Below are 72,089 nucleotides of genomic sequence, written 5' to 3' on the forward strand. Positions count from 1 at the left end.
TCACGAGCCCCCGACTTCCTCCCCTTCTGTCAACCTGGCGCCTTGTCAACACGCCTACACTGTAGCTTGGTGCCACGTCATCACTTCCGACTACCAGGACGGTACAAATAATATAGATAATATTTAAATTTTCAACTCTAATTCTTATTATGCTAAAATTATATAAAATTGCTTGGAATTGCATTTTCTTTTACAGATTTTTATCAGTAACAAAAAAATACATAAATAAAGTAACAAAAAATAAATAAATAAAAATAAAATATTAAGGATGTTTCAATTTTTTACATTATTGTCCAAGGTATATTTATGCACAAGATTGTACACTGAAGTAAAAAACATATATCAAAATATCCTATAAGATAAACTCAGTACTTTCTAGTTGGTCTTATAATATCAATTTTAGAATTTAGGTTATTGGATGTTTATGTTCTAGTATTAACACAGACGAGCAGTTATACTCAAACAAAAAATCTTAAACAAAAATTCTTAATTTGGTTTTATTTTTAGTTTTAGTAGTTTAAACCAAACAGACCAAAACAAAACATCAAATATTTTAAAGTTGGTTTTCCTTTGTAAAAAGGAAAGAATGACCAGAACTATTTTCATTAAACCTGCATAATCTTACAAATTCTACTGATTAATTTCTTTGCCAAGTTTTAATAATTTGTTTAACATAAAGTTCTAGTCAGTATTGACAACCATAAAGATCAACTTCTCTCTATTGCGCACATATATATATATACACACTTTAATTCAAACATAAAATGAAATGCACAGTGGGTGCCAACTGCCACTAGGTAGATATGAATACAAAATGACTATTCATCCTTAAGAAATGACAATTTGATTTGGAGTCAATGAATTGTTAGTGGAAAAGGTAGAGACAAAATTCTAGTTAATTGTCTTTGAACGTACCCTTTTGGGTGCTGCCTCAAGAGCAATTCTCGTCCTTGCTATGACTCCAAATTGTCCAAACTTACAAAATAATCAAATTAGGCCTACTGTTCTCTCAATACTTTTTCATGAAATAGGATAACATCACTACAATTTTTCATTATGCTTCTGCAACCCTTTTGTAGGGCCTTGCCAGATTGGCCAACTGGAACCATGACCCCACCACCCCTTCCTTACCTTTTTTCCTATATAAACTTCTATTTATTTAAGCCATCCAAAATACAACAAAAAATTAACAGAGATACACACTAGAAACTCATATTACAAACTCACCTTACTTTTCTGTATGAGCATGCTTTGAGGAGAGAAAGCAAAGGGACAGGTGTGTTTATCCCCCAGGCAACACAGCCAAGAAGGAAACCGAGGAAAGGAAGAGCTAGTTCATATGCAAAACATCAAAAAGCAAGAAATGTGAGATTAGAGATAAAAGGAATTAATTCAATTTGATTTATAATTATCCATTTAAATATAGTAGTGTGGTCTTGGGTGGATATTTAGGAAACCATGATTTGTATTCCTCCAGCCAGGGTACATATAAGCCAACTATCTTATTCTCTCTTGTGAAAAGCATAATCAAATGCAGGCATGATCTAAAAATGGTCCTAGTTAAAAACAATAATTAATGGTAAAAAGAAAGGGCACAACTAAAAGAGTTTTTTGGGATGTGTTTCATATTGTGTGTGAAGAATATTTCAGGTGCCTGCGCAAAGACAGAATAGCTTGATTTAATTGAGTGCAAACTAAGCATGACAAACCCTAAAGTAAGTGTTGCTCCCCCTTGACATCATTCCACTCAGCTTCTTCACCTTCCCATCCCGAGGCAAAACCTACCAGTATATACATTCTTTGTTTCTCCACCACATTTGTCTTCACTTCAACCTCTCAGATCTTCTCTATCCTTCTCTCACTCTTTCTCTTCATAGAATTCCAACATTTGAATTCCTCTCATTTTGCTACTCATATATGTCATTCAACACTAAACCATTCCTTTTTCTTTTTGTTTATTTTGGAAGCCAAGCCATGCATGAATATATGCTACATATCTGACCTATTGAGCTCCCTCTAAACCTATTGAATTCCCACAATAAATACTCCAAATAAAAACAAAAACTCACACATCATTATCCCTAAAACTGAAAATTCTCAATGCAGTTCTCAATTCACAAAATTCATATTAAGAAATCCTTACCGATCTTAATGTTATTGAAAACTTGATTTCTAATATTTTTTCTTGTTAAACCTGCTGCAGGAAGCAATTCTACCCACTTGGTTGAGAATCCACATACATGACTGGGACACCCTATTTCCTGTCCTGGATCTCTGTTTGAAATTAAACTTATCACACTCATTTTGATGTGGCCCATATACTTGTTATTCAACAAGATTCTCAAGACAAGAGATGAAAGAGAGCTAGGAGGAGATAATTTGAATGCGATAGATGCATACCTCTTTCAGCAACCATCAAGTAACATAGATTTTCATCCTCCCCGTGCTCTGTTCACATAACAATAATTCTCATCAAGTAACATAAAATCAGCTTTTTATTAGGCTTTGTAAAATGATCTTTGTGGTAGATATGTTGGAATTGGAGGAAAATGATATGTATAAGTTTTTGGTTATTATCTTAATAGTTTTACTTCTGTGTGGAGATTTTATTTGCTTATGACTTGGTTTCTTTACAAGTAGTCAACAAACCTTTTGTTAGGAATCACAGAGCAAAAGCTCAATCTCCAAATGATTTAAGATAGGTTGCCTCCCTTTACATTCTCCTGCTACTTATTTACCTTTGAAACCCCCTCTAACTGACTAACTTAATAACAAACTACAATAACTTTTCCAACTTCTGAAAAATTTCCAATGCACATCTTCTTACAGTACAGGTCACTTACTACATAAGAGATTTCCATTCTCCTGTTGTCTGGGAAATATATTGCTATGCATTAGTTGACCATAACAAATTGAGGTACTTTTTTTTTTTACAAATATATTTATATAATAAGCCAATTACTCACATCAACTTTAGACAGCACTTGAGGTAAACCAAGTTCACTCATGGAAAAACTCTTATTTAGAAAATGAGCTAAAATACTACTACATAAAAACTCTTATTTAAATTGACAGTGATGTGCTACTACTTAAAATACACAATTCTCTACTCCAGTAAACCCTTGTGTTATGTTTTCTGGTTGGACATCTGCAGCAATCTGCAAGGTTTTTTGTTTGAGATTTATTGGTAAACAAGGTGTACCGACCAGTCCTCGGACGTCGTTGACCGCTAGTAATGGTGGGTCGCGCAAGCTAGGCCCCACGAGTGGCGTGGACTAGTATCCCGCAAGGCACGTGAGCCAAGGTGCCGAAGAGTGGTCAGGCGTCGATCACCAGGATGTGCTGATGTGTCCTCAGCATTACAGTGAGGGCGATGTGACATCGGACATCGATGACTCAAACAACAGAGCTGGGCCACGTGAGGTGGATCCTAGACCACACACCAGTTATCAGTTAGGGAGAAGCCTAGATCACGAGGGGTCCATGCGTGTGGTGTGGATGACGCGTTCAGGCGCAACACAAGTGAAAAGCCCCTGGAAGAGCTAAGGCCTTTTTGGGTTACGTTCCAGGGGTAAGCTGCATGCATGGCATGTGAACAGCTAGGGCACTCCCAGGATGGATGGCCCCAGAGATTAAATGCACAAGTTGGTACCCAGGTGGTCATCCTGTCAAAGTTTGCACTCCAGTAAGGGAGCCTTACGCACTAGATTGCCCTAAGAGTGGGTGATAGCGGCGCTAAGGCACACCCTAAGTAACCCTAATTGCGGTTAGCTAAAACCGCAAAAACCCTAGAGTATATAAAGGGCAGTAACAAACCTAATAAGGTACGCAACTCTTACGCGAATACACACAGATTACACACAGCTTTATGACTAAGTGTTTTGGTGTTTCCTAGCCCAGTACTGACTTGAGCGTCGGAGTGCAAATGGCCTCTAGGGCGCCCTTTGTTTTTTCATTTTCAGGTGTTTTGATCGCAGGAAAACACGAACGAAGGCAGGGATAATAAGGTACGCAACTCTTACGTGAATACACACAGATTACACAGAGCTTTATGACTAAGTGTTTCGGTGTTTCCTAGCCCAGTACTGACTTGAGCGTCGGAGTGCAAATGGCCTCTAGGGCGCCCTTTGTTTTTTCATTTTCAGGTGTTTTGATCGCAGGAAAACACGAACGAAGGCAGGGATAATTGGGTGTGTGATCTTCGTAGACGTACGAAGGCAATCGAGTCAACCGACAGGAACACAAGGGATCCAAGCAAGCATGATGTACGACATTCTTCACCCATGCTATATCAGATTGGCTCACCTTAAATCTCCTTAAGTTTCTGCTCATAAAACATTTGTATCACATCAAAATCTCCTACGTAATCTTCTTCAGTGAAGAGTTGTGCTCCACAAATTACAAATTGCTAGAGTTAATTTATCAAACCATTAAGACAGCAAACCGGAATGAAATTCACCACAACTAAAATATCTAAGACTCAAAAATCAACAAAAGAAAACCATACCAATCCAATCCAATCAAATCAGAGAACACTAGATAAATTGAACTCAGAAAGAATGTGGACAAACCTGAAAAAATCCTTTCGCGGAGGCACCGATGGTGGCGATTTCAGAAAATCAAAATGATTTCGTACAGCTTCGAGCGTTTAGCGTTTAGGGTACGTGACTGTGAGGAGCGTTTGAGATTTTAGGGCTTTGAGTTTAAGTAGAGAGAGAAGTTTGAGCGTGAGAGCATTTAGGGTTTATTTTGTAGACATTCAAATATGTTCGTGAGGAGATGAGCGTTTAGGACTTCGAACCAGATTTTCAAAAATATTTTGGTTACCAAAATTATTTTATAAAATAATTGGAAATAATGAGGGAAGGAAACCTTGTTTTTATTCTGAAGGATAATTGTGGCGGTTGAAAATGACATATTTTGAAAGATAATTGTGGCGGTTAGTTAAATGACGTATTATACTGAAATTTGTGGCAGTTATTAATAACTGCCATATTAAAACCGCCACTTTTTACACGATTTTTTGTAGTGTTAAAGGAAAATATAATTCCTTGCCAGATTTTTTAACAAGAGAAATTTTACAGGCTTCAATATGAGTGTCAAGCCAAGAGGAAAAGATGATTATGGTCCCTATTGGGATCAAAAAAAGGATCTAGTTCAATAACTAAAGCTTAATATGGTTCCCCACTAGAATCAAATAAAGTCTCTTCATCAATATCATTAAGATCATCCTCTTCATTATCTTTAAGACCAACAACACCCACGAAACCAACTTCTACCTTAGCAGAAATTATAAAAACAACTCCTCAAACATCGAACCCCTTAATACATTCAAATAGATTTACCCCACTATATTACCAAAATGTGCTAGTAAGCCGAAAGGACTTTACCAACAAAATTCCTATCACAACAGATTCCCCAAAATCAATACCTTCATATGAATATCTAGAAAAACCTGAAAGTGTGCCAATATTAATATTAGAGAAAGCATGGATAACTCCAAACCCCAGACAGATAGTTGAAAACCTATTTCCTCGAGACTACCATTATTTACCAATAGACATATGCAAAACAAGAACTTTTTATGAATTTATATTGGTGGATACAGAATCCATAGAAGTATCTCACCATAAGGATGATGAAGCAAATATCCAGTTTTCCAAAATAAAAATTTTGCAAGTCTTAACCCCTTAAGAGTGGAACCAACCTCTCCACAATAAAAAAAACCATTTTCAAGGATGTTTGATGAACAATAATATAGTTATTATGATTATATGGATGCATGGACCAAAATATTATTTGTTAATCTAGATAAGCATTATTGGTTCATCTGGTTCAAAAATGGAATATCCTTAAAATAATTCTACATTTGTCCCAGAATATAAGCTAATATCTTCCATAGCCTCTCAGGCTATTACTTGGATAGTAGCCTGGGATTATACTCTGATACAACCATATGAGGGAGTCGAAATCAAAATGTTGTCTAGAAAGATAAAGATAAAATGGTTGAAGAAGTTCAATAATAAATTAGTGTGCAAGCATAGGATTGGAGAGTGGATAAAGAATAATTCTAGAAGCAAATATTGTTGATCAAGAGTGATCAAAGGCTTTGAAGAATCCAAATCCAAGTGTTTGATGCAAGGCTGGAGTTGCTACTGTGTTTAGGATAAGATCTGGGTAGTTTATTTGTGCAATCCACTCTTTGTTGAATCTAAAGCTAAAGTGTTTTAAAAATCTTTTAAGATTAAAGTGTTTTTAAAACTAAGTGAAAAACAACCTGTTGTTTTGTCGAAAAAACTGATTGTTTTACTCTTAGGTGTTTTTGAAAAGGTTGAAAACTTTTTTGGTTGGTTGACTTGCTGTCAAACCAAAAAAATCGATTGTTTCGTGATTTCAATCGATTGTTTGTTTGAAAATCCTAACAGAATTCTGTTTTGTTAGTTAAGTGTGCTTTAAATGATTTTCAACTGAATACGCTCCTGTATTAAATGCTTTGACCAATCTTTGAAAGCTATAAACAGTTTGTTTATGTTTTATAAAAAGACGAGAAAAACATATTTGAGTTTTTCAGTTGTGAGAGATTGCTTTCAAGTTTTTGAACATTCACTTTTCAGCTTTGGTTTTCTCAAGAGAGAGTGGAATAGGATTACATCTGTATTGATTTCAGTTTGTTATGTAAACAAGTGTAATTCGTTCTGAATACTTTGTATTTTCTGGTGTTGTAGCCAAGGAGTGTTGTGTGCTCTTGAGGTTTTCAAGATCAACATTCTTGGTGTGTGTTGTGCCAAAGGGAGTGTGTTTCTTGAAGGGTTCAAGGTCACTTCTTTGGTGGTTTTGTGTGTAATCTGTATTGATTGCTTAGTGGATTGCCAAGTGGCTTTTGAGGACTGGATGTAACTCTTGGTTTAAGAATGAACCAGTATAAACTGTTTTTGTATCTCTTTCTTCCCTTAAACTCATTTAAATTCAGTTGTTATTGCTTTGCTGGTATAAACAACCGATTATTTAGAAGAAACAACCGATTGTTTTTCTGGTGCTTTATATCTTGTGCTTTATATCTTGGCTAACTGAATTTCTGATTGAGTTTCATACAAAGGATTTTGTTCTAGTTGAAAAAGTTTTCGAAAACCCCCTCTAAACAATTCAACCCCCCTCTCGTTTAAGGCCATATATTCTAACAATTGGCATCAAGAGCTTTGCACTTGAAAAATACTCAAGTTTGATCCTAAAATCTTTTTCAATGGCTGAAAAACTACCTTTTGGAGAGGGTGCTTCAATTAACAGACCACCTCTGTTTTGTGGTTTGAATTATCAATTCTGGAAAGTTAGAATGAAAATCTTTGTTGAATCTCTTGATAAAGGAATTTGGGATGGAATTGAAAATGACCCTTTTATTCCTAAATTTGAAAAGGATGGATCTTCTATTGAAAAGCCTTGGTCCCAATGGACTGATGCTGAAAATAAAAAGGCCAAGTTTGATTGTATTGACAAGAATATCATAACATCTGCTTTGAAATCGGATGAATTTTTCAGGATATCACAATGTTCATCGGCCAAGGAGATGTGAGACACTTTGGAAGTCACCCATGAAGGAACAAATGATGTGAAGAGAGCAAGGAAACATACTCTAATACAAGAGTATGAGATGTTTAGAATGCTTAAAGGAAAATCTATTGTTGAAGTGCAATAGAGGTTCACTCACATCATCAACCATCTAATGAGCCTTGGGAAAACCTTTGATAAAGAAGAACTAAACATCAAGATTCTCAAGTGCCTAGATAGATCTTGGCAACCTAAGGTAACAACAATTTCTGAATCAAAAGATTTGACATCCTTGACAACGGCTTCATTGTTTGGTAAGCTTAGAGAACATGAGTTAGAAATGAATAGACTCAATGTTCAAAAAAGTGAAGACAAGCATGTGAGAAGCATTGCCTTGAAAGCTGCTAAGCACAAAAGCAAACATGATTCAAGTGATGAAAGTGAAGAAGAAAACCTTAGCTTGCTGTCAAAAAAGTTTAGTAGATTCTTGAAGAGAAATCGCAACAAAGAAGCCAACAAAGAAAGGTATGGCAACAAGAAAACAAGTGATTTCAATTCTAACAATTATACTTGCTTTGGTTGTGGTGAACAAGGGCATATAAAAGCTGATTGCCCAAATAAAGAAAGCAATGAAAAGAAATCAAGCTACAAGGAGAATAAGGGAAAATCAAGAAGAGCATATATTGCTTGAGATGAAAATGAAGTCTCCTCATCAAGCTCCTCATCAAGTGAAGATTAAAAAACAAACATATGTTTAATTGCAGAAGGAGATGATGAGTCAAGCAGCTCAAGCAGTGTAAGTTCATGTGCTTCCCTAAGTGCTGAAAATTATAGTAAATTGCTTCAGAGATTGCTTTCAAGATTGCTTTCAAGATTGCTTTCAAGATTTGAGTTTTTCATAGATTTCTTTCAAGATTTGAGTTTTTCATAGATTGCTTTCAAGATTTGAGTTTTTCAAATATTGCTTTCAAGATTTGAGTTTTCACCTTTGAGCTTTGGTTTTCTCAAGAGAGAGTGGAATAAAATTACATCTATATTGATTTCAGTTCATTCTGTAACAAGTGTAATTAGTTTTGAATATTCTGTACATTCTGGTGTTGTAAAGCCAAGAAGGGTTGTGTGCTCTTGAGGTTGTCAAGATCAACATTCTTGGTGTGTGTGCTGAGCCAAAGGAAGTGTGTTTCTTGAGGGGATCAAGGTCACTTCTTTGGTGGTGTTTGTGTGTAATCTGTAATTGATTGCTTAGGGGATTGCCCAGTTGATTCTGGGGACTGGATGTACTTCTTGGTTTAAGAGTGAACCAGTATAAACTGTTTGTGTATCTCTTTCTTCCCTTAAACCCATTTAAATTCAGTTGTTGTTGTTTTACTAGTATAAACAACCAATTGTTTTTCTAGTACTTTGTTGTTTTATGCTTCATATCTTGGCTAACTGAATTTCTGATTGAGTTTCTTTCAAAGAATTTTATTCTATCTTAAAAAGTTTTCAAACACCTCCTTTAAACAATTCACCCCCCCATCTCGTTTAAGGCCATACATTCTAATAGTAAGGTTAGGAGGAAGGCTTGAAGGCGGGTTTTCAAGAAATAATGAATTAATTGAGAGGTATCGCTTTGAGACAAGTACAAAAGTGATCAACTATCCAAAAGTTGTCTCCTTTGATTGGTTGAAAAGCCAAGAGTTGGACAATGTAAGAAGGCTTCTCAAGGATCAGCTGCTGAAGAGATTCTTGGAGATGAAGGGAAACATTTATCCAGATTTATCCTAAACACAGCAGCAACTTCAGCCTTGCATCAAACACTTGGATTTGGATTCTTCAAAGCCTTTGATCACTCTTGATTCAACAATCTCCCCCTATTTGATGAAGACAAATCCCTGGTTGTTTGTGTTGGACTTGATTGAATCTGAAGCAGTTCCTGCAAAACAAAGTTTAAGCAATATACAACATCTATGGCAGCAGGTTAGAAAAGTAATTCACTAAGCACTGTATCAGACAAACAACCAGTTGTTTCCTCGATTCAATCGGTTGTTTCTGTCAGCAGAAGTAGAAAACAGTTCCAATTTCTGAAATTGGAGAGAGTTAACAGTTTGAAACATATTATAGAGAGCAGATAACACAAAACCAATTCTCCCCCTATTTGTCTTCACAAATAGAATTAAAAAACAGTTTAAGAGAGATTTTGAGAGCCAAGAATGTCTAACTCATTTCTTAAGAAGAAAAACCTTTCTTTGTAGAGGTTTTGTGAATATATCAGCCAGTTGCAGTTTTGTTTCAATGAATTTCACATCACAGTGTCCATTGTTCACATGATCTCGTATGAAGTGATGACGAATCTCAATGTGCTTAGTTCTTGAATGCTGAATCTAATTTTTGGTGAGATTTATAGCACTTGTGTTGTCACAAAGCAAAGGAACCTTGCTGATCTTCAATCCAAAATCTGCAAGTTTTTGTTTAAGCCAAAGTATTTGTGCACAGCAGCTTCCAACAACAATGTATTCAGCCTCTGCAATAGAAAGAGCTACACAAGCTTGCTTCTTACTATGCCAAGAGATGAGGCTTGATCCAAGAAGATGACAAGTGCCACTTGTGCTTTTTTTGTCTATCTTACACCCTGCAAAATCAGAATATGAATAACCAATTAAGTGTATAGGAGAGTGAGAAGGATACCATAGACCAACATTGGTTTTTCCTTTGAGATATTTAAGAATCCTTTTTTGCAACTTTGAAGTGAGATTCCTTTGGATTTGCTTGATATCTTGCACAAAGACATACGACAAACATGATATTCAGTCTACTTGTTGTGAGATAGAGTAAGGAAACAATTAAACCTCTGTATTTTGTTTGATCTACTCCTTTTCCAACAACATCTGCATCCATATATCTGCATCCATAAAATTATTGTTATTATTATTATCTTCATTATTATTACACCAATTTACTAAATTAATATTTTCATTTTAATATTATTATTATTAATAATATTATAATTTACCAATAATAAGAAAAATTAGTAATAATAATATTATAATTATTATTGTACTGGACAGAGTGTTCGGTGCTCAATAACTGGAGCTCAATGCACGGGCGTGAGTAAGTCAACTCGGTTATTGGACCTACGAAGCAGGTCATAAGTTTGGCCCAGTTACCTTAGTGAGGCCGTTGGAGAATAATTAAAGTAATATTCTCTATGTTAGTCTAGGGTTATTATTGAATTATACTTTTAACCTACAGTGTTGTTGTTGCACGTGACGGTTAGGTCACATAAACACGTTTGACCCAAGTGTGCATTTTAGGGCACGAGAGAGAACAAGTTGCATGCATTGTGAATAGATAACGTTGCACCATAAGTAAGGGTGCCCACGTGAACATAATGTTTTCCTGTAGTCAACACCTAGAGATAAGTGGTGCCCCGTAGAAGATAGTTTTTCTATTGTTGTTTTATGCTTTCAGATGAGATAATATTCTCATGAGAGAAAGTTGTTACAAGAGTAGTCATAAAAAGGGCAGGAAACCCTAGGTAAAGGTACGCAATTTTTGAATGCTAGACTAAAGTTACATATTACTTTTGTTTTATGCTCTTACTGACTTGATCGTCGGAGTGTGATCAACAAGTAAAGCCCCCTCTGTTTCAACAGAACCACTTTTCAGTGCAATACAAGAGACGAAGGGCAGATTTTCAGAGAAGACAGGTTAGAAGCGGAGCTCAACCCAGGTCAACCGATAGAGATCAATCGGCGAGAATCATTGTTATTACATCAAATTTTAAACTAATATTTTCATTTTAATATATGTTATCATAAAAGAAAATTATTAGTATTACTATTATCATAATTTATTATTAATAAAAAAATTATTAATATTATTATAATTATTATTATTATTATAAATTATTAAATTAATATTTCCAACTTAATATATATTAATATAAAACAAATTTATTAGTAGTAGTGCTATGAATTTAAAATTTAGGGTTTAAGATTTAAAAAATTACTATCATCATAAATTTTTAATAATATTATTATTATTATTATTATTATCATAAATATTATTATTATTATTATTACATCAAATTATTAAATTGAAATTTTTATTTTATTATATATCCATATAAAATAAAATTATAAGTATTATTATTATAAAAAATATGTATTAAAATTAAGAAAATTATTATAATTATTATTGTACTGCACATAGCACTCAAGGCCTAGTGCTCAGTGGTCGGATCTTGGAGCATAGCATAGGTAGGTCATTTCGGCTATTCGGCCAACAAAGTGGGTCATGTGATTGGGCCTAGTTTGGTTGGTAAACCAATTGTGACTTAGTTTAACCTTTTATGCAACCATTAGTGAATGGTATTTTTGGACCTAGGGGTACGTATAGTACATGTGATACCTGGGTCAAGTAAATGTTTCTTTTTAATTAAGTACATATGTGCTAGGGCACATAATTGTTAAGCTACATGCATGGCAAAGATAACGTTGCACCATGAGTGAGGTGCCCTCGTAAGCGAAATATTTCCCTGATGTTGGTGCATGTTGGTGCCTTGCTGGCAGGTGATTATTCTATTATTATTTTATGCATTTCTTAGAAACAAGATTTCGTTCTGTTGCAGCACTGTGAGAGGGTGTCCTTGAACAAAATGTTTTCATGTTGACTATGCTTTCAGTTGAGATTAGATTCTCGTGAGAGAAAACTGTTATAAGAGATAAATTATAAAAGGAGGTTTGAGACCCCATGTAAAGGTACAATGTTTCTAAGACTAGAACTGAATACTTCTTAAATTCTAGTAAGCTCTTTACTGACTTGATTGTCAGAGTGCAATCAACCGGTAGAGTTTCGTTGAGTAGTAAGAGATAAGACAAATTCCTAAAGAGACAGACAGATCTAGAGTTTGTCACCAAAATCAACCGACGAGCAAGTCAACCGACAAAAACAATAATCTACTTATTTTTATTATTGCTATCAACATTACTATTATTAGTATTATAAATATTATTATTATCGTGAACAGTTACCGACAATGTTAACTGATAATAAATTATGATGATAAATATTACCGACAGATTGTAAATTATTGATACGATAAATTTTGATTATGAACTTTTGTCGGTAGAATTTATTGATAAAATTAAACTACCAATAGATATCTATCTGATGATATTTTTTCATCAGTAAATTTAAAATTTCTTGACATGAAGTTTTAATAATAAAAATAATTAAATTAAATAATGGTAATTATCACTCTTAATCATCATGGTGTTAATTGATTATTCTTTTATTATTTTTAGAATATAGTGCAGTGCAATTACATACTTCTATTGTTGAAAATTCAAGTTCCATGTTAATTAGTCACCATATAAAAAATATTAATAAGTGCATATTTTATAACTAATTAATTTTAGTGTAAATTTTAACTAGGCAATTTTATTTTTATTAAATGAGAACAATATTATTATTTAATAAAAATACATAACAAATAGCCTCTTAATTAAAAAAATGACATGATTTCTTTATTTTTATCCTTACAGAATTATGTATATTTTATTTTTAAAATTATATTTTTACACATAAAAATAGGGAGATACAAACATGAAGCACATGTACTTCCGTGAGTAACTTATAAATGAGATAAATCTTTATTTTACACGTAATCTTTTTAAAGAATCAAACCTAAATTACTTTGTAAAAACTATTAATAATTTTTTAAAATATTTTATTATAGAAAAGTTGGTTTAGTCTTATAGAAAAAATATTTTTAAAATATTTTTTAAAGACATTAAACTTGAATCTCTTAAATGAAATTTTACATTCGGTAATAAAGAAACATTAAAAAGAGAAATTATAAAACTGATAATATTTTATACTATCATCGGATGAAGTTAATCATTTGGAAATTATAACTTTATGTAGGTGAATTATGAGTGAAGTTATTACTAAAAAGCTAAATAAATAAATCCTACAATCCAGCAATCCAAGACTAGATTCATATATTTAATGCATTCTACATGAATTTCATCAAATACCAAAGAAGTAGGTTGAAATTGAATGTTAACAAATATCACTATGAAACAAATATAACAAATCCTTGAATCATAAACAAGGCTAGTCCCAGAAAAGGTGAAGGAACTCAAAGAGTTGAAATGACTACAAATGTATTTATATCCCATTAGCAAGGAATCCCTTCTATGAACCATCTAAGAACCCTAATTGGAAACTTTACAAGACTCACACCCACGTTTCTCAATTCTCCACAACCTTTGCAACATGGACACAAGCAACTCATTATTGACCTGCATTGCCAAACTAAAATTATATTCAAATGGGAAGGAGAAGAAGAAGAAGAAGAAAAGGAGCTCTTCATGAATTAATCCAATAATTGTTAGGTCAAAACTATGTATGCATGCTAGAAACAACTAATAATAACTTATGCAAGATATCACCATTAAAGTGGTTGTTATAAAAATTAAATAAACTTATTATTCATGACAATAAGTATTTAAACTATACCATAAGATATTAAACAGTTTTGCTCTTTATGAAGAATTATTTTCTATTAAATAAATACGTTGTATATGAGAAGAAAAAAAATCATACAAAAACTCAATAAAGCAGCCATTCAAATACAAACAGTCGTACACGTAAATATTGTAAGTTTATTGACTAATTATTTAGATAAATGTGTGTGAGAAGAAACTTCTCTAACTAACGTCTAGAAATATCAATGTAAAATTACTTTACATTGTCACTATTCAATTATTAAATTGGTCTTACATATGAACCAATAAGAAAAAAAAGGAAAAACAGAAAAAAAAGGGAAATATTGCTGTAAATAAATGAGGAAGAAAGTCAGAAGTAAGAACAGAAAAGCATAGAAAAGTGAAGAGAAAATAGAAAAAGTTGCATACCCAAGAAACCAGATGATAGCACCTACAGGACAAAAAACCAATGAAATCAGAGCGAAGGGTAGTCCAATCACGAAACCCAGTGGTCTGCACTCGCAAAATTCACCTTCCATACTTTTTCTCTCTCTCTGCAGTGATTGTCTTATTGGAGTGTGTTTCTCTGCGATCTGAATCTGAAGAAGAAGAAGAATGAACGAAGAGAGGTGATGATGGTTTGAATGATAGTGTTGTTGATTTCGATGTAACTTCGTTGGGAACCCCACCGTGACGAGAACTCCAATGACTTGCTTTTATTCTCGCGTTGACCCTCACTCGCTGTTTTCTGTCATTAGATTATTCACTCTGATTCGTGTAAGCATGTATCATCAAATATAAGATTCCAATGTTTAAAATTGTCTTAAATATATTTTGTCATTAACATAATTGTTTTATAGTTCTTTACATTCAACAAAATTACTTTATTAATTATTTTCAAAGAAATCTACAGCTCAATTTTTGGCTTTTTCTTACTTGCAGAAGACGTTAGTCATCCAACATTAATGAATTTATCGTAAAATTATATATATAATAGTGGATTATTAAACAAAAATATTCTTGAGTGTTAAATATTATTTTTTTATTTTTTATTTATTTTAAAGTGTTATTATTATAAATAGTGAAAATAAGAATAAAGTTAGTGTTGTTTGTTATAATAAAACAATTTGTATTTACTTTAGAGTTTCGGGTTTATAATAATTTTTAATTTTTTTATTTAGTAGTTAGTATATATAATTGTTTTCTTAATTTTTCAGAAAATATCTGAGAAAGAATTAGTTCTTCAGGTACAATTATTCTGTTAATTATTATAAAATAAATTTACAACTTATTTTTGTTTTGTGTATGTCATTATCGTTACAATGTAACATTTCTATAATATATCATGCACACAATTATTTAATTAAACATATATAGGTATATTGTATTACTAAATATATCCATATAGAAAATTTAAAATATATATATATATATATATATTAAAAACAAAATAAGAAAAGAAATATAGAATACTCAATTTGCACAACATGAAGTTTTACAACTTCTAACATTGTTTGTTTATCTAGTGTAAGACACTATCATCATAAATTTTAAAAATATACAACACAAAATGAAAAATAGGGTAAGTTAGTGTTTCAAAACTTTTAACATAATTGTAACTATCAATCACAACACAAGTAATTCATCACTTTTTATACGCCTATCATACTATCTTACTTTGAAATCCATACAACTATGCACATAATAATATCAATATCAAATTACCTTATATGACATGGTGAATTCATATGACAACCAGATTATTTTTCAAATTGTAGACAAAGTCATATGACCTCATTTGATGCTCACCTACCTGAATGTCTTTATATTAGGGCTGGGCAAAAAATCCACTTTTGTCAAATTGTTTTATTTCTGCATTGCTCTAATTCATTAAAAAATCATTTATTTAAATCCAATTTTTAGTTTGATCCTCATTTTATTATATTTTCAGAGCAGATCTTCATTTTGTTTATAAGGATCTTAAAAATTAGAAAATCCAGATTTCCAATCCAAATTTTTGAAATTAATCTCTCTCTATTACTTCTACCCAAACCATCTTTCTATACTTTCTCTCATTTGTGATTTTCTCTCTCTCCTGCACCTCTTATTCACTTTTTAAAATTTTAGTTGCTCTTGGTTCCACCTCTTTCTCTCAATCCTGCACCTCTTATTCACTTTTTTGAATTTTAGTTACTCTCTCACACACACATTATTATGCAATCAAGTTTTATACATTTTCTTTATAATTTTATTTGTTCCAATATTTTGTACATAATAAATGGATATAACATTTTCAAAATTTAATTAAAGTATTATAGGTAGGTATATTTTAATGTTAAGAATTTATATATTATGTTATCTTTAAATTTTAGTTTTATTAAATTATAAATTTATTATATTTTCTTAATATTTATAATATTCTAACTTTTTTACATATTATTATATAATATTATGTTAATTTTTTAAGAAAACATGAATTTTGATTTAAAATACAATTTAATTTTTTTATAAAAATATGGATTTTTATTTAAAATTCAATCCAAATATGTGGATTTGTATATCCAAATTGTTTTTATTAAAAATATGGATTTAGATTATAAATCTGATCCGAATATTTGGATTTGGATTGGATTACCCAAAATCCAATCCATGATACCAATATAGAATCATGATACCAATCCATATTTGTACTTTATATATATGATTCCAATATATTAGTAGAGTCATGATACCTCTTTCTAAACGAATTCATAGTCAATGCACACTTGAATTCATATAGTAAATTCATAGTCAATCCTAACAATCTCAACACAATATTTTCTTTCCAAATAATTCTATGTCTCAATCACATTTCCATATAATTCACACTTCAAAACACACATAAGTACATCATTCAATGACCCAAAAGTTTACATTTTAAACAATAAAAAAAAATATAAAAGAAAATCACATAAACACATAACTAATTATTTTCAATTAAATACATAAATACAAATTTACATAAAATTTAATTAAAAAAATAAACAATTATAAAACAGTGTTTCAAAAATAAATTTCAAAGTTTAAGTTTTTCTTTTTTTAATTTTTTTTTAAAATTTTAATTTTTTTTAGCTTAAGTGAAATGACCTTCCTTGAGCAAAAATCTCATCTTTTGAGTGAAAATGAGGCCCAGAGCAAGTTCAGTCAATTCCAGTAATATTTTCGCTTAAGCGAAAATCCCCTCACTTGAGCAAAACTAGATCCGAGAGTAACCCAAAATTTTTCACCCCATTTCTGCTTGAGCGAGAATTTTCTCTCTTGAGTGAAAATAGACCCGAGAGCAAGATGAATTTTACTATTGTTCTTGTCGGTTAACCTGGTCGTCGGTTGACTTCAAAGACAAACGGTGGCTCCTCCTATTCCTAGTGGATTATGTGCCTGACTTGGATGTTGGAAGGCGGCTCCGTTGAAACAGAGGGCCCTACCTGTTGATTGCACTCCGAAGATCAAGTCAGTTCAGGGCTTATAGAATCAATAAATAAGTAAGCAATTTCAGTCTTAGAAACAGTGTACCTTTACCAGGGATCTTAGCTCTCTTTTATAGACTACTTTTTAGGTTACCTCATTGTAACAACCCCTTCTCTCACGAGAACTCTATCTCGAGTGAAAGTGGGCTTAAAGGGAATTTTTGAACATGTATAAGAGACTGTCTCTATCATAAGTAGTAGAGTCTCAATCTTCTTGTATCCTCCTTGCCATAACTCTAGTGGTTGGTCTTGAGCTGAGGCTCTGCCATCAAGTAGGGTGAAAGGTTTAGAATAGAGTGATTAGGATTTGAGGTGTTAGGACATTGCTAAGAGTTTAGGTTTAGGGTTAGATATTAGGGTTTAAAACTTAGGGCTTGAAACATACATAGTATAGCGAACATTAATTGTACATATAAGTAATGAGAATGAAAATATTTATATTTGTAAAAATGCATTAATTATAATTATTTGTAAATTAAAATATTACCTACATGATCACATAAATTAAATCAATTATATGTAAGTTTACTAAATAACGAATATAAGAATGTGAATGTTTATTCTAATAAATTCATGGTTCGTTTATAAATGACGACATTTTATTATCAATATGGGAAATTTAGCCTTCATTTCTACTGTAAGAACATTTTTTCTGGTTTATTTCCACAAGGCTTATCCATTTCATTATGGATACATGTAGTTATTTGATGGAGATCAAGCTCAAGAGGACATGGAGGCCAATCATCAAGCTCAAGAAGAGGTGGAGGCACAAATGGAGGACGTCCATGGAGGTCAAAGTCCACCTCAAAGGATTACAAGAAGCATGTTCAAAGCTTTGGGAGCTAGAGGACATTTATTTTCTCTTTTTGTAATTTCTTTAGTTGAAGGTTCTTAGAGGGAAACATTAGAAACCTCTTTTGTTTTAGCATCTTGTAGGTTTTAATTAGGAGCTTTAGGGGGGTGTATTAGTAGATAGGTGTAGGAGTAGAATAGGAGGTGCCATAGGATGTTTGTTTTAGGCGCCGGTTTCTAGAATAGTTTAGGAGGGAATTTTGAAATGTTTTAGCTTAGTTTTTCAGCACCTTAGGCTATATATAGAGGTGCTCTCTTTGTAAAATTCAGATTGGAATTAATCTAAGAAAACTCTACTCAAATTTTGAGTGACCTTTGGAGAGCTTTTGGAGCCTTCTTCTCTAGTCTTATCTTGATGGATCATTGGAGTCCTCAAGTGGCGGCATCACTCTCATCTAGGAGCATTCCACACTTCTAGTGGCGAGATCATCCAACATTCTTCCATCTTCATGAGCACTCTCTTCTCCTTCCTTTCTTCTTTTTCAATTGTTCATGTTGCCTTGTGTTCTTGAGTTGTTTAGGTTCGGTTTTTCCATTTTCCAGCACCTATGTTCTGTTTTTGTTTTTTTAATTTCTATTTTGTTCGGTTCAAATGCTTACTTGCTTAATTCTGTTCGGTCATTCCAGCTTTCATTCTCTTTGTTGATTCAATTTGACAATATTTGGTTCATCCAAATGAGTTTGGGATTTGGTACTAGTTTTTGGTGAGTTCTTGTCTTAGAACAATGATCCAACTCTAAGAAAAGTGCTTCTATAATGTCCAGCTCAAGGTGATTCCTAAGAATGTCAAGAATCATTCTCTATGTGGCTATTGGAATCACATCATTATTGGTCTTCCAAATTCTTTACATCACATGTGAGGGTCTGGAATGAGACTCGGTCCAATATAAGCAGACTACTAATCTTCATTCTGTACTAGATGAAATTGGACCTCATAAGTCTTATAAATATTTTGGGGGTTTCAAATAGGATGAACACACATCGTTAGTTGCAAATGAAAATAAGATAAAACGATGATAACATGAGGACAAAGGAGGCGAAAAGCTTAAAACTCCCCACAATCACACCACCATTCATTTATTTTCACTATGAATGACATAGATTAGCACCGGAGATGGGGAGTGCCCATCTCCTGAACATCAAATTTTGAATTTTATCTATTGTATCTTTGCACATGACACATGGAAAATTGATGCTAATTTTCCTCTATAATACAATAATATATTCAGGAAAACAATGACTGGTTCGTAGCATGCAAACTGCCTTGGTCCCTCATTCAACAAACCATGAATTTATTTTTTCAGAGGTTGTCTTAACAATAGCACAAATGGGTAAGCATCGTACTCCCTTCAAAATAGAATTCATGCATTCAACAAGATTCATTGTCATATACTCATATCTTTTCCCACCATCATAGGCCTAAGTATACTTTTTTAGTGGTATTTGATCTATTCACGAAGTGGTCTGGTAGAATTCAACTCCCATAGTAGATAACTTGGCCTAAGAGTGGGTTTTTTCATCTCCTAAACTAGTACAAGTTCATCAATCAAATTATACAATAACTATATAATGGAGGTTAATGAATATAAATACCAATGTTCATTAGTTGTCTCTTCAACTTCGCAAGTTTGAACTTGTTGAAGTTCAGTGCAATATGATGGAAGAAAACCACTTATTACAGCGCATCCACTTCCCAACCAACGTTTGGAGATTGTAATGGTGACATTATGGTCATTCCTCTGTCATGAGGCATACATTAGGCTAAGGTCTGACATAACATAACAGTTGAAAGAACCATATCATGGATTCCTTTATTTCTCCTTTTACACTTGCAAAAGTCAAAGAAAATATATTGTGGTTTCCATCTTGGCCAATTGCAATCAACAAAGTTCCACTATATCTTCCGATAAAATATGTTCCATCAGCTTGCACGATCAGCTTACAGTAATTAAACTTATCAATGCACAGTTTTAAAGACCAAAAGTGATGAAAACCATTCAAACTCGAAAATTTCTGCTAGATAGACGAAGATCAAACCTGAATGAAGAGATTGTAAAGTCTTTTTCTTCTTCTTAGCCTTGTAAAAATTGTATAGAGTAGTTAGGATTTATTGGGCCTTGTATACTGGGCCAAAGTAGAGTATAATGTAAATAGAAAAGAGTAGGGTGTAAAATAGTAAAAGAAGGGTGCAAATAGAATTGTAGGAAAGGAAGACATGTGGCTCCACATGTCCTCTCCTCAATGGAGAGGATTTTACGCCAATGAAGGCATGTCACTTGTCACTCTCCCAATGGAGGATTTGCACCAATAAGGTGGTGACACTTGTCACATTCTCATTTGAGAGGTCTTGAGAGACTTTCTCCTATAAATAAGAGTCTCTTAAACATGATTTTTAACTTTGATTTGAGTAATGAAATGCAGTCCAATTTGAGACAATTTTACTTGTTCAAAGTTTTGTCTAGAGTTGTCTTCTTGCTAGACAATTTTCTAGAGTCCTCCTAGTAGTGTTAGCCCAACCTCACTCTAAAAACTAAGTGTTGACTTAACCTCACTTAGATTCACCGTCATAATTTTCATCTCTTTCAAATTTGTACAATTTTTCATGCTTCTTCAATAGTGTCCATAATCCATAGAAGATATTCAAATCAAAACAAAGAAGAAGATCTACAAATGAAGATGCAACCAAGGATTGCATAAAAAATTCTAAGATGTAACATGAGTTGTCTTCTACACTGTCGAGAACAATTGAATTAGTAACATACTATACAATTGTGCCTGGAAGATTTTGTATAACTTGAAACAGTCTAGGTAGATGATTATATGAGTAATCACAATCCCCGAATTCCATTGCAATAGCCTTTTGTTTTGCAATCCAGGCTTTTTTGTATGTGATAGAATAACCATGATGATTTTTTATCTTTGCGGTTAAAATTTTAATAAGGATGAAAGGATTTTTCCTAAATTGACACTACAAGAAAATCATGAAATAGAAACCAATTTGTAGAAACCAAAATAATTAGTTGCAATAGTAACTAAATTAGAGACCATTTTAGAAACTAATAAGCATGTCCCTTCTTTGGCAAAGGCTACTCGCTCGCGGTAGACTTTGCTAGCTTTATTGTTGGCTCTAAGCCTACCTCCTTGACTACATCCGGATAACCGCCTACCTGTCTTTACAGAAGAAGCAGTGCAGTAAGCGTCTCCGGACATAGAAAGTAGGCAATCACTTTCACTCCGTTAGCGGTGTAGGTTTCAGTCGTAGTTTCTGGTATCGACACAGATAGTGGAAAATCTCTATACGATTTAAGTCAGTGTGCAAGACAAAGTATAGTTTTTACTTTGAGTTCCTCTTTTAATAAAATAACAGAAAATAAGCATTCCACAGTCGTAGGTACTCAATTCAATTGGATGAACTGCTTGAGCTGGAGCTTTGGACTCGACGAGGGGGTGCTTGCCCTATTGAGAGTCTCTTCCATTCTCTCTTCACCAGACAGATAGACAAATAGGCAATCCGATAGAGAGATTAAGGCTTCCTCACTATCAGCAAGCTCCCACAGGCGATGAATTCCGACTTCTTCGCTTTGTAGCCATACCGTATAGAGTGAACTATTCAAAGGAATTGTATTGTATGGGAGTAGCTATATTCAAGCAAGATAGCTGCGGATTCTGTTCATAGAGAGCCCCATTCCTCACTCACAAGTTCTTTCTCAGCCCCAGGTTGAACCTAATGAGTGCATTCAGTTTCATGTCCAAAATAAGTTGAAATTGAAAGGACGTACAATCGGCAAGAAATGAAGTTCCTTTACTTAGGGCTTTAAGCCCTTCTTGCCCTAAGTCTAATCCCTAATCATGCGCAACACATGGACTTGAAGTCCTGTTTTCAGGATTGGATGCTCTTTTGAGACAGCTTTAAATAGAACATAGAGCTCTGCCCTTCTGGCTGTCCTAACGAGTTCACTGCCTTAATCCCTTAAACGGAACAGTGAATCGTATAGCATTAGTAATTATTTATGTCCGCTAGTCAGGAATGGAATCGGACGCTACGAATACGAATTATTGAACGGGGGGAATTTTCGATATTAGACAAAACAAATAGGGCACTAGAATGCTATTCTTCCTCCTTCCCCGCTTAGGCCTTACTTAGGGGCTTCAGACATTAGCAATAAAACTTCCGCAAGGTAGCAAAAGAAGGAGCAGCAGTGGAAATCACAGTAGTTGTAGCAAAATCATTGGCACGCTAGGCCCCTTCTCTAATCTAAGAGAAAATAGGGTAGGCAGGCTAGTTGAATGGACATCTGAGATGGCATCAAGTCGAGCACTAAACAGATCTGGGCTGCTAGTAAGGAGGGCAGTGAAGCCTTCTAGCATAAGTGATGCCTTCCCAAGGTCTGGTATCTTCGGGACCCTTAAACTCGAGGGTTGGATAAGCAAACCTGGCCAAAGAATCACTATTTCGATTGAAGCTCTGCCGCGGTGACCCAATTCTCATATACAGATAAGCGAGAATGCCCTTTCTGACACGGCTGCGTCCTCACGAATGCCAAACTTCGTAGCTCAACTCATCTGGGATGACCAAGCTCCAGGGAGGTTTTCTTGATGACATGGCGGGCTCCAAACTACACCCTTCTCTGCTACCAAATCATAGATCTTCCAGAGAAGACAAAAGCGAATAGACCGTTACCCTACCTGGAGCTATAGCTACCCCTAACCCTTAGTCGGCTGTTCGCCAGACTAACAAGTGGAGGAGGGAGTTCCAAAGCAATAGTGACTCATGCAGTAGACAAAGTAATTTCGACTCAAAGATAAAGGAAATCCCATTGAGTAGTTCCCTATTTTTGATATCATAAAAATGAAAGAAAAAAGGCTTCTTTTGTCAATTAGGTTAGGTGCGGAAGCCCAGTATGGGGGTTGTGTACAGTGGATGTTGTGGGTAGGGGGGTACCATCTTGGTTCAAGTGAATGCATCTGAGTTAGCAAGCAGGTCGGATACAAGAGAAAAATAATGTGATCTTCAGGTTCTGAGTGAGCTAGGCAGTAATTCTCCTACTCCTTTCAATGTCTGCTCCTCTTATGGAAAATAGTAAGTCGGACTTAGAATCTGCTTATTAAATCACTTGTCCAGAGTAAAATAGAACTCCACCAGGGTTGTTGGCTTTCGCGAAGCAAGAAGGATTTATAAATGCGCTACGTTAATCATCACCATTGAGTGTTGGAGCAAGAATTCTATGAAAAGGGGAGTTAGACTTTCTAAAAAGCCACTTAAATCGAGTACATCGAGATCTTCGGATTTTCGGTATACAGGTCGCGCATCAGTCCTATATGTTCCCATCGATACAAGATTCGGAAATGATTTGTTGCAATCTTGACTTTGACTGTGGAAGGGGAAGGAGATAATGTCACTTTTTTTGAAGGGGGAAACAAAAAATACCTAGACAGCGAAAGTCAAAGCTAGTTCCTCTTCCAATATACTACCGCTACCTTAATCCTATCAAATATTTCTCTTTATCCTTTGAATTACTCATATATATCCTATTAATTTAATTTTGCACCGAAAACGATTATAGGAGAAGTTCGAATCCGTTCCGTTTGGATATTGATCGGTCTTGGTTTGACATGGTTTACGCGTTACTGGTTCCCGGAAGAGTTAATCTCTCCATTAGCTAAACCCTTTCTTACCCTGTCTTTGGACTCGTATTTTGTTTGTACACAATCAACGGAGGCCTCCCCGACATATGTTGCAACGTCTTCAATAGCATGTTCTTACTTCGTCTTTCCCTTAATAAGTCATCAAATTTGGTGCTTTTTGATCCCCAGTTGCTATGGGGAACAAAGGAGGAAATACAATCGATTCCTCTATTTAAGTGGTTCTCGCTTCTCCTTGTTACTGTTCCTAACTCTTCCCCGGGTAGTTCCCAATGTTTGGTACTTTCTATACTTCGTGGGTGCAACATCAACAAATTCGCTCATGATCAAGTTACAACCTAAGATCTATGACCATATTATGCTAACTGTTCGTATTTCGTTCATTCCATCGGTATGCTCTCAGGTACCTGTAATTGTGATCTGTTTGCCAGAACCAAGGGGTCTTTCTGTGGAAACCTTCACGAACAATCGTCGTTTTTTTATGGTTTTTCCGCTTCTCACAGCTGCTCTTTCCACACCTCCGGATATCTGGTGCCAAATCGTCGCCCATTTCCTTATTTCTTCGATAATAGAGTTGACTATCTTTGTGGCATCGATTGTACAAGTTCGCGAAGAGGCTGGACGAGTGGAATGAGGGAAAGCGGCTCGATTGACAAAAAAGAAGAGTAGCCCCCGCAAAGTAACTATGAATTCCCGAGCAATTCTCAACCAACATATGCGATTCATTCCCGTATTATAGTACAAATCATACTTATCAATCAAGCAGTTAGGAAGTCCTAGACTTTAAGCCAGCCGTCCATGCCTGTTGAAAGTTCCTTGCCTCTTGTGCCGTGCGTGAGCTGTGCCCGCTTTTCCCTTGCTTGAAAGGCATCCGGGGAGGACGTCAACCGGCTAAATAATTAAGGCTCGACTGAGTTGTTTCGCCCGGAACTCCATCCATCCTGGGAAAGTTTACTAAAACAGTAGTTTCGAGCGCTGCTATAAAATAAGTGTCTTTTGTTCCTGGGAGTAAAGTTGCTAAAGCTTCGATTCTTATTCTTTCCTTTGCCTGATGTGTATCGCCTGTTTTTCTGTGCTGTGTCAGTGTGGTTCATTCGTGAATCATATCCCAATCCTTCTATCAGTGAAAAGATCGAAGCTTGCTTTGAAATCAAAAGGAATCGGGCAATCGAGATGAGTCCTGGTGAACCTCGAGAATTGCATAATCAAGGTATCTTCTTTCCTGCTCTGCGAATAAGCCAGTACGCGAGGACATCCTATCATCCTTGCCTTTCATCCTAGTATGAGTCCTGGCCTAATCAAAGTCAAAAGGACTCTCGTTTATTTTCCTTAAAAAAGCCATCGATTCCACTTATTTCTGCCACTGGCTTGCTCTCTTCGGTCTGCCGTCAGTCTTCGATCGGTCTATCGAGAGTAAAGGTCTATCCGATAGAAACGAATGGCTCTTCCACCCGTCCTTCTAAGGAGCTTATTGTTTAGCAGTTCTATCACTGGGAACTACATATAGTAAGGCTTCTATCTAGAGGTCCGAAGATCCAATCAAATTCAATTTTGCGCTTAGCACGCGGAGAGAGTTGTTTTGCCGATCCGTCTTTTGTTTGTTTTGAGATCTTTCTTCGTTAGATTAGATCTGGCTTTCAGGATTTGCTAAATTATATAGATTCTGGATAGAGATGAATGCTTTGTTTGATCAATTGATGTAGGTTCTGAATCCAAATCAGATCGGTCAAGGCGGGGCATCATGAAGAGAGATTCTATTGTTGGCTACCTATCGCCCCCCGTTTGTTAGGAATCCTCAGTGGCGAGCCCCGACTTGCTTAGCCCTCAGAGGCCAACCCGCTCTCCGGCGAGGATGCCCTACTGAGTCCTTCCTCATATCTTTCTATCTTGACTAGTTAGTTCAGCTTCTCACTCCGCTCTGCCGTCACTGACTTTCTATCTCTTAGGCCGTGGTCTGTCTTCCCTTTCCATGCTCGTACAACCAAGGGATCCCCGAGGCATCTTTCCCGCTCAGCCCCTTCCTCTTTCGGGCCTATGATTTAGGTGCCTACGAATTTCCCTTCTTCTGCGAGTTGCACAATCACTTCTTTCCCTTTTGCCTCTTTCTTTCGTGAGTCTGATGACACCTTGATGAGGATAATCAAGAGAAGAAAAGGGAGATATAAATTGCATTCAAGGTAGCATTCTCGGTCATCATTACGGCTTGGCCGATGTGAATGGAAATGCACTCTCTCATCTTAGGCAAAGGTTATCGAAAAAGAGAACGGAAATTAGAAGAAGAGCAAAGAAAGATGTCAGGCCATACTTATTACTTGACGAGTAGAACTTCTTAGATTAGTTACCCGGGATCTGAAAGAAGCTTCATTTCTTTGCGCACCGAGATCACTGTATTCTTACTGCTAGCAATCAAAGGAAGAATGAAGATCGAGGAACCTTGTCTTCATCCCAGTGCTATTCATCCCGAGATATGCCTTGAGAGGGTGTTGAAAGATGAAGTTTCACTGGTCTGGTCACATACGAGATTTCCTGCTCACTCTTTTCAAAAAAAAAAGTCGTTTATATTTATAAAGGACTTAGTCTGAAACGTTGTATGAGTGTATCATCTTTTTGTTTGAAAAGTTATTTTAGGTTCTTATCTTAGTAGCACGCAATCAAACTCCTGCGCTAACGAGCAAGGCTCTATCTTCTCCTTTACAGTCGAGATTCATACCTCGGTTGACTAACAACCCTCAGTGATGTTATATTAAGGGGCCGATAGTAGTACACTGTGTGGGACGGAGTAAGGGCCCTTACTAGAGAGTAACATTTCGGTCCATTCTTTTGAGTTCCGCCTCCCGCGGTAGACTCCTTTCTATTTTGGATTCAGCATAGTAAGGGCTTTGTAGCCCTTTTTCTTGCAAATCCCGCAGGATCCGATCAAAAGAAGGAACCCCATACTTCTTTTCAAAGGATTGGACCACCTCCTCGCCCCTGAAAGGCCCCAACTTGCGCATCCCCTCCTGTTGACAGTAGTAGTGCAGACCCTGCTTAGACATGCCTTGATGCGAGGCTGGTCCACGGCATTCGATTAAAGAAAGTCAAATCTTTATTTATAGTTAATAGATTATTGTCATAAAAGCAGAACTGCTAGCTACCTACGGAGAAGAAGTGAGAGGTGCCGAAACTACTGCCGCATACCAAATGAACAACAACCCAACCCGGGAAGAGGAGATTTTACCTGAACTCTGTCTCTCTTCCACTCCTTAAGGGCAATAGCGACCCCGTATAGAATAGACGTGCCAACGGGCGATTCTTCTTCAACTAGAAATCGAATATGAAAAGGGCGAACTTACTGAATAATCGGTGACTCAAGCGCTTTTCTGGTAACATATTCCTCCTCCCTCATTAAGTGGCTGCACACACCGACGGGTGCCCGCCCCATTTACCCAGAGTAATGAGACTATGTATAGGTATAGCGGTCACTTGACCGCCTATTAATGAGATAGCTTCAAATCCAAGGTTTTCTCGAATCAATAAAAAGAGAATAATAAGGTCAAATCTTGCTATTCCACCTGAAGGTATATACTTTAGATATGATCAATCAGTCCAATGGGCACCTGAAGGCCCGGTATAACTTACTTTACCAAGTAAGCATCTACGCTCCAGACTCTAACGAGTCAGTACTTCGATCCTCTCCTTAGCGTAAACACAAAGTAATCAATTTCCTGTAAGTCGAGTTACTACTTTCCTTTCCAGATACGGATCGTATCAGCTCTTCAAACCTGACTCTCAGTCACTGACTCAAGAACGAATACCAAGACAGCTGTTCCCTTCTCCTACTCCTACTTGAATCAACATATTGAGGTGAAGCAACTAGCAACTATAGACCTAATGATAAAATGGTAACTTTCATTCCCTTCTTTCCCCTTCCTTTTCTTCTATCACCAGCAGCACCCTTTGTTTGAAAGTTAAAGTAGCCTTTCCATCCTTTACATCATTTGGAGGGAAATGAACACTGAGATGATGAAAAATATAGACCGGTGTGTCATTGGTCTTTCGTTCGTAGTGGGATAAACTCACCTAAATAGTCAAGTGAAGGAGACCCACATGCCCTGAAGTGGACCTTGGAACTCAAGCCCCAGACCTTGTTTGACGGCTTTACTATTGAAGTCCAATCCTTGTAAGGTAAGACGATCTTGCATATCTATGTCCACCCAGCCGCCCTTCCCAGCTCTAGCTTCGGCTGAACCCCACCAACTCATTCCCATCGATCCACAGCTGGTACTTTCCAGTTGATTGATCCCAATCATTGTCCCCAGTTCGGTTTTCCGCTGTATCAGATGGATCCCGCACCAATCCTTCCCTTTGTTTCACTCCGAAGAGGGACAGTGAAGTGCCTTTAACTCACCTCTGATGCAGCACCACCCCTTGGTCTTTATTGTACTAAATGACTATATAATAGAATAGAATGGATGCCCATTACGTACGTACTTCGTACGAACTCTCGCTGGTGGCGGGCTTTATCGCAATTTTCGGACGTATCAAGGATACCCTTTTTCATCGAAGATCTTCTGTGACTAAATGCGAAGTTTATCAATCAGATTCTAGGCAATCAGATGAGGAGTGGAAATCCGATTTCGGTAAGACTCGATCTGAATCGCAATCTGGTTCTGGTCCGAATTTCGATCGTTGTCTTTTTACTTCTTTCTTTAAGTATTAACCCGATGCTATTTGTTCGGTGGCCCGGATTGGATTGGAGTGGGGGTCAAACTGAAAGAAATGCTCCTTTTGAAATCTTTCCGCTTACTCCTTTTTCGACTTGTGGGTTGGGAATGTCTCGGTCCCGTCTTGCTTCTTCTTTGTGTGGTTTCGGGCGGGTATCCCCTTTCAATGGAGGATCCCGCCCGCAGGAGGTCAACCTGCTGCCAATCCTGCAGAGGAACGTGAATCCTCAACCTTTTCCGAAGCGAGCGTGAATCAGCAGCCTGTGATTCCCGAACTGGAACCTACGCTTCTCGATGAGAACACCCGGCGAGCAGAGCTCGCTCTTCGATTGAGGTCGAATTGGTGGGGGATAGCTTATAACGAGCGAATCCTCGACTCCTTCGTCCGGAGTCAACTGGCCATAGAAAGGCATATTGAGGCCGCACTTGTGGTGGACGGGTATTCCCCTAAAGTTGTCTTGGAAAGAAGACATCTGATTCGGGGCTTTCTTTTCTATCCGGAGGGGCGTGCGCTTAGGGAAGACACTGACGCGGGTTATCTGAGCAAAATGGCCCATTGGGGTACAAGGCAAAGCGTTCCCTATCAGCGGGTGATCCGAGCCGTCCAGAACTATGATCTCTTTTTAGATTAGATATTCTCTTTTTCTTTCAATAGCCAGGATGAGCACTCCACTACTAGTTTAGTCGTTTACAGGTCTACTCTCGGATACAAAGGTTCTATGTTCAAGCAATTGGGCCAACTTTCATTGGATCCTTCCGAAGTAGGCGAAGGTCGAGTTGCTGACCTGAACGCTTTGGCTCTTTTTGGTAAGTCTTCTTGGAGTAAGAACCTTTTTGAGCCGGCGCGGAGACCTATGGTCTCCATTCCGCCTGATCTTTGCTCTCTGTCGGTGTGAAGTTGCTAGCATAATCCGGTAAGCAGCGGGCTTTCTATCCTAAGAGGTTCCGGTCACGCTAGTCTAGAACATCTTCCGACCGTTGGCTGCTTGCTCTCTGGACTCCTGGAGCGACTTCCTTTGAGTTGCATCGAAGAGAGTCTCTTAGAAGTTCCTGTCAAAGGTCTTTTTCCAAACACCGTATTCTTGCAAAAACCGGAGAATCCAATCCGCATCAATCTGGTAAGAATAGCCCTTCCTCTGCCGTACCTCTGATCAGTTCTTCAGAAAGCATTCCGTAAATAAAAGGGTGAGAACAGTAGCCTCAGTACCAATGAGCGGGTTGAGATCAGGAAAGAAAGAAGACCGACCAGATATTCAGCAAAGCATACTTCCGGGAGATAATTCTATTTAATCGTTACACAATCTTCTGACTTACCTATGATGATATTCGTAGATCGCATAAGACGAAGATAGTCTGTTTTCACGTAGATAACAGTTTCAGAGTGAATCTGTCCTTACTAGACTTCAGGTTTAGATCGAGTTAGGGGGGAATACCGGGTATAACCCAAAATTACTTTAAGAAATGCTATTCATCAAGGCGACCGGAGGGAGGACAACACAACCTGAATGAAAGCCTTTCAAAACAAAAAAAAATAGGGTTAGCTAGATAAGAGGAAGAGAATTACATATGTGCTTACTTTACTTGCAGTTCCCCTCCTTTACTATGTCCCGGCTGATTGGTGGGAAAAAAAGAAGTTAAGGGAGAAAAACCTTGCCTCATATGCGATTCCGCCTAACACATTGAACTCTGGGGGAAGAGGACTTTTCTTAAATCCCGTATCAGTTGGATTTTAAAAAAAGGGGAGTCCAAGACTATTCAGTTCAGTTATCCACCCTTAAACGCGGAAGGCGTCATAGGATTTGAGCCCTTTAGGACTGGAAATTGGATATGGAATCACACCAATATCCTTGGCGGCCACATCGTGCGAGATTACCAGAACCTCTTTACTACTTACCATCATTCCTCATATTATTTGATTTAGATCCTTATCTTAGTGGCAAGATGACTTCTCAACAGGATATGAACGCGCTTTCTCAACCTATCTCAGAGGATTCCATTTTTCCGTTCCGTAAGGTCTTTTTTTTAATTGAAGGCTCCAGGACCAGATAGGAAAGCATTGAGCTAGGATGACTTCACTACCTTAGTCTATTCACCCTCGGATCAATTCACTGGCTTGCTTACTTGCTTGGTGCACACTGACTTGACTGACTGAAGACCGGAATGGACCAATGCGAGATTTACTAAAGAAGGGCGCCAAGGAAAAGGCAAACTAGATAAAAAGCCAAGCTGACTGAATGAAATGCCGCAGCTTACTCTGACTCCGGTTTGGTACCTATTCCATATCTGAAGATTGACCACAGCCTAATGAATTGAATGCCTTACCGCTTTCAACTTTGCTTGGAGTTCGATCCGCCTATGAACTCTTCTTCATACGCTTACTCTCTTACCGGAAAGGCAACCCAACGAAAAGAGTCTTAGTCCACCACAGCTTCGTCCCAAAGCTTGGAGATGCCAGGGGCTGAAAAAGTGGGAGTTACAGTATGTTCTTCTCAAGCCAAACCTTCCGAATGGAGGCGCTGGGTTTCTCTGGACTACTCTTCTGCCATTCATTACCCTTTACATTATAGGTATATCGTTACCTTTGATCTCATTTCCATTTTTTTTATTTTTGCAGAGTCTCAGCTCTTTCCTCGAGCCCCACGGGGTCCTCTCAATCCCGCTCTCTCACTTCTGTCGCTAGAAGTGTGCTCCCCCTTTGTGCGCAGAACGCCGAGGGTGTTCAGGTCTTTCCCCTCTTTGATCTTATTGCTTTCTTTTCTCCATTTCTCACTTGGGTCTAATTGCCAGGTTCAAGTGAACCCTCAGTAGCTTGAACCTGGCAACGGTCTTTGACACATCTATTAGCTGAAGAGGCCTAACGCTGGTCTTTTTCTTCTTCCTATGACTAGCCGATGTAGACTATATCCATAGCCTTTCATATTAGTTAGGGTTGTGTCCTTAACGAATTTGTGAAACTCGTTTAGGCGAATCGATCAATATAAGGGCTTATACACCTACCTTTGAATGAAAGAAGTGTTGATTGTATGCCTGGAAAAGAGAAAGAGAAAGAGTGACTTCCGGCGGTCTGACGATTGATTGCATTTGGTTCAATTTATCTTGCTTGAGAGGGCAAAGGCAGGAAATAGAGTATGGAGTTAGAGGCTTGCTTAATGGCTTTCCGGCTTCAATGCTAAAGGCATTTCTTTGTTCTTTTTTTGGATTATGCTCTAGTGTTTTAATCATTTTTCTATCTATTCGTCTTTCTATTGATCTATTTGTTTTGCTATCATTCAGTATCAGTAAGATTGATTAGTATGTGGATTACGTGGCTCGCTCTCGCTCTTTGAGTTCTTGGTCTGAAGGTGAACGAGCTCTTGGTGTCATAATTCCTACTTGCTTTCCTTGTATCAGCTACAGCCACCGAAGCATTCTTTCGTCAACACGAGTTAGCTATTCTCTGATCTTTGTCTTATTCTTCCTTTTCGTATGTATTTTCAACCGCACAACTGGAACAAAAAATTTCATTGCCTTGAAGAGCCTTCCATTCTTAAGCCAGCCAATCCAGTCAATCAATAAAGGGGCGAAGCGGTGTGAACATGGCCTCATTCTATGACGAGTTGGAGGAGATAGCAGGCTACGGCGAGGAGCCGCCCTACGAGGAAGACAAAAGGGACACTGAGGTCCGAGGACCGGAGGCCCACGTATATGCACTCATGAATACTTATCAATTCAAAAAATTCTTTGATCGTAGAGCAGGCACGTTTCGCCGCTACGCTAAAAGGCTATTCTATTATGGATCACACGTCCAATTCTCTGGCTCAGAAAGGCTTTCGATGTTTTGATCCTTCTTCTCGTTTTCGCCGGCATGTTACCTTCCCTTTTTGGAGTACCAGCTATAGTAGTCAGTCCACTGGGTCTACCTTTTGCGTCCCTGGTGAGGTTGGTTCATCGGCCGAGTCAATCCAGTTTATAATCTTATTTTCTAGTTAGTTATAGAGCATCTAGTAGATAAACTACTAGCATGAGTAGTTAGACTACCCATACTCAGTTTACGCTGTTCGTGACAGCGATGTTCCAGTCAGACCCGTTCCAGAACCAATGAAAGAGAAAAACCCACTAGCGGGTAAACCTGTGCTTTAGCCCCCAGCAATAGATCTAGTGAGACAGGATTTTCCTTGCCTATGTTCCCCCTGAAGTGAGGCCCCACCGAATCGTCTGCTTAGTCTTCTTTCTCTTTCCTGTGCTATCCAGAAGAGTTAGACATAAGTCTAAAGTTATCCCACTAGTAATGTGCACTATCTGACTTGTCCTTGGTACATCTTATATGAAGCAGTACTGTAGCCTTACAAGCTGCTTGAATGGGTAGCGGACTTTCTATCTACGCCGAGTTTTGATGCCCGACTCAAAGCCTCCTACTCTTCCCCTTCCGCGAAGACAACCTCTGCCGCCTAGTCTGCTTGCCTTTGCTTCCTAAAGTTAGATGTCCAAGAGAAAAGGAACGAGGGGAAGAAGCGACGAGAACATAAAATCGTGAATGAAAGAGCGTGACGAGACTTTCTCAATTCGAGATGTTAGAAGGTGCAAAATCAATGGGTGCCGGAGCTGCTACAATTGCTTCAGCGGGAGCTGCTGTAGGTATTGGAAACGTATTCAGTTCATTAATTCATTCCGTGGCAAGAAATCCATCATTGGCAAAACAGTTATTCGGATATGCAATCCTGGGCTTTGCTCTAACCGAGGCTATTGCCTTGTTCGCATTAATGATGGCCTTTTTGATTCTCTTTGTTTTCTAAGTTTCTCCTTTTGAAAGGTGTAGTCTCTCCTACCTGAAGAGGACGAGGCCCCCGGAAATGGGGGGAGGAGATAAAGGAGAACCCTAAAATCCCTCATTAGGGAACACCTGTAAGATGAGTCTGCCGCTTTCTTTCATAACAGAGCCGGGAATAACGGCTGGCATAGAAGTCTCTCGCACGCAAGGAGATGCATTTCTGGTACTGGACAAGCTCTTAGGTAATAATCTCTTTCTTATTTATTCCTTTTTTCCCATGACGACTAGGAACGGGCAAATCAAAAATTTCACTTCGAATTTCGGACCTCAACATCCTGCTGCTCATGGTGTTTCACGATCAGTATTGGAAATGAACGGAGAAGTGGTGGAACGTGCGGAACCACATATTGGATCACTCCAGTGCGGCACGAAGCCGCTGACGCCGAGTCGGCTCCTATGCCGCTAGCTATGCCCTGCTTGCTTGGTCCCCCGGCACGGTGGAGGTCCCGTAGCGCGTCATGAGCACCGGGCTAAGGGGCGGTTGAGCAACTCAAGCGAACCGCCCTACCTTACTACAACATAAGGACAGAAGGGAGAAGGTTGTGAAGGTGGCCTCGTTATCCACACCTCCGGTCAGATGAATGGAGGACCGACCCGGGTTTTCATGAGCGTTGGCGGGTCCTGGAGTGCCTGTCAAGGGCGCTAGCGCATACCCCGGGGTGATCATCACCACCTGCACCTCACATCTCGGCACAGCGGAACGTGTAACCCGCCTGCTGTCTCATTCAACTACATTTGTTCCTGTAATCCATAGCCTAACAGAACGCAGCAGCGAGGGACAACCCGCCCATACAGCCAGCGGGGAGGATGGCACTACTGGCAAAGACCGTCCGGCGAAAACGCCGCAGGCGCGAAGCGTGGTAGGCCTGTGCCGGGGGAGCATAGCATAGGTAGGAAAGGGAGCCAGGACGGTGGAAGAGCCAGGGGGGGCCGGGTCATTTGACGGAAATGGAAGGCTTTTCCCCTATTAGAGAAGGCCCTCTGAAGTCAAGGGGAAGTGCATTCATTCTTGGAAAAAGAGGGAGCAAGCCTATAAAAATGAATGAAAGTGAATAGATAGAGTCAACGGTACGACAGACAGCGCTGCCTACACGCGAATTAGCTTCCGAGGTCGAGCAGTCTCAATTTCACTACAGGATTTGCGAATGAATGCTGGGCTGGGCCACCTCGAATGGCGTGAGCCGCATGCGGGGAGACCCGCACGTACGGTTTTTAGGGGGATCTGGTCGAAAGACCGGCCGGCGCCCACCCGACTAGAGGGACTGAGAAATTAATAGAGTACAAAACTTATCTTCAAGCTTTACCTTATTCTGATCGTTTAGAGGGCGATCGCGGAGTCACTGAATGAAGTCCTCCGTTTCTTTCGGAGGTGCGTGCTGACCCGCAGCGAGGCAGAGATGACTAAGTTACATATGGAATATGGCGACGACAACAGCATGTCGTAGAAGGAGATAACAGGTGGAGCCAACGATCCGCTAAGACTAACGTATCTACAACTCCATCCCCGAGCGGCAGTCAAACGGAGGCGTGAATGCAAGATGCCAGCGGAATGATCGGCCGGACAGAGGCTAGGGCTGCTTCCCACCGCGTCCTTCCTTGTGTGTCGGAGATATAAAGCGAGTGCACCGGAAAAGAACGGGAACTGGGTCGATCTATTCTATGGCGAAGCATCCGAAGCATAACTGCACACTCACACGATCTTTGCCGAGAGATAGGAGCATTCGGTGGAACCGGTGAACTACACTTGCTTCTGGATAGATGTGTGGGACAGAGGGCTCGTGGTACCTGCTGCCCACCCTTCCTCCTCTGCTTTGAGAACCGTGTGAACGGAGAGTGGGCAGAAGGGAAGGAGGTCCTCATACGGAGTCGCACACTTACTTGAGCAGTGCGGAAGACTGGGGAATGGGTTGAGTAAACTCCCCTATTAATAGGGGCCGGAAAAATAACAGACGAAGCTTGACTTAGATAGGGCTTTGATTGGTATTTTTTTTTCTTAGTGATTGGAAAGGAGGGCGCCTGGGTATGTTACAAAAGGGGAAGGCAGAGGTAGTACTTCGAATGGCGAAACGAAGGGCTAAATAGCGCCAGTGATTCTCTGAGCCGGTCTGGATTTGAAACGCCTCGGGAAACTGGTCGAGATAGATTAGATGACAGCACCCTTTTCCTCTCTTCCTTACCGGGAGGGCAATCTTATGGCCTTCACCTCCCGCCCGGCCCGGAAATAGAACCCAGCCCCCCCTTCTGATCCATTCATTTCTGCAAGCAGGGGGGATCCAGAGCTAATCCTCCCGTCTATTGCATAACCTAAAAAAGCTATAAGCAAAGTACCTAAGGTGCGCTCCGCCCGGTGACTAAGAAATTGGTTTGCGCTTTGAAGTGATGAGGTCGCAAAGAGGGAAGGAAGTAGGGCTCCTATTGAAAGGCTTTCCCTCCCTCAAAAAAAAGGCGACCAGCTTTCAATACTAGTTGTTACGTTACGCTGCCATTTTTCCAATATCATTGAATAGCATGGCCTGCCTGGGGCTAAGGTAACTCAAGTGGGAGAGCCGTGTTATGGGTGACCTTATTGCACGGTTCAGAGAGCACTTGTGTATGTGATGCAAGTGAACGTGTACGAAAAAGCTGTATCTAGGGTTAGTTCTTCGTTCCGTCGTCGACCCTATCTATGTTTCTACGATGGCCCAAGAACACGCTCATTCTTCAGCCGTAGAGAGACTTTTGAATTGCGAGGTACCATTACGAGCTCAATATATACGAGTGTTATTCCGTGAAATAACTCGAATTTCAAATCATTTACTTGCTTTAACTACTCATGCTATGGATGTGGGAGCATCAACTCCGTCCCTGTGGGCTTTTGAGGAGCGGGAGAGATTGTTGGAATTCTATGAAAGAGTCTCGGGAGCCAGGATGCATGCCAGTTTCATACGACCAGGTGGAGTGGCACAAGATCTGCCTCTTGGCTTATGTCGAGATATTGATTCCTTCACACAACAATTTGCTTCTCGTATCGACGAATTAGAAGAGATGTCAACCGGCAACCGTATCTGGAAACAACGATTAGTGGATATTGGTACTGTCACTGCACAGCAAGCAAAGGATTGGGGATTCAGTGGTGTAATGTTAAGAGGTCGTGCGACATGAAGACATTGATAGCAATATGGGGGGAGTCCCCATCAGGCAACAACGGTTCTGCCTGACCCTACTTAAGCATGCATATTATGTCAGCGAAGACTTGGTGTGAAGCCTTGGAGCTTACGTTAGAAGAGCAAAAGGCCCGGGGGGGCTAGGGTGAGCTGAGGGGGGACAGCGTAAGTGAGCGAATGTGTGTAAGCCCAGTCAAACATGACTGTTCTAGGCGGGGCGGGCCACCCACCTTCGAATGGTGTTGGTCCTACGGACCGTGAATGGATTCGCCTCTGGCCTCTGGGCACGTCGGAACCGCATGAGTTCACCGGGGTGGAGCACAGTCCGCCAAAATCGGCATAGGTTAGGTGCTATTGATGGAACATGGTAAGCCTATCTTTCTCCATATGGAAGTGCTGCGGGCACATAGAGATGTGGGTAGAGGAAGTCTCAAAAAGCGAACGAAGGCCGAGCTGTAGGTCACGTGACCTGCACCGAGTTGGTGGCTGACTGGGCTTTTTCCTTGATCAAAGCAGATCAGCTCGCCGCCTTCTTGTTATCAAAAAGTCGGTCGAATCGGGCGGAACGTCGAATGAAATAGGTAGCCGGGTTCTCTTTTTACAACCCTTTTATTTTGATATGATAGGCCCGGCCACCTTCCCCCTATCCCTTATGTAGAGGAGCGGGATCCGCCCAAGAACGACCAGTCCTGTGGTGGTACGGAAGGCACGGACTCCGCGAACGTCCCGCGCCCCCTTTACTAATAAAGGAAAGAAAGCCTCAACCAGAACCACATTCCTTTTGCGTGCGGATGTAGCTAACTAAGTGTCTGACTCTATTGGTCATAGTTCCCTGCTGTTGCGGCCAGTGCTCGTTTGCGCGCGCGTGAACCAACCCAACAAACAAGGAAAGGATGCCTCCCAGGGCATATGAGAATGATTCGAGCCGTATGAAGGGAAACTATCACGTACAGTTTGTGTTTTTTTTTTGGGGGGGGGGGGGGGGGGGAGGAGCCCGACAGGGTCCCCCCACTGACTTGGCCCAGGCCTAAGTGAAAGTGAAGTGGTGGGCCTACCCATCCCAACCAGGGGTATGCTGGGATTCGCGAAGAGTAGCACCTTATGATGTTCATGACCAATCGGATCCTGACGTACCAGCAGGTACCAGAGGAGATCGCTATGATCGTTACTGTATCCGTATTGAAGAGATGCGACAAAGTATGCTGATAATTTGGTAATGTCCTAATAAAATCCCTAGTAGCATGATAAAAGTCGATGATCGTAAGTTATGTCCTCCATCACGATGTCGAATAAAACTATCCATGGAATCGTGCACCGTGTTAAACCTAGATCATCTCGTCGTTCTTAACCGAGACTCAGGTTAAGCTCCGTCTCGGAATCTTGTGGGGTTAGGAGTAAAGCATCCCAAGGTTGGCGCATCTCGTTGGGCGTGGAGAAGCCTTGGGAACCTCCATTTCTTTCTTCGGAGCCGTTTCTTTTCCTGTCCCCCCGCCCCGGCATAGCGCTTCGCTTCCGATTCTTCGGAAGAATCCACTGACTTCTCCCTTATTCATGGATCTGGGGGAAAAGGAACCGTCTACCAGTTGGCAAGCTAGACATCAAGTAAGTCAGTGGCTTTATGAGGATAACTAAGCTGGCACGCCGAAGTTGGCTGCTGGCACAACAGGGTGGTGCCTTACCGCACTGCACGCGAACGCGCGGTAGCGTTCATGGTGGTGCTTCAGGATTCCAATGTACTGCGTCCAAGATCAGAACGAGCTTGCCGGCGGACCACTGCCGTCCCATTCTTGACTGAGCTGGAGCGCAACCATCTTATCCACTGAACTAGCTAGAAGCTATCGCTTCGGGTCGAAGCACTAAAAGAAAAGGACCGGAAAAAGGAACCACGGGACCCCCTACTAGTAAAGGGAAAACGGAAGTGCGCGTTAGTGCACGAGCTTCAAAAGTCCTTTCCCTTGACTCTTTGGTTTCTAAATTAGTTTCTATTATTTTCTATTATTGTTAAATAGTTTCTAAATGGGTATCTAATTAGCAACCAAGGTTTTTGCTACCAAATTTAGAAACTAAATAATTGGTAGTTAAAACCTTAGTTGCTAATTAGATACCAATTTAGAAACTATTTAACAATAATAGAAAATAATAGAAACTAATTTAGAAACCATTTTTTTTTAGTTTCTAAAATGGTCTCTATTTTAGTTCCTATTGTAACTAATTATTTTGGTCACTAAAAATTGGTTTCTATTTCATGATTTTCTTGTAGTGTGACCACAATTTGGTTTGAATCCAAATTTACGGAATTTGGGGAAAGAACAGTTGACAAACACATATGAAGTGCTTCAATTTTTTAATCTCCTATAAGATGCTCGAAGCATCCATTGATAACCATTACCATACTGCATGCATCTTTTGACATATATGTTTGTCTTTGACTCGATTACCAAAAAATTGTATCCCTCCTCAATGTGGTTTTATCACATTCAAAGTAGACTCTTCTGAATTGAAGTATATGCATTCATAAAGATCATATTGAATATTCAATGATCCCCTACTATTAGATTAGATTGATATGGATGTATTAAGTAGGTCGAGCAATCATCCATTTGGTCCATGACATTTTCATCTTCCTCTTCCAAGTTAAAATCGTTCAACATGTCTTTTATAATTGGTTCTTCCTCAATCATCCTTAAACTGCTATCTAGGTGGAAATTTTCCATATGGCACTTGCAAAATATAAAAACTTGTCATAACTTCATACTTCAAAATAAAATTTATCTTTACGATTTAGTGTCCAACAATGTCATTTGACATTGACCCTCGTAATGAACTCCAACAAAAAATATTGGATATTTTTGAACTCCTTGAGATGTGTGGTGAGAATGTAATTTGGGTTTTGTAATATAGCATTTGAAATTGGAGTAATAAGTGGTGTTAGTTCTTTCATTACAATTGTTGCTACAATTAGGTTAGAGAAACAGGTTACTATGTTAATGGCATATGAGTATAAATGCCTTCAATTGAAAAATCATTCAGTAAATTGACAGCAATCATTGACGATAATATAGGAATCTCATTCACACGTGCACTGACCATCACCAACAGTCAGAGGAAAGTGTCACACTTAAGGTATTGGCTAAACATGTAAGTTGACTAAACCAAATATTAAATATAAATAATTCCCCCTAATTTCTATGCAGCTCAACATTCATGTGAACCTGTGGTTTTGTTCCCATTCAATTTCATTTAATTGATGCAGTCACTCAGTGTTCAACAACTATTAAATGCAGTAAATCAGCAACCTGCACTGGTTTGGTGAAGAGATTCTCACACGTGAAGGGAAAATAATGAAGCTTTGATATAATCACACTTATAGCTAGGTACAAATTTGCTTTTGGCAGATTATTACAACCACCACATTATATTGAGATACTTCTTGTGAACATTGTGTGCCTATAATTGCTAAACCACTTCCTTTTCCGAGATTTGCATGACGATTAGGGAGAGTGCTTAAGCTTGTGAATTGTCATAAAACATGAGTCAAGAATCCCAATTTATAGGTTTAATGGCCGACCATTTCAAAGCAAAAAGGGTGAGAAATTCAAATATAATTCAGTTTGAAATAGCTCCTAATATCAAGTCACAAGGTAATTAACATCTAAAATCAAGTCACAAGGTAATTAACATGATCAAGTGTTCACCATGTGACCTAATTAGGTCTCATGACCGACCTAGGGTTAATATGGGTTGCAATTAAGCCCAATTACACCCTAGGTAGGCTTTAGAAGCCTATCCCTAACCCTCATTTACTTAAAATTACAAGCAAACATTCCTACTCTACTTTTAAGAAAGAAAATTTAAATCCTACTCTAGAATTTACACTAGGCTATGGCATTTCTGAACATGTATAAGAAAGTGTCTCTACCATCAGTAACAGAGTCTCAATCTTCTTGTATCCTCCTTGCCATAGCTCTAGTTGGTCTTTAACTGAGGCTCTGCCATCAAGTAGGGTGAAAGGCTTAGAATAGAGTGATTATGGTTTAGGTTTTATGGTTTATGATTTTAGGATTTGAGGTGTTAGGGTTTAAGGTTTAGGGTTTATGTTTTATGGTTTAAGGATTTTAGGTATTAGGACATTGCTAAGAGTTTAGGTTTAGGGTTGGAGATTAGGGTTTAAAACTTAAGGCTTGAAACATACATAGTAAGGTTACCCCTCATCAACCTAAAATAAACTCTCATTGCATAGTTCTCTTATACCTTATATAGTTGCTTCTCTTGAAGCCTACAATAAAACATGTTCTTTATTTTGGCTCATTTGTTCAACATTCATAAACATCCTCTTATAACAGTTTAGTAAGTGGTTTCAAATTACGAATTTTACAGCTATCACTAGTGCAGATAAGTTAAACAAATGCGGCTATTTTAAATTTACAAATGCGGTCATAGAACCGCATTTGATCAACACGCATTTGTAAATCTGGAATTTACAAATGCGGTCCTATGACCGCATTCATAAATCACATTTACAAATGCGGTCATTTTAGGTAACCGCATTTGTATATTATTCTGAATTAGGGAGTGGGTTTGGGGTTTAGGATTTATGAATGCGGTCTTGGTAAAAACCGCATTCATAAATCACTATTTACAAATGCGGTCATTTACTAAGACCGCATTTGTAAATGCGAATTCACTATTTACAAATGCGGTCTTGGTAAATGACCGCATTTGTAAATAGTGTTTTTTTTTTTTTGGTACATCCTGTTTTGTGCAGAAACCATATATTTAAATAACCTGCATAATGATTAAACCCAGCCAGACAAATACAAAAATGTAGTAACCAATTGAAATCATCAAAATGTACATTTACAAGTGATCAAATTACATATAATAAAACCACTAATGTTGTTTACTTATGCTAGAGTTATAAAAATTAATGAAGTATGTGGACCAAGAATCTCTAACATATGAAATGCCTTCCTCACTCATTGGTGTTTCTTCTGTGAATAACTGCATTGCAAAGTTGACATAAATTAGTTTCTAGATATATATATGTTCAAGAATTATAAAAATGATTTAACATATACCTCCTTCCAACCAGTTTTAACACCTAGTCTTATAATGGTAATCATCCATTGCATAATGTAATAGCCACACTCATAGCTTCCTGGTTGTTTATTACACTATATAATTCAATAAAAAGTAATATGTTAGTATATTGATAAACAATGATAATAGAGAAAGAAAAAAATTACAAACCTTTACTCTTATGTAGTTCAAATTATTTGAACTGGATCGACCTTTTAGGATGTTATATCCACGCCATGAACTGGTTAATACAAAAAACCTCGTTAGTAGATGGTTAATTAGTAACATATACAAAGTTAAGTTTATACTATACTTACGTATCAATGATATCCTTAAATTTTGTGGGCATCTTCTTGTGTAGGGAACAGAACCACACAGCAGTCTTATCAACCATTGATAAGACAAGTAACTGCCAATGATGCCTATATGATCATTGAAAAGAGTTAGTAAATATTTAAAACATGAAATAATAATAATTGATGACATATAATTAAACTTACTCATTAATGTAAGGGCATAAATAAATTTGTTTTCCCTCTTTTTCCAGGATGTTAGTGATGTATGCTTGAGTCTCAGTTGAGTTTGGTCCAACGGGATTAGTATATGCAGGATCTACGAATCCATACATATTTTCCTTCCCCTCAGTGATACAGACTCTATGCAAAAACCTACAAGTTTTTAGTTAAAGCATAATCAATAATAATTTAACATAAAGTAAATTGAATAATAGGTAAAGATACTTACATCATAAAAAATTGAATTATACTTATATTGAGCTCCTGGTTCCCAGATATAAATTCTGATAAATCTGTGTTGTAAATCATCAGTGGCAGTTCAGTGTTGATTTGAAAAAATGTATTATCCCACGGAACTGGAAAAGGATCATTGCCAATCTGACTAGCAATGAGACGTAGGGAAGCCATAGGATCGTCAACTGGAACCTCACGCTTCTTTTTCGGAGTTGGTGGCTGAAAAGGTTCCTACAAGATAAACAACATTTGTATTAAATTATATGTAATATATAAATATAAATAAAAAATAATATAATGAAACGAAATTATTACATGAGGTTCGGGCATAGATCGAATGAGCTCTCTGGGCCAGGCAACGAATGTCTGAAATGCATCGGCCACAGTGGTTACCTCATCTGAAGGTAGTGCAACACGAGCATCAGGAAATCGTACTTTTTCAACAGTTACCTTCGCCACATCAGGGGAGAGAGGAACGTTATGTAAGGTGGTGGCGTTTTTATAGACTTTTCCAAGTGCCACCACCCGAGGAAGTTTGCCGCCCACTACCAGTAGCTCACAATCCTCTGTCTGCCCATTGATATCATCCCCTGATGTTGGAGGAGCCGCACAACTCCCCTTTGTGCTCTTGGGAGTGGGACTAACAAGGGGTTCAATCGGCTCAGCACAAACTTGTTGCGATAGAAACTCTTGTCGCATTCGATCATTCTCCTTTTTCATCTCCAGCCACATCAAATCAGTCTCCTTTCTCATCTCCTCCATTATTTCTTCACGTAACTTAGTCTTCATTTGAGTTTCCTTCTTGGAGGAGGAGGATGGCTGTCGTTCTGAAACTCCAAAATAAAGTTTAATTCCGACCCCTTGTCCAGCGGCACGAACACGACCAGAGTGTTCAGGTCGTCCAATTGCTTCAACCAGGATATCGTGACGACCTTCAGCAACAAATGTACCGTCGGATTCCAAGGAATCCTGCAAGAGTACACAAAAATCATATTTTCAATCATTAATATAATTAATGCTTTAAAAAAATTGAAAATAACAAAAATAACTTACAATTTTTTCGATTATAACCCCGGATTGCCGGAACTTGGTGCACCGGACTTTTTAATTCGGGCCCTCTTCCATTTTTCATGGCGAAAAGGTGGTGGAGGAGAAGTGACCCCTGTTTCCACATTCTCAGAATACGTCCCCTGTTGAGATTTCTCCTTTTCCACCATCAGTGTTTGCTCAAGTTTTCTATACCCCGAACGAGACATAACGTGCGGGGTAAGATTCTTCAAAGCTATCTCTTGAGCTTTCTTCCGACGATCCTGTCATAATTGAAATAAACAAACTGAAGTAAATAAGATAAACTTATTAATGTTATATAAACAAAAAAGTTACTTCACTTACCATCCAAGCCTCATTTTCACGGCTTTCTCTAAAAAGACGCCATGTCTCTTCATCAATATGTTGGTACTTTAAACATGGATTTTCGTCTTTAAGGTCGCCAAAAATGTATCTCGATGTCAGTCTTGACTTAAAGGTACGAAATTTAAGTGCGATATTGGATAATATCTTTGATCGAAGCGGTTCCACATCAGGAATGTCAAAGTTTGCCTGCAAAATAACATCATGAAATTAAAATTAATTAATCAATATTAAAAAGCATTATATGATAACAATAATAATGTAAAGCTTACCAGAACATCCTCCCATAGCATGTTCCGATCAACCTCTGAAACCTCATCCCATGAATTAATCAAAATGGAGAGCCTCTCACGAGAAACAACTCCAAGATAGCTCATAAACTCATCTGCCTTAGGATCAAAAGCCACTCCAGTGTTGACGTCAATGTCAACATGTGTCTTCTCACCAGCAGCACGTCTCAATGCAAGACGCTTCAATCTAGTAGGTCCTCTACTACCTCGCCCAGATCGAGGTCTGACTGGAGTCTGGTCGTCATCCATGTCTCTGTTAAAAAAATTAGGTAACAAACATTAGTTAATGTGCATCGAATTAAAATCATATAAAAATAATACATAAAATTATAAATGTTTATTTACATGTTGCATGTGGGTTGAATGTTTATATGTAAATTCCTTCACTGTGGTCTTTACGGGTTGCATGTACATCATCAAGTACATCGTCATCTTTATTAGTTATCATTGGTGTGAATGAACGAGTTTCGCCATATTCAATATCATCTATGGCTTCCCCTTGTTTTTTCCCGTGTAAAACGACATACCAATGTTCTGACGTAGGATCTTTCACATAGAAAACCTGAGATGCTTGTTGAACCATTATAAATGGCTCATCTCGATACCCTATCTTTCGAAAGTCCACTAGTGTGAATCCTGATTCATCAATTTTAACCCCACTTTTATTATCAACCCATTTACACTTGAAAACTGGAACGGAAAACTTAGTGTAGTCAATCTCCCATATCTCTTCTATAAACCCATAGTATGCCATTGATCCAAGTACTGGATTTGTATCTTTCGAAGTCGAAAACTGCATTGACTCGACTTCAAGAGTAACACCAGAATTTTGAACTGTACTCTTTTCATCCAGGGACTTCGTGTAAAATATACAATTATTCACTTCGTATGCTGTACATGAAATGACATCAAACTTCAATCCAGCAGCCAACCAAGTCAAGGTCTCTGATTCCGTTGAATCCTTGAACACCTCATCTTTAAACCAAGGCATGAAAGTTCTATTATGTTCCATCAAGACCCATTTCTCTGCTTGTCTTGGGTTATTTGCCTTCACAATGGCTTTATGAGCTTCTATGTAAGGTACAACTTCATCTGTGTTATTCAATATGTACAAATGTGCTTGCAAGACTTCTGATCGAGATTTGCTTACAATATTCACACCACGTAAACATTTACTTGTAGAACGCCTGTGGTGCCATGAATTAGCTGGAACACCTATTGGATTTGCTTTTGTCATGTACTCTGAACAAAATTCAATACTTTCTTCAGCTATGTACCTTTCAATCATTGAAGCCTCTGGACGATAATGATTTTTCACATAACCTTTCAAAATTTTCATATACCGCTCAACAGGATACATCCATCTTAAGTACACTGGTCCACACAATCTAACCTCTCTTACCAGATGCACCACTAGATGAACCATTATGTCAAAAAAAGACGGAGGAAAAAACATTTCCAATTCACACAAGATAACAACAATTTCATTTTGAAGTTCATCTAGTTTTGAGGGATCAATGACTTTACAACAGATGGAAGAGAAGAATGAGCACAAACGGGTTATGGTGTGTCTAACATTTTTTGGTAAGATCCCACGGATAGCTACCGGCAACAATTGTTGTATCAAGATGTGACAATCATGAGACTTCAACCCAATTAACTTCAAATCTTGCATTGACACTAGACTCTTCACATTTGAGGAATGTCCTTGTGGCACTTTCACACCCTTTAGACATTGACAAAAACTAATTTTTTCATCTTTTGACATTGTGTAACAGGCTGGGGGCAAATATGTACGCTTACCCATTTGTATGGGTGCCAACTCGCCGCGTATGTTCATCTCAATCAAATCTAAACGAGCATTTAGACCATCCTTCGTCTTCCCGTTAATGTTAAGAAGTGTACCAATTAAGCTATCACACACATTCTTCTCAACATGCATTACATCTATACAATGTCTGACTTCTAACCTCGACCAGTACGGAAGATCAAAGAAGATTGATTTCTTCTTCCAAATATTTGTCACAGATGACTTTTTTTTGGACTTGCCGAAGGTGTGGTCTATGTTATTTACCTTTTCGTAAACCTCAACACCGGTTAATGGAGTTGGTGGACCACTACCCTCTTGGTGTCCATTAAAGGCTTTTTTCAACCTCCGGTAAGGATGATGACTTCTAAGAAACCTCCGATGCCGAAGATATACTGTTTTCCTTCCATGTTTCAATTGTTGAGAAGCAGTGTCTTCTTCGCATATTGGACACGCTTTGTGACCCTTAACACTATAACCTGATAAGTTACCATATGCCGGAAAGTCATTGATGGTGCAAAATAACATGGCATGAAGCTTGAAAGTTTCATTAGCAAATCCGTCAAATACTTCGACACCCTGGTCCCACATTAACTTCAAATCTTCAATTAGGGGACTTAGATAAACATCAATATCATTCCCTGGTTGTTTCGGACCGGATATCATCATAGACAACATCATGTATTTTCGCTTCATGCACAATCCAGGAGGTAAGTTGTAAATAACTAGTAATACAGGCCATGAACTGTGATTTGTACTCATATTACCAAACGGATTCATTCCGTCTGTAGCTAAACCAAGTCGGATATTTCTTGATTCTTTACCAAATTCTGGAAAGTCATCATCAAATTTCTTCCATTGAATAGAATCAGCTGGATGTCGGTACATGCCATCGCATTTCCTCTCATCTGCATGCCATCTAAGATTCTTAGCATCGTCTGGGTTTGCAAACAAACGCTTCATCCTTGGAATGATGGGAAGATACCACATAACCTTCATTGGGGGTCCATGCTTTTCCATGTCATCAATAGAATCATCATCTTTTTGTTTCAACTTATAACGTGATAACCCACACCTCGGACAACTTTTCAACAATTCAAAATCTTTCCGGTATAATATACAATCATTAGGACATGCATGTATCTTTTTGTACTCCATACCCATTGGACAAAGAATCTTTTTTGCCTCGTAATTACGATTAGGTAGACTATTTCCCTCTGGAAGCATATCCTTCAACAGCTGGAGCAATTCCGTGAAGCTTTTATCAGTCCATCCGTTTATTGCCTTCAAATTCATCAATCTTAACACCGCCGACAACCGTGTGAAGTTAGTTGATCCAGGATACAAAGGAGTCTCTGCATCTTTTGACATACTTTCATATCCATGCGCTTTTGCAAAACACTCAGCTCCCACATCACGAATCATGTCCTCCAATCGATCATCATCTCCATCATCTTGTACTGCTTCATCCATGGTAGAACCCACATATTCTTCAGTTACGGAAACACGTGGTAAATTTAATAATTCACCATGCCATGTCCAAGTTGTATAAGATCGAAGAAACCCATCACATAGCAGGTGTTCCCTCATGATATTCACATCCAGTATCCTTCCATTCAAACAGTTAACGCACGGACACCTGATCTTTGCTCCATCATGACCACTAATAATCGCGTTACGTTGCGCAAATTGTATAAATTCCTCTACTCCCCTTTCGTACTCATCACTTATACGAACAGCATTAATCCAACTTCGATCCATTATATATTCTGGAATATAGTTAGGATTTTCTAATAATTAGTATTCTCTTCAATCTCACACATTTGCCGAGGGTCGAACACCCCCGGACTCAATCCAAACACGATATTTCTATTCTAAAAGTAACAATAACTAACATAACATAAAACTTTTATTAAAATGTAATTAACAACTAACTAAATATTTCACTTCTAAAATTAAAATTCTAGAACAAAGTTTAATACACTATAGAATTATAATTCCATAAAGATTAATATCATATTCATTTTTATTTAAGTAAAAGTAGTTTAAAGTGACAATTATAAAAAATAAATGATGCCAGGGAAAAAAAGAAAGATATGCAAAGAGAAAGTGCAAAAAATAAAAATAATTACAAAAATAGAATTTATATATAATATAAATTTAAGAAAATAGAAATTATATAATACAAAAATTCAAAATACACACAAATATATAAATTATTAGTTATTAGTTATATACATTCCAAGTTATATTAGTTATTAATTAAATATATATTATAATACAGAAAAATAAAAATTCAAAATATTAAATATGAATTCAAAATTTTAAATATAAATTCAAAATATTAAATAAATACAACACCAACCTTTAGGTTGATGGTGATCGGAGACGAAGACGAAGGCGTAGGCGAAGGCGGTGGCGGAAGCAGTGGCGGTGACGGAAGCAGTGGCGGTGGCGGAGCAGAAAAAACCAGAGAACCAATAGAACAGTAACCACCTATATGCAGAAAACGAGTAAGGAAACGAAATGACAATGCCAAGGAAGTGAATAATGACAATGACAAAAACGAAAACGAAAACAAACGTTGAAGCAGAGAGAGCTGAAACTTACAATGCAAAGCGGAGAGAGCTGAGAACGTTGAAACGAAGAGCGGAGAAGACGAAAGTGAAAGTGAAAACCAGTGGCGCGCTTCTATTTTTAGGGTAAAATTGATTTACAAATGCGGTTCTAGGGTAAGACCGCATTTGTAAATCAATTAAAATGAATTACAACTGCGGTCATAGTAAAGACCGCATTTGTAATTCATTCTGAATTGAATTACAACTGCGGTCATACTAAAGACCGCATTTGTAATTCAATTCAGAATGAATTACAAATGCGGTATTTACTATGACCGCAGTTGTAATTCATTTTAATTGATTTACAAATGCGGTCTTACCCTAGAACCGCATTTGTAAATCAATTTAATTACAAAAATGCCACCGCGTTTTTTACAAATGCGTTTAAACGCAAAGCCGCACTAAAGAAATAGTCGTTGTTTTCAAATTTTGTACTAGTGTATTATATTATTTTTGTTAGTTTTATGGGTAGCATATAACCATGTTAATTGTTGGTTTCATTGTTTTATGACCCTTGTGCAACAATTTATTTTGATTTTTTTTCAAAAATCAGTGGTCGTCTTCATAAAATAAAGTTAAGCAAGGAAAAGTTTGACAATAATGAATATTTCAAACAGCACAAACTAAACTTCTATTTCCTTTGTTTTAAAAATAATAGTTTGAAAGTTAATATTTTCTAGGTCATTTTTTTTGTTTTAGTTCTGTTTTGTGTGACATACTTTGAAAAATAACGTAATTTAATTTAGATGATTAACTTTTTTTAGTGTAAAAGATGATAAAACATATGAATTAAAATATATTAAAGTTGGTGTTTTTTTTATAAAATTGTAATAGAAAATATATAATAAATTATTAAAATAAATATTACAAAATATAAACAAATCTGAACATATTTAATTAATTTAATCAAACTTAGAAACTCATATTACACGTATGCATGGAACTATATGAACCCCTGTTTGTAATATATGCACCCTTATTTTGACTATATACAACCTATTTTTCTATATGTACCCATTTCTATTATATCTGCACACTTGTTTGACTATGTGTACCATTGTTTCTTATGTATGCACACTATTATTACTATTTGTACCCCTGCTTGTTATATATGCACCTGCTTGTAATATTTGAATCCTATTCTCACTATATGCAACCGTATTTGGTTAAATGTACCCTTCTTTGAAAGATATGGAAACTCTTTTTACTATATGTATCCGGTTTGTTATATATGCACATGTTTTATGATATATGCAACTAATTTTTAACATATGTAAAAGCATTTTTACTATATGATGTCTTTGCTTTCTGTATCAAGTTTACTATACACAACCCATGTGGTTACTATATATGCAATCTTTATTTACTACATTCAAAGTGTAGGTGAAAACATAAATGGCATTCAAGCAATGTCTTTCTATCCATATGTTTGTAGCGTCGTCAACAAACACTTGTAACTAAGTCAATCTGGAGGATAATAAAAGGTTACTTCGACTAAGGTGACATGAAATTTGGATTCTGAAGCATTATGACAAACTTGACGAACGAGTCAAAAACTTAATTCATCATGTTGGATTTGGCTTATTACTGACATTGACACATATCGAGATCAACCATCACTTGGTGACAGATTTAGCGAAAAGGTGGTGAACAGAAACTCACACCTTCCATCTCCTACCGGGAGAGGCAACAATCACAATAGAAGATGTGTCAGTGCAACTCAATCTATCAATTGATTGAGAACTAGTCATGAGTGTTTGTAGTGGTGATCAAGTTTTCCTACGCGAAGAATTATTAAGTTCAGTGTCACCTGTAACGGTGATCAAGGGAAATTCAATAAAATTGTCTTGACTCAAATACTCTTTCCAGGAGGTTCCAGATAATGCAAATGGTGTTTGTCATAGCACACACTAATGGAACAAACATTTTTTATGATGATTAAAACAAATATTTGTATGTTGATTTTAGACCCATCATAGATATAAGCGATGGTTGTATAACCATCATAGAAAATTCGCTTTCTATGCTTTCTATGTCGGGTCTAAAAGAACCGCCATAAAAAACATTAAAACATCACTTTCTATGATAGATAACATTTTAACTATCATAGAATGCTTTATTTTCTATGACAAATAATATTTTAATCGTCATAAAATGTGATACTTTCTATGATGGTTAAAGACAAATCAGTCATAAAAAATATTTTTTACGACAAATTTATTAGTAACCGTCATAGAAAGTGTATTTTTTTAAAAAAAAGTATGATATATTCATTTTCCTACATGCATAACATATCCTACATAATAAGCACAATTCTGAGACAAATATTTTTAAAATAAAATCTTAACAATCTAACACATAAATAATTCTAAATTTTACTAAAAGTTAATATGTTCAATTTCATACAAAATAGTAACTTAATATATAGCCATTTTTCATATCTATCTATACTACAAATGAAGTTTTGTTTGAGGGAAAGTTTTGATACGTGTAAACACACAGTTAATTCAATAAAAAAATATAACTTTTTTAACCAAAAGTGAAAAAAAATAGGGATACATGGTTCATTGTGAGGAGGTCACATCTCTTTTTTTTCCTTCCTCTCACACAGTGTCACAAGTTTCTCATTTCTTCTCTCACCCACCCTCCCTCACAGTCTAGCTCTGTGCATTTCTTTCTTTGTAGTTTCTTTTGTCACAACCACCTCCGAGGGATGATCTTTGCCCTTTTTTGTACGCCTGGGAAAGAAAAGTTGCATCGTCTAGTAAGTATTTTCCCCAAACTATGTTACATATTTTCTAAATTTTCCTTCGTGGTAAGATCTTTTCGGTTTCATGATCGTTTAGTTTTTCAAGTTTTTTTGTTTATGGACATGCTTTGCGGTACCTTAATCTACTTTTTAACCATATTTCAAAATGTTTTTGTTAAAGAGCTTTCCTTACTATGGTTAATATTTGTTTTTAATTCTTTTCAAAGTCATTAAGTTGACTTTTTCATGTTTTGTTAGAGTTGTTAGAGTCAACTCTAGTATTAGGGTTTATGACTCCATTTCTGTATTATAGTTTAAAGATTTAGTTATGTAGCTATTTCAAAATTCAAATTGGGTTTTGTTGTAGGTTCTTTTTTTGACATTGTTCTACTTAGGTTATGTTAGTATTGATAGGCCTTTTGAATTTTGAAATCGCGAAGATATATCTTTCTTTTTTATTTCTTTTTAATAGTTAAATAAGTGAATTTTAGTATATATAGAGATGTTGGTAGATCTTTGCTTTTTGTATTTAGTCGTTTGCATTCTCGCATTTCATATTTTTTACTCAAAAGTGAAAGTAACAATGTCACACTTGAGCCAAAATGCGAATTCCATCAAAGATTTTAATCATGAAAAGGAAAATTGGATGCTCATAGAAAAGGTCATTCATTTGTGTTTGTCGCTGACTTTAACAAAACCAAATTTCCATTTTCAATGGAGGTGGTCATTTGAGATAAGGAGGTGAAGTATTATTATCAGTTTTTTTATAGTTTTTTGTTATCAATGTTTTATGTACAATCTTCTAATCATGCTTTAATTTTGCATATTTTTACAGGGTGATACAATTCATGTATCTGTTAGGAGGACACTTATTTATAAATTTCAGAACGACATTCTTGAGGATAAGGTCTATTCTTTCCAATTTTTTAGTGTTGCCACTAATGCTGGATCATATAGAACAACCCGCCACCGTACAAAATTAATTTTCAATTTGGAACTAAGGTAACATGTTTAGATAATGATTTGGTTTCAAGAACAAAACCTGAATACACTCTAATGTTTGTGTTGTTTGAACCTACCTTTGATATTGATTACTTAGTTGGTAAGTGAGTTATTATGGTTTCAGTTCAATATAATTGTTTTGATGTGTGTGCCAAAATCATGTGTTTTGTGCAGATGTTATTAGAATTCTCACTGATTTAGACACTAAAAGAGAGCTTAATAGAATAAGGAAAACAACTAAGTTAAATGTCATATCCATTGAAGTTGATGGGTAATATATTATTTTCTTCAACAAGTAATGCAAGAATTATTGCTCTTTAACAAAAAGTTTTTACAACAACTTCTGAATGGAGTGTACCTTATTTGGCAATTATGTTGATGACCTGAATGCATTTTTTCTTCTGGAGAACTACAAAATATTGTTATCAGTATCCACTTTGGAAAAGTTAAGATTGTTCAGGGTATGTAAAGTTAGAATTAAAAAAATTATTATTTGTTCGTTAATTATAACATAATGATTGTTTTTTAACTGTAGATAAAGAGTGTCTTCAAAGTTGTTTGAACTGCACCAAAATAATATACAACATCAAGTCTAAAGAGGTTATTGAACTTAAGAAAAGGTTAGTCAATACATAGTTGGTCATTGAATACATTATTTTAATTATTATAGTTGAAATTTACGAGGGAATTTGACCACAAATTTAAAATATGTAGGACGATTGAATGTATCGAATCTCCTTCCACAGGGATTGAGTCAGTTTTCTAAGTGTGGAAAACAGAACCTGGAAGATGAGTTTTTTCACTTGGTTCCAATAAATACTATTCAATGACTCAAGGATTGCAAGGAGATATTAATAAATTATTTTGACAATTTTACCGAAATGGATTGTGTATGCTTTAAGGTTACCACTTATTTATTTTGTTGCAGAAGAGCACTTTTGTTGTTCTAGCTATTATTAAACATATCGTAACTGACGATGATTGGTGGTATACTGCTTGCTTATGCAGTAAAGCAGTTTATCTAGATTCCAAAATGTTTTTTAGTGAGAAGTATAATCAAGGTATTCTTTGTATTTTACACAATTTGTTTTTCATTATCATATCATTTTGCAACAAATTTTATATTGTATTTTGTAACTATTGTTTTTTTATTTTAAATTTCAAGTATATGCTCAAGGTTCGAGTTATTGATTATATAGACTTCACCACTATTGTGCTTTTTAACAGGGATGCCACTACCCTCATCAAGTTATTGATGCATTTATATAATGTATATCTATTAATTTCTTTATTTTTATGTATTTAGAACGCTTCCTCTAGTGTAATACCAAAAGAATTTGTTGTATTAATCAATAAAGTTGTGATATTTAAAGTTAGTTGTACAAAAGATCAATCTAATAGATTTGACCACTCATTCTGTGTCAAGAAATTGTGTATTGATAATAATATTATACAAAAATATTTCGACAGTGGTCTTGATAGTGTGGTATGTATTATAACTTATTTCTCAATGTATTTTGTTATAACACATTCTCATGTATTCGTACTGTACCAATATTGTTAATTAGTGTTGACCTTAGATATCATAATTTTGTAATTATGTTATATTATTATTTATTTTCTATAACTGATTTATTTTTTCTTTTTCCAAGTCTGTTTAGGTAATATGTTGGTTTGATAGCTCAAATTATTACACGTACGTACATATAACTTTATATTTTGTTGTGTGGTTGTTTTCTGTTATTTTTCTCTCATGTTCTATTGTTTTTTTGTTATAGCACATTCTCACAGATACATTGTTTTTCATATTTAAATAATTAGTAGAAACCGTTTTTAGCACTTTTATTGTTTAAGTTTAAGAACAGGTGACTTATTTAAAATGTGTTTAATTTTAATATAATACTGTTAACACAAAAATAGGCCACGTACAACAGTAGATGCTTCACATGTCATGTTTAATTGAGTGTTTCCTTTGTTCTGTTTAGAAATGTTATTATATGAAATGGTTGATTATTAGTTTTATTGCATGTTGTGATTTTGTTTATGTATGTTATTATTTTTATATGTGTTTGATTTACATGCATTATACATATAGTTGTTTGGTATTCCAATAGTATGCTCAACATAAAAACAATGAAGTTACAACAATAACTTATTCATATTTCATGTGGTATTTTTTTAGTGTGGTTATTGGTTTTAATTGTTAGATGTATCTTGTTGTAATCATATTAGTTTTTTGGCCAAAGTTAGTGTAACTTTTTTTATAAGTGTATTATTGCTAATCACATTTGCTTACATTTTATCGTTCAATTTATTGGTGATACGTGCACTGTCCTCTATTATATTTTTTAGGTTATCATTTGTACTTCTTTATTTCTGGTTATTAGTGTTATAGAAATATTATAATGTTTATTGTTTTTAATTTTTTAGTAATGCACTCTATTTGTGTATTTATGTATTTAATGATTTTTTATTCACTTATGATTATTTGTGTTTTATCTTCATTATCATTATACATACATGCATGCAATAAGTGGTTTTTCATTTTCAAAGTTGTCAAAACATTTATTTAGGCACATAACATTTATTTCTTAATATTTCATGTGGTATTTTCTGTGTGTGGTTATTGGTTTTAATTGTTGGATGTATCTTGCTGTAACATATTTGTTTTTTGGGCCAAGTTATTGTAATTTGTTTTTGGGTGTGTTATTTCTCATCACTGTTACGTACATGTTATGGTTCAATCTTTTGGTTATATGTATTCATTGTGTTGTTATGTGTTTTAGGTTATCATTTCTAGTTCATTGTTTATGATTATGAGTGTTATTATAATATTGTAATGTTTGTTGTTGTTTAATTTTTTTAGTAATGCACTCTATGTGTATTTATGTATTTAATGATTTTTTATTCACTTATGATTATTTGTGTTTACCATTATTATTATACATACATTCGTGCAATAAGTGATTTTTCATTTTAAGTTGTCATACATTTATTTAGGCACTTAATGCTTTTGCCATTTCACACAATGTCCTCATTCATATACCCATACCAAAGTTTTTTCAACTTTTCATTTCGTATTCGTGTGAAGATATGTTAGATATGTACTACATGAATTAATCATCTCGTTGTAACATTTATCATTATTAATTAATTTAAAATGTTCATTCACTGAAAAAATTAATATATTAGTATTTTAATAATTAATATATATATATATATATATTTTTGAAGCAATTTATATATATATATATATTAATTATATAAGATGATATTTTAATTATATAAAGAAATTAATATCATAATATTTTAATATATATATATAAGGAATTTTTGTATATATTAAAATAATAATATCATTAATATTTATATATGAAGATATTAATTATTCTTAATCTGAAATTTTTTTATATTATTATGTTAATATTAAATACTTTAGCGTATATATATATATATATATATATATATAAATTATATATTTTGATATTAAAATAATAATATCATTAATATTTGTACCATCCCGCCTCCGGGTGTTGACCAAAGTCAAAGTCAGCGTCGGGGCTAAGGTCAACATGTGGTGTGGCCATGCGAAGAGGTCAAAGAAAAGAAGTCAACAGAATAATTACACAAGGCGTCGCCAGGACAAGGCGCCGCCAAAGAAGGGCCTCGCCTTAACATGGCGCCGCCGAGATAAGGCGTCGCCTAGACAAGGTGCCGCCAAGATACGACGTCGCCAAACAAGCCACCGGTAGTGTCACTCCCCGATACCCATGGGTAGGAAAGACCATGGAGGGAGTGACGCCACGGAGGTTTCGGGCCCGCCAAGTGCAGAAACAATGATAAAGTGAAGAGAAGGGTGGCTTCAAGGCCATAGTACTAGCGCCAGTGGAGAGCAATCTGACTCGCGAAGTGCCCATGTCACCCTAGAGAGGCCCTTGGGATAGATACGACTCATGAGAGGGTCACGCCCAAGGGTAACCAGGTGCAGGGTACGAGAGGAAGGTAGATACGCTCTCAAAGCGAGTGACTAGAGGTTTGGGGGCATGAGTTGGCACCCAAAAAGTCACCCCTTGCGCCATATGCACTCCAAGGAAGGAGGACTCACACGAAGAAATACCCCCAAGTTGGGTCACGGTGTTGTGAGGCCCTCCACGTGTAATAACAGCCAAGTCAGAACAGCAACATCCATTTGTCAGGTATAAGGTAATTAAAGCTATTTAAAGGTAATTAAAGTTTACGTTTCGAGCGTTTTAAGGTACTTTAAATGCTTCAGGCGGTTTAAACGTCTTAAAGGCGCTGAACGTTTCATGATTAAATGCGCTTTAAGACGCTTTAAATGCTAGGGGCGTTTAAATAGAACCTTGGATGTTGGAAACGGGGTTTTCGAACTTTTGGCAAACTTTCCCAGAATACACTCTAGTTGTTTGCTCGAGTCTTGAGGCTACGCACAAGGGACTAGAGAAAGGTTGTTTGCCAGAGGGAGAAAAGATACACAATACACAGTTCTTTTTACCACCTTCAGAGCACCATCCACGGTGTTCCGATACGGAGGTGCAGAGTTTTGGTGTTTCTTGCTAGCTGACTTGAGCGTCGGAGTGCAAACGGCCGCTAGGGCGCCCATTTGTCCTTCTTTGCAGGTGTTCACAGGTTGCCAGAGGGAAGGTGTCCTTAGCTGACGGGCAAGGTTGCGCACAAAGACGTATCCAGGTCAACCAGCCGGAACAATATTCATATATTAATATATTTATTATTCTTAATATTCTTAATTTGAATACACTTAAGTATGTTCTTGTCGGTTGACTCGCTTGTCAGTAGACTCAAACGGCAGTCTCTGGCCCTCCTATCTCCGCCTGAGAATCAAACTTCCTTGATCGAAAAATCTCTCACCTGCAAAGATAAAGGGCGCCTTGACGGCTGTTTGCACTCTGACGCTCAAATCAGTATTAGGGCAAAGAAACACTAAGTATATAAAGTGGTTTCAGTCTTAGAAATTGTGTACCTTGCTAAGGTTCTTAGTCCCCTTTATATAGGTTGAAACTAGGGTTTACCTTTGTTTTGTTACCCATGTCTAGGGTTCCTTGGAGAACGTCCCTGCAACGCTATTACACCATCTTAGCATAATCTGGCACATAGGACTTCCCTTAACTGGAGTGCAACGACTAACCGTATGGTCGCCTGGGTACCAACTTGTGCACCAAATCTCTGGGACCATCTGCTCTGCGGGTGCCCTAAGTATTCACGTGCCATGCATGCAACTTCCCTTGGAAACCCTAACCCTAATGGGCCTTAGCGCCTCCAAGAACTATTTACTCGTGTCGAGCCTGAATGTGCTATACACACCACCTGCATGGATCCCTCGTGTCTTAGGGCTTCCTCCCATATCTAATGTTTTAACTGATAACTAGTGTAATTCTCGGGCCCACCTTACGTGGCCCACTATAGCTATTCAGGCCACCGATGTCCGATCTCTCCCTCTGTTGATGAGGTCTGATGTCGATCCCTGACATCGATGTCCAAGAACTGGTCGGTACAAAATACTAAAAATTTAAAAAATATAATTCATTTTAAAATATTATCAATTATGTTAATAATAACTTTTTAATTATTAATCATAGAGCTTATTTCTTGTAACAACTTTCTCCCATGAGAATCTAATCTCAACTGAAAACATACGTAACAAGAACCCATTTTGTTCATGGGCGCCTTCTCTCGAGGTGCTACAACAGGAAGGAATCTTATCTCTAATGACAGTTGTTCCCGCCGTTTGACCTGGGTGTCTTTATGTGTGGCCTGTCCCTACGAGCTAGGGCACCTTCGTTTTGCTCCGTCTGTCAGTACCTGAAAGAAGTAAACAAAGGGGCACCCTCGCAGCTTAGGCGATGTCTTTGCTTAGGCGATGTCTTACTTTAGGCGACGTCTTACTCGGGCGATGTCTCTCTTGGGCGATGCCTCGAGCAGTCGGCCTGTTGGCTTTCCTTCCTTGGGTCCCTTGAGGGGTCCCACCATTTGTTTGACTTTGACTTCTGGTCAACGTCTGGGGACGGGACGGTACACAAGCCCCCCAGTCTTGAGCTGACACTTGTTTCAGCGAAAAGACTAAAGCCTCGCCCCTATTGTCCTCGTGGCATTTTGATGACGTGTCACTCTTTGACCGGCTGACGTGACATTTTCTGCACCGCCGACGCGGCGTACCTTCGAGGACTCTGACGATGTGATATTCTCTGAGCGAGAAAAGTGACACCTCGGGTCGTATCTTAATCTCCTGACATGTGGCTTAATCGCGCGGTGCTCATTTAGCGTCCTTGGTGCTTCAATTGCAACGCTTGAGTCTTTGAAATCCCGCGCTTTAACTCATTGTTTCCACTTTTTCGCATCTTTTCCGTACTGTTCATCTTCTTTCCAAAGAACTCTTCCTGCATTCTTTCCTCATCGATTCTTTCCTTCTACTATACTGTTGAACCCTTCTTCTTCTTCAATCTTTAGTTCCCTCATTGACAGTACGTGCCAAAATGACTGGCAGGCTTCCTTCCTCCAGAGTTAATCATAGGGATCTTTATGCATGGGCTCCGAACGAACTACTTGACGAGTGTTCGAGTCTAGTTTCCACCAAAGCCTGGAGGGACCATGTAGGGGACCCCAGCACCTACGATCACCGTGCCTTCGCAAAAAGGCATGATGATGATATCGCAGTGCTTCCTTGCACCCTAGGGGAGCCAGTGTGCGGGGATGAGCGGGCCAACAACGGGGTCCCCTTTTTTTATTTCTATCAGGTGGTCTTCAAGTGCGTCGGCGTGCGCCTGCCTTTCTCCAGGTTCGAGAGGGAACTGCTAACGGAGATCAATGTTGCCCCAGCCCAGTTGTATCCTAACAGCTGGGCCTTTGTCAAAGCTTTCGACATACTGTTCGGTTTCTTCGGGTGTGCACCTTCTGTTGACATCTTCCTTCATTTCTTTGAAGTGAAGAGGCAAAGGAATAACCTCTGGGTGACTCTTAGCAACGTTCCCGGGAGGGTCCTCTTAACCCCATTCCAGCACTCCTTCACGGGGTGGAAAGGCAAGTTCTTCAAAGTTTGTTGCTCCGACCTCGTACCCTCCGCCCTTGACGGCTTCCCTCTGTATTGGGTGAAGGAGGTAAGAGCCCTGAAGTCCAAGTCTCTTAAGGGGCTGCCTTCGAATGATCGAGAGGCTTGCCGGATCTTGGCTAGTGCGGGGGGTTTTGACGTCGCCGCCTTGATAAGCCTAGGGTATAATGCTGAGGCTCTGGAAAAATATATAAGTATGAGAGATTCCCCTTATAACCTCCTATTCCTTGCTTTTGTTGGATTCTTGCATGATTTATCTTGTCTCTTCGCGTAATGCCTTGGTTTGTGCCCGTCCTTTACCATGTTTGTCCTTTTGGCGCAGGTTCGAAGATGGACAGACAACGAAGGTCGCTGCTGGCTCAGGCGTTGAGGTCCGAAGATGGGGCTTCAGCATCGCGCCGTTCAAACTCCGGAGGCCCCTGAAGTGTAGCCTGATCTTGTGTTTCACATGAATATGGGATGTGTATATGATTGTCTTTTGCTCAATTTGCAACTATCATGAACCTTATCTGTAATTGTAACTCTTGATTTATGCTTAAACGCTACCCGCTTTATCTTTGCATGCTTGCGTCTGCTTCTGCTTTCTTTGCTATGTCACGTGTGTTACCTTCGATACTCCCCTTCGTCATGTTCGACTTTAACTCTTTAGGTAGCACGTGCTCTTTTCTCCTACTCTCCGTTCTTTCCTTCTGAGTTGCGGTGCGTACCCTTCTCTTGATCTTTTCGCTTAGAGCTTCGCTTAGCCTTCGTATCTGTGAGGGATGCTCGGAGTGTTTGAACTTCCTCGCCTGGACCCCCAACAGCTTCAACTGAGTTTACTGGGAAATCCGACGATGTGATTTCTGCGGCGATGCCAGACCGCCTGATCTTCCATTACCTACTACGTCGATGACACACAAATCCGGCGACAACCGACCATGTTCACTATAGAACGCCAGTTTCACGAATCGGTGACTATGCTCACTTCTGAACTATTCATCTTTTCTCTTGTCCACGTGTTCTGCTGAGCACGCCCCACATAGTCACGTGCTAGACACGTCATCATACCCGATGACCTGGTCGGTATAAGAGCATATAATAATAATAGCACAACCACCTGCCAGCAGGGCACCATCTTAGGCGCCAACAACAGGGAGATATTCTGTTTACATGGGCACCCTACTCATGGTGCAACGTTATCCTTTACCATGCATGCAACTTAACCACTATGTGCCCTAGAACGCACATACTTAGGTTTAAAGAAACATTTACTTGACTCATGCACCACATGTACTATACGTACCCCAAGGTTCAAAAATACGATTCATTAGTAGCCTTATACTAACATATAAAAAGGTTATTTTAATTATGCCCCAACGGGCTTAATGAAAAAACTCGGCCCAACACATGGACCACTTTTGCAGGCCCAATAACCGAGCTGACTTACCTATACCATGTACCGAGCCCCGACTACCGAGCATTAAGCCCTGAGCCCTCTGTCCAGTATAATAATGAGTAAAAAAAGGCCCACATGCATAAAACTTAAAACAAGAAAGAGAGAGAGAAATCATTATAAACCCTATTCACGTAACGGGGGCAATTTCTAACTGCACTATATCACTTTTAACCTGCACCCTATCAGTTTTTGATATTTTCAAAATTAACCATATTATGAATTTGAAAATCCATAATAATAAATATAATTCAAGACTTAAAAAATACATTATGGATAAAAAAAATTCGGAACACAAAATTAAAAATGTATTTTGGATAAGAATTTCCAGAATTCAAAAATATATTTATAAAATTTAAATCCATAATATTTATGGAAAAAGAATTCCATAAGTAATTTGTATTCACAATCTCTTTTTATCTAAGGTTATTTTCGTTATTTTTGAAAGGTATTTTTGTTATTTCCAATAATAAATTGGGTGTATGTTAAAATGGATATGGTGAAGGGAGAATTTGCAAATTTAAAAACTTGAATCCCTACTCATTTTTATATAAAATAACAAAAACTCCTTAAATAAAAGGAGTATGGATAAAAATATATTATGGAATATTTTTTGGATTTGAATTTTTGGAAATTTTTATGGATGTACTATGTAATCCATTTTTTAAATATGTATTTAGATTTTGTTTTTTTAACATATTTTTTTATTTCAGAATTGTTTTTCCAGAATGAAATTTTAAATTTTCAATTCTATTCTGAAATCTCATTTTCAAAATAAAATAATCTGTTCTTTGTTTATCCAAAATATATTTTTTAATTCTGAATTTTCATTTTCGGATGCATTTTTGAAAATTTAAAGGTGTATAGGTTGCAGGTTCAAAATAATTAAGAATTTGCCTGATTTTGTTCTACCACCTGTTATTTTGAATAAAAATCTAGGCTTATGCGTCAGCCTAGTTCTCTAGGCGTTTTTTATATACACACCTCCCAGCAGGTTGTGTCTTTCAGAGCGTTTGGGAAGTCCGTTTAGGTCCAGTAATTTCAAAATGCTATGCATTTTTTTTTTCATATTTTCACCACCAGCATTCGTTTAGGCCCAACATTCTTTTTAGCATCAGCTTTTAATCTAGGATCATCTAATTTTAGCCCATCATCTCCATAATCAACTTTTCTTTTATTAATCACGTTTATAATAAATAATTAATTAATTTTTCGCATTACAATTTTTCATAAATAAATTTTAGATACTTGACCGCACACTTCATCTCATATTTAATATTTTAAAAATAAAAAATATAAATATTTGAAAAAATAACTATTTAAGTATTCATATGTATCATCTTCTACCCAACATTTTTTGGATTAAAATTAAAAATACTTTTTCTTCTAAATAAATCCGCGCAACAATATGCGGTATCCATGAATAGTTTATATTATCTTGATTTATTATAGGATTTGTAAACGTATTAAGTTGTCACTTGCACTATCTTATATTATAAACAACGTCAATTATAAAAACGTAAAATTTAAAAAAAAAATAAAAAATGAAAAATTATGTCAACAATCACAAACACTCTTAAAAAAAACAATTTTATCATTTAGAACTACGTAATCATATTTTCTATTGTGAATGAAAATATGTAAGAGTAAGTTCAACAAATCATTGTTGGATCCAAATAAAATATATATATATATATATATATATATATATATATATATTAAGAAAACAAACCGTTTAAAAAATTACATTCATTTGCACATTTAATTAAAGGTATCATCTTAGAATGGACATTTTAGGGTGCTAACACCTTTCTTACATGTAACTGATTATCAGACTCCAAATCTAGTTTTGTAAACCATTTTGTTTAAAGGTTTTTTGATAGTTTTCCTTTATAAACTATGGTGGTGACTCTTTTATTTTTTTTAAAGTGTTTTTACTTTTTTATCTTTCTCCAACTGCAACATTAATATTTCTAAATGCTAAATAAATAACTAAAAGTTGAAAATTAAAATTTTATATCTCTTTGTAATCTTTTAATCCTTCTATCTGATTTTTTTAAGATTTAGGGTTTAGGGTTTAGTCTGATCTCTCATCCAAAACACACATTCATTCACTCTCCTCTCTTTTACTATCTTCTCTTATCCTAGATTTTTTGTTTTTATGAGTTTACTTGCTAGTTTTATGATCCTCGATACTACTCCAAAAATATACCTTGGAGGTCTTACGTAATAATAGGGATGACAATACAGGTTGATCCGTCCCATATTTGGTCCGCAAAATGTGAGTCAGGCTGGGCCACCCTATTGGTCCGCCCCGCATAAGAGTTGGCCCACAAACTTGTAAGACACCAGCATAATTTTTTTTAAAATTAATGAAAAAAAATCAAATATAAATTTTGAATAAATTTATTTCTTGTTTATTAAATTAGTTATTTTTCTTATTTAGATGAATTAGATAAACGATCTCACATTATTATTCTCATGACATACGCGTGATAAGATATGGTTAAAAAAATTATTATATGATATTCTGATTTTCAATGAAATTTGAATTTTAATCATACTAATAAATTGACTAATAAAATATTTTATTAAATATATACACTTTTCTAAGGTAATATGTGTAGACACATGATTACTATTCTAATTTGAGAAATAATATATATATATATATATATATATATGTGTGTGTGTGTGTGTGTATGTATATAATAGTTGACTACTACATTGAATGAGTATTGAAACCTAAACAATCTATGTATTTTAGAAAGACAAAAAAACATTTTTAAATATTAAAATATCATTATCAAATTTTGTGAAGGAGTTATGAATTAGGGATTGAGGGGAGTTTCTTCATGCACCTCCATTCCTTTCTTCTTGCATATCATACTTCAAAAAATATATTGAAATTACCCTTTGAAATTTTTCATTGAACATTTTTTCTTTAATTATAGAATATGGAAAGAATCTAAAAGTTAAAATTTGTGTTTCGGATTGCACAATATTCCAAATTACACAATCCTGAATACAAATTTATATTCCAAATTATATATTTTGAAATAGATACTTTTAGAAATTTTGAAAATATGGGCACAAAAAAAAAATTATGGGGGTGTAGAATGAAATTTCTATATTTTTAAGATATACGGGTCAATCCGCTCCACCCACACTTATCCGCACAAACTACGAGTTATGAGACAGGCTTAAACAGACCAACAAATTAAAATAGACAATTCACCCCTATTAAAGGATAGGATACAAGAGTTATAGAAGGATGCTAATATTAATTAATTGTGTCATTTCTAATTCTTAGTTGTTTCTCTTTATAGAGGTGAATAACATTTATTTTGTCTGTTTACTCGTTTTCGTGAACTTCAGACTTAGATGGTACATGCAAAAGACACTTTGATGCTCAAGTTAGACTTCGGCTCTCGACACTTAGTGTATTTAGTTCTAGATGATAACGTATCTGATTTTTGAATTCTGTGCTTATTTATATAATTATTGTGGACCCTTTGTTTGAAGCTTGATTAAGGATTTAATCTGTAATTAAAGATACATTATTTAATGCTTGATCTTTGATTATATCATTAACTCTCCGCTTGAGTGTAATGGTTTCCGTCGATCTTGATCGATCCTAAGCTTCAAATTGATTATACAAAACCGACGAATACATTAACGAATTCAAAACAATACAAGCTTCAAATTGATTATACAAACTCGACGGATATATTAACGAATTGAAAACAATACAAAATATTGGTTTACATTTTATTTTCTTACAATCCTGCTATAATTGATATTATATCTTTCTACCTTTTATCTATTTCCTTTCCTCTTCTCATTGCTTCCTTCAATTTAGATATTTTCCTCTTGAATTGCAGGATCTTAATTGAAACTTAAAGAATAAATAATATCAATATCTGGCCACGCAACCCAATTACACAAAACTTCATTGGTAGAAGAAACAATTCCTAATCAAAGTCTCAAGTCAACATCTCTTGTCAAATTGTGCCTACGTCTCCTTCATTAGCATAAATGTCCAATATGTGAAAGGACTTGCACACACACTTGTGTCTTTCTTACCACTTTTTGGTTTGACTGAGTGATTTATGAGCTTGTGACTTAATAATGTAATTTTGTGAAACACCACCTTGGGAAGTATTTAGATCCTATATTAAGGATGCTTTTTAAGAGTAACATCATGGATAAGTCTAGAGTAAAAATTTAAAAGAGCTTATTAATGTCATAGTTTAATATTAGTTCAAAAGAAGAAATTTAAATTTAAATTAATTGTATAAAATCAATTTAATAAAATAGAATATATATATATATATATAATATTATTTTTTTATGTACATAACTATGTATATAATATATTATAGGTTGGGGAATCATATGTTTCCCAACATATATTATATACATAAAGAAAGTATATATGTATTGCAATCTCTAACCCTTGAAATATCTAACATGTTTTTTACTTATAAAGAATATTTAACATGAAAATAATGAAGATTAGATAGCATATGATTTGTTAGATAAATATTGATGATACCATCTTAAAAAAATAAAATCGATATTTAAATCAATTTCACAAAATCAATTTTATAAGGAGAATTTGACCAACAACAAATATTCAACGTGTGAAGAAAAAAAAAAGTAAGTTTTCATGAAAGTTTTATAAAATATTGAGAATTAAAATTCTCACCCCATGAAGATGATAAATATTTTAGTAATTAAATCATATTTTACTTTAATATAAATAACGACCTAATAGTTTGAGATTTACAATGATAAATAGTTTTTTTAAAATGTTAAAAGTAGAAAAGAAAAACAAAATGATTAAACCAGTAGAAAACCCAACCAGTGAAACACATGATTCACTGGTAAATTTAATTGTAGCCGTACTCTGATGTTTGAAGGAGTAGAAAAGTTGTATGAATGATGAAGTGAACACATGCACACACATGGGACATCAGAATGATAGAGCAGTACTGAATTGTGAGTGTTTAGCCATGGGGGCCTAACCTCAAATATTGAAACACATTTGAATCAACTTTTTATCTTCCTTTTTCTTCAATGTCATGTCTTGTCTTGTAGCTTTAAGTGTACATTGCACCACTCCACCATTTAACAATGCAACATAAGTTAAACTTTACGTGTTTGCTTCTGAATCATCAACTTCCACATGAGATTTTTGACCTAAAGGTACGTACGTAGGAGTAAGACATGATGATTTTAACATTTAATGCCGTGTATGTTGAATAAAGGAGAGACTTAGATTGTGAAAGATTTGGACACAATTCATTCATAATGTCGTTAAAGAAGTTCATACAATAATTGAATCTACATACTCAACATATAATATGATACCTAGAGGAATAAGGAGAGAAGATAAGTGAGAAGGTAGTATAATAAATAACATAAGATAAAACAGATATGCAGAAAGTTAATTACATAACAGTTAATTAAGTGTTTGAAATGGTTTGGAATATCAGATATCACTAATAATATAGAAAAATTTATTATTTTCTTTTTTATTTATTTTTATATACTAAATATAATATTTTATTGTTAAAATGGAAGTAAGAGAAAAAGTGGGTGTGAAGTTATAATGGAAATGTAAATGTACCCATGAGGGCCACACGACTGATGTAATATCTCAGATCCCAGTGACGGACCAACCGAACATAGCTTGATAGCTCAGGGTCAAGCATGCGTTCGTCATGTCGACCGATAGTTCAAGTTCAATTACGCTCAATCGAGGTCAGCAATGTTAATCCGTGATTAGGAACTAGGTAACTCAACCCTAAACACGATCCAATCTCTAACCTGACCCAATATAAGGAAAGCCCATCACAGGTAGTATAAATAACGCACATTCCAAGAAATAGATACATCATTATCTACATTACTTTGACAGTCGAGTGACGAACCCTTTTGCTGACTTGAGCGTCGGAGTGTCTTCTACAAGTACCCCTCATTCGGTGTTTGCGAGAAGACCGAGAACTGAGGTGAGGGACGAGCATAGGAGGTTGGAGAGCAATGTGACCGATCGACAGAAGGGAAGAAGACACATCCTCTCAATAGTTCTCCAGCTCCCAATCCTTACACAAGAACAATAAAGATAAATTGTCAAAACATATATAAACAAGTGAAGTGGTTGCTTATTATATAAAATGAATAAACAAAATAAGCAATTTTATTAACCACGCTGGACATTGCTACAAGGACACCTTTCTCTGCTCTGCTCCAAGGCCACGATTATCGTAGAAGAAATTTTAAATTTATTTATGAATTATTATATATATATATATATATATATATATTGGTAGATAAATTTAGCCGTATATATATAAATATTATTTACAAATCTTTATTTGTTGATGATGCTAACAACATTTTTAAACTTTTTCTTAGAAAAGTGGTTCGACTTCATGGACTTCCTAAGACTATAGTTTGAGATAGAGATCCAAAATTTGTTAGTTATTTCTCGATAACTTTTTGGGAAGGTTAGGAACTAAACTTAATTGTTAGACACATTTGTTGATCTACTCTCTCCCTTTTCAAGTGATTAGGCCTCACCTATCACTCTCCAAGACACCTCACGACACTCCAAGCTCCATGAGAATTCTTTGAGTTCTTCCTTAGCTCCACTCCTTCATTGTTTCCGCCTCCATCTACACTTCATTTGGTGCTAGTTTTTGGTTTATGAAGAAGGAACTCCATCACCCTCTTTGGACTTAAAGTTAAGCAAATGAAACATGGAATTTTTTTGAGTCAATACAAGTACTGTACAAACCTCTTGAAGAAGTTTGAAATAGAAATTTCAAAGAAGCTTACACCTATGTCTACAAATTGTTGCTTAGTCTTTGATGAAAAAGGAAAAATTGTTGACACAATTAATTTCAAAGGGCTAATTGGATCACTATTTTACATGACAACTAGCAGACCTGACATCATGTTTAGTGTTTGTATGTGTTCAAGATATCAATCCAATACCAATGAATAACACTACAAAGTTGCTAAATTAATCCTTAAATATCTGAAATGAACTATCAATATTAGATTTGGTATCCAGGTGATGCTTCTTGTACTTTAGTTGGTTTCTCATATTTTGATTTTGCAGGTTGTAAGCTTGATAGAAAAAATACGTACCTGTCACATTCTTTGAAGCATTTTGGTATCTTAGAATAGTAAGAAGTAAGTATGTGTTTCTCTTTTAATAACTAAAGTTGAATATAAAGTTGTCAGGAGTTGTTGTGCATAAATACTTTTATGATTAAAACAACAATGACTAGACTTTGAAGTTCAATTGGATAAGTACCTATAATGTCTGATAATACAAGTGTCATAAATTTAACCAAAAACCCAATCCAATATCAATGAACCAAACATATTGAAGTAAGACATCATTTCATAATCAAGCACGTATTAAAAAATCGTTGTCAAATAAAATTCATTGATTTTGTTAACGAATTAGCTAATCTCTTCATTAAACCATTAGCATGAGATAATTTCAAATTATTTTAGAATTGAACTTGGTATTCTTGATTACTCTAATATTATATAATTCTTCTGTCTCAATCTCTTAGTTTAATAAATTGATTCACGTATTTAGATAAGTCTTCATAATTGAAGACTTTATTGCAATGTTTAATTGTAATACTAAATTTACCCCCAATTTGTTATATTTTAATAAATTAATTTGTTAAGACCATCGAGTAAATGCTTTAAAAATCATGTTTTTGTATTTATTCTCTATTTTAATCAATTTATTTATTGAATTAACCAAGTAAATACTTGATTCAAAATATTGTTTTTGTATTTCTTCTATATTTTAATCGATTCATTTATTGAATTAATAAAGTAAATGTTTGATTCAAAATCCTATTTTTATATTTCTTTTCTATTTTAATTGATTCATTTATCAAATTAATCGTTAGATAGATATAATTCATTTTTTCTGAAATACACGTTAGAGTTTTAATCAATTCAAAGATAAATTTAACCCATTAAAAATGTATGCTATTTTCATTTGATTGTTTAACTTATATAATAATTGGTTTTTGGAGTTGATTTATTTTTATCGTATTGGTCCCGGATTTTGATAACTCTAATAATAATGAATTTGATATGATTGAACAATTATATGTAACTATTGGATAGAGGAAATCAGTATAAAATCATATGTTATTTCTGTCCGTTTCATTCTCTCTTTTAAATTCATTTCTTTATATTTTTCTGGTTTTGTTTTAGTTCATTGATTTAAAATCAATCAAATTCCGTAATCAATTGATTAATCATTCTAAGTTTTTAAAGGTTTGAGACCGTTGAATTCATCCCTTCTTTAACTTAAGTATTTTAATCTAACAAGAGATAAATTTAGTTTATATATATATATATATATATATATATATATATATATTATATCTTACATATATGTTTTATTTAAATAAATCAGTTCACGTGGCTCAAGACAGGTTTGATTTTTTATAGCATTGGTATAAATAAATTTTAGAAAAATTATTAAAATAAATTTATAAATATATCCTATCTTGAATTTTATTATATATATGTAAATAGATGTTAGAAAATTACTAATTTTAATAGTTATATATAGATTTTTTTCAACTAAAATACTTGTACTGATAGGCTAAAACCGAGAGGTTTAGGCCGAGAACAACATTAAGTAAACAAGGGGGGATAAGGTTAAAACCGAGGGGTTTAAACCGAGAGTGAAAAAGATATACATTAAAGAATAAAATAAAATATAAGTACTACTATAAAAATAAAACCCAATTAAGTTTAAAACCTACAAGAGGGGTGTGTAAATAATAAAAAGGTGTAAAGAGAAAGTCCAACAGAAAAGGAGAAAAGCCCATTAAGGAAACCCTATAAATAGAAGTCCAGAGTAAGAAAAAGGTAAGAGTGATTTTATCTGATGAATATTAAACCTTTTCTGACTTTGGCATCGGAGCGACTTGCAGGTACCCCCCACCTGTTGTGAGGAGAAGCCGAGAGCACCAGCCGAGAGGAGAAGCCAAGAGTTCCCATCGAGGAGAGAAATCAAGTACCCAGCCCAAGATAGTATTCAGCCCAAGATTGAAGGATTAGTCTTGTTAACCTATTTCGAGTGTTCTTGGTCCCTCCTGTAAGAACATTTTGGCGCCCACCGTGGGGCCGAGGGTCAATTGAGAAGGGTTAAAGACAAGATGAGTCAAGGAGGAGAACAAGGTGGAGATCGGGAAGACAATGTTAACATGCCAATGGCAATGTTGGTCCAATTACAAAAAGAATTCGAGATGTTAAAAAAGAATAATGAAGAAGAATTGAGTATGTTGAGAGCCGAAAACGCACACATGAGGAGAAAGTTACAAGAGGAAACGGTTTTGAATTCATCTTTCGAAACTGTTCAACCTGGGATACAAGTGAATGAAAGGCTATATCACAACGAAAGTTCCCAAACCAGAAGAAGATGGCTTTGAAAGCTCTGGGGTTTGTGCAGGGACATCTTCTAGAAAACATCCATTTTATGATGTTATAATTGATACTCCGTTGCCTGACAATTGGAAGAACTTGACCATTGACAAATATGATGGGAGTACGGACCCTGATGAGCATATTGCAATATATACTACTCAAATCAGCTTGTATACATGGAATGATGCTGTTATGTGCAGAGTATTTCCTACAACTCTGAAAGGGGCAGCATTGAGCTGGTTTACACGCCTCCCACCTTTGAGTATAGATTGTTTTGATACGTTGATAGAAAAGTTCGGCGCTCAATTTGCAACTAGTCGTCCTCATCATTTAACGTCAATCGCCTTAGTGAACATAAGACAAGAGAAAGGAGAGTCCTTAAGAATGTTCATGGAACGTTTTGGAAAGGTTGCTTTGGGAATCCGAAATCTTAGCCCAGAGGTTACCATGCATCATATGATAACGGCATTAAAACCGAGACCATTTGCCGATAGTCTTTGCAAGAAACCTGAGATCAATTTGGATGAACTAAGGCAACGAGCATCAAAATTTATGCAAATGGAAGAATTAAGGGAGTTTCGAAACCAAGTAAGGGTTGATGGAGGTGAGAAGAGGGTGATAGAAAGAGAACACCCACCTGTTGCAAGAAGAGCCAGAGAAGAGTTCAGAAGTCGAAAGTTCCAGCAATACACACCTCTAAATACAAACAGAGCAAGAATTTTACAGGAAGCCATGGCAGCCGAAATAATACCATCACCAAGAAAAGCAAGAACACCAGAAAGGGCAGACCGCACCAAACATTGTGAATATCATAAAAATCTTGGTCATCATACAGAAGAATGTATTGGGTTGAAAGACAAAATAGAAGAGTTGATTCATGCCGGGCAGTTAAAACGTTTTGTTCAAAGGGGAAACGCAAGAGCATGGTTGAGTCCTGAGAGAGATGTGAGAGGGCGAGAGCTGGGTGAAAGAAGGGTTGAAAGGTTTGAAAGGAGAGAAAATAAACGAGTGGAAAAAAGAGATGAAAGAAGGATTGGAAGGCCAGACGAAAGAGGAGATAGAATCTATCAAAACACCCAGTCAGTAAGACGAAGCAGAGAGCGAAGTTTGGGAAGGCCGGTTAGGGGGTTTATAAATACGATCTCAGGAGGTTTTTCTGGGAAGGAATCCTCATCTGCACGAAAGCAACATTGGAGAAATATCAGGGCTGTTAATCATGTTTTTAAAAGAAGAACTTTACCACCAATGCTTTTCACAGACGAAGACTTTCAAGAAATCGATCCAGATCATGATGATCCTATGGTGATCACGGTTGAAATAGCCGAATATGCTGTCATGAAGACCCTGGTTGATCAAGGTAGTTCGGTTGATATCTTGTTCTGGGATACGTTTAAAAGGTTGCATTTGAGAGAAGAAGACATAGTGCCTTTCCGAGAGCAAATCATTGGCTTTTCAGGCGAAAGAGTTAACACAAAGGGATATGTTGATTTGGTAACAACATTTGGAAGAGGTAGCAAAATTAGAAAAATTAAAATCCGATATCTGGTGGTGGATGCATCCACTTCATACAATGTGTTGCTAGGACGATCTTCCTTAAATAAGTTAGGAGCAATCGTGTCAACACCGCATTTGGCCATGAAATTCCCAATAGAAAAAGGAGAGATAGCGACAGTTTATGTCAATCAAAGAGATGCCCGGGAGTGTTATGCGGCAG

General features: G+C 36.5%; 4 protein-coding genes and 1 long non-coding RNA gene across 5 annotated transcripts in view; 2 read left to right on the top strand and 3 right to left on the bottom strand.

The window, feature by feature from the left end:
- Window positions 1–13,530: 13,530 nt before the first annotated feature.
- On the bottom strand, window positions 13,531–14,795 carry LOC137825029 (signaling peptide TAXIMIN 2). Its single transcript, XM_068630703.2, has 2 exons — window positions 14,448–14,795; window positions 13,531–13,832 (listed from the first exon to the last, which is right to left on the bottom strand). The coding sequence occupies exons 1-2, from the start codon at window positions 14,555–14,557 to the stop codon at window positions 13,709–13,711; spliced, it is 234 nt and encodes a 77-aa protein (XP_068486804.1). The 5' UTR covers window positions 14,558–14,795; the 3' UTR covers window positions 13,531–13,708.
- Window positions 14,796–33,016: 18,221 nt separating this feature from the next.
- On the top strand, window positions 33,017–33,754 carry LOC150023145 (ATP synthase subunit C family protein). Its single transcript, XM_090297324.1, has one exon. It carries the CDS (start codon window positions 33,270–33,272, stop codon window positions 33,492–33,494), a length of 225 nt encoding a protein of 74 aa, XP_090153450.1. The 5' UTR covers window positions 33,017–33,269; the 3' UTR covers window positions 33,495–33,754.
- Window positions 33,755–42,247: 8,493 nt separating this feature from the next.
- On the bottom strand, window positions 42,248–42,898 carry LOC150023146 (uncharacterized). The gene is made up of 3 exons (XM_090297736.1): window positions 42,816–42,898; window positions 42,496–42,731; window positions 42,248–42,419 (listed from the first exon to the last, which is right to left on the bottom strand). The coding sequence occupies exons 1-3, from the start codon at window positions 42,828–42,830 to the stop codon at window positions 42,248–42,250; spliced, it is 423 nt and encodes a 140-aa protein (XP_090153862.1). The 5' UTR covers window positions 42,831–42,898.
- Window positions 42,899–44,318: 1,420 nt separating this feature from the next.
- LOC150023147 (uncharacterized) lies at window positions 44,319–48,762 on the bottom strand. Its single transcript, XR_016517619.1, has 3 exons — window positions 48,618–48,762; window positions 48,373–48,503; window positions 44,319–44,453 (listed from the first exon to the last, which is right to left on the bottom strand). It is a non-coding gene; the product is annotated as an uncharacterized LOC150023147 (long non-coding RNA).
- A 21,565-nt stretch (window positions 48,763–70,327) lies between these two features.
- Window positions 70,328–72,089, top strand: part of LOC137835504 (uncharacterized) — a 1,836-nt gene continuing 74 nt past the window's right edge. Inside the window, exon 1 of the mRNA XM_068644043.2 lies at window positions 70,328–72,089. This exon is cut by the window's right edge and continues 74 nt beyond it. Within this exon, the coding sequence (XP_068500144.2) occupies window positions 70,328–72,089 (1,762 nt within the window).

Source organism: Phaseolus vulgaris, chromosome 11, assembly GCF_051622355.1.
Source record: "Phaseolus vulgaris cultivar YP4 chromosome 11, ASM5162235v1, whole genome shotgun sequence".
Classification (NCBI taxonomy): domain Eukaryota; kingdom Viridiplantae; phylum Streptophyta; class Magnoliopsida; order Fabales; family Fabaceae; genus Phaseolus; species Phaseolus vulgaris.

Bases quoted from the DNA above. Each gene is read 5' to 3' on its own strand.
- LOC137825029 (XM_068630703.2), bottom strand. From the start codon at position 14,557: ATGGAAGGTGAATTTTGCGAGTGCAGACCACTGGGTTTCGTGATTGGA. The intron at 13,833-14,447 runs GTATGCAACTTT...TTGGCAATGCAG, and splicing joins GCTATCATCTGGTTTCTTGG to GTCAATAATGAGTTGCTTGT.
- LOC150023145 (XM_090297324.1), top strand. From the start codon at position 33,270: ATGTTAGAAGGTGCAAAATCAATGGGTGCCGGAGCTGCTACAATTGCT.
- LOC150023146 (XM_090297736.1), bottom strand. The intron at 42,420-42,495 runs GTAAGTATCTTT...AAAAACTTGTAG, and splicing joins ATAATTCAATTTTTTATGAT to GTTTTTGCATAGAGTCTGTA.